This window comes from Capra hircus, chromosome 3, assembly GCF_001704415.2.
Source record: "Capra hircus breed San Clemente chromosome 3, ASM170441v1, whole genome shotgun sequence".
NCBI classification, from domain to species: Eukaryota; Metazoa; Chordata; class Mammalia; order Artiodactyla; family Bovidae; genus Capra; species Capra hircus.
Genome location: NC_030810.1, coordinates 76,914,192 through 76,976,447, shown reverse-complemented (window position 1 = coordinate 76,976,447; position 62,256 = coordinate 76,914,192). Strand labels below are relative to the sequence as shown.

Here is a 62,256-nt window from a genome sequence, read left to right as displayed (position 1 = left end):
TTGAACTTGAGTCTCCTGCATTGCAGGCAGATTCCTTGTTGTCTGAGCCACCAGGGCAGCCCAATGTTACGCTTTGTCAATAGAGAGTACTGGAGGGATGCTGCAAGGGCAAGAAGGCACCTCACTTCCATTTTCCAGCTTTCCTTCCTTCTCACTGAGTACAGGGACCAGTGGATTGGTATGTGAATGGCCCAGTCTCTCCTCAGCAGCTCTGACCAACTAGCTCCAGGTTTGCACTCAAGCCCCATTCTGCCCACCTGGCAGCCAGTTTCACAGCAGCTCCAGCTTCATCCCCAGGCCAAAGGCCAGCTCCTGCCTCCCACACCTTCTGGCTATGCTGGGCCACTTCTACATACAAGCCCTGGTCCATGACTCACGGTGAGTGGCTAGATGATCTGCCAGTCAGATTCTGGCTCATGTTGCCTGTGACCAACTGGTGTTACAAAGCCTCCCTTGGAGATTACATCTTTCCCCTTCTGAACCATTTACTCATTCATTTGTTTGTTGACCACTTCCTTGGTGCTAAGCAGCATTCTAATAAATTTTTGTGTACAAAAGCAAAACCCAGTGATTTATTCACGAGGATGACAGAGCTACAAAAGAATGTGCAGATTTGACAGGTTATTTATGCTAAAGCCAAAGGCATGAAAGAGAGGGAATGGTACCCTTGGACCTGGGATGGGGGTGGTTCTGTGAAAGTGCTTCTGAAATTTGACCCTTCAGGTTTCCCAGAACATTTCAGGCCAGCTGAGGAGCTCTCTCCTCTTAGAGAAAAACTGCCCTTTGCAAACAAATCATCTGAGGCTGATGCTCCCCAGGTAAATTCTTGTCCTCATCAGGATCTGCTTCTTTTACTGCTCATTACTTCCACATCAGTAGCTCGGATAATTTCATCATGGACTTACCAGGGAAATTCAGTGTTTTCCCTGAGAGAGAAAAACAGACTATTCACTGGAAGACTTGGCAGGACCTGGGTAATTTGCACTGGCAATCCAAGGGAAGATGTGTTTGAGTGGATTTTGGAGGCTTGCTGGATGGAAGACAGAATAAGAAGATAGAGTAGGAGAGAACTGCTATGGGAGTATCCTCCAAATCATGATTTAACATCTTGGCAAAAATACTTTGTAATTAAGTGTTGAACACTTTATTAGTAAGTTTTAGCATTAGGATTCTGACTTATTTATAAGAACTGGTCGAACATTAAACCAGATTTGTGTTGAGAATTTAAGAAGTCCTCCATCCAACAGCCTTGGGCCATAATCAGTCACTGTACCCTGGAATTCACATCGAAATGAATGAAAGAAGATATTTCAAGAAGAATAAACATATTGGTTATCAACTTTAAAGTCATGTACACGAATAAGATAATCCAAGTCCGTCCCCAAATAAGAGGATAATTATTGCATGCAGCTTTGAAATGTATGCAAAGAACTTTAAGTCTCAATTGCATTGTTCCTTGACAGGGGATGTAGTTGCCTGAGTCCTTGTTGACTTGGGATGGCATGTTTACTTGTCAGAGTTGAAGATGAATATTTCTGTGATAAGGCACAGTGACTTCCTATAATCCCTCAGTCTTTGTGTTAGCAAAATTACAATGTCAATTAATAAAACATAGTTGGGCTATTTTAAATAACTTTATTTGTAAATTTAACAAGCTCTTATTAGAAATGCTTTGGTATCAATACAATAAAAATATGTTGGTTTCCCCTCCACTGAATCATATCAAGTAACTGGAAAAGTTAAGCATTTGTTCTCCCCAGCATTTTTTGAAAATTTTTCAAATAATGACTACTGCTTATCCACATGGCATAATATGGCTATAATTATAAATTTTTGTATCTTAGGAAAAAGAAACAAAATATCCAGAAGAGAAATCTGCAAATGTTTCTTAGTTTCTTCTTCAGTGGATGTTTATGTAGATGGTACACCTCTTAGATAACCTTTTTCCCCAGCTTTGCCATTCTCATCCTTAATGCTGTAAAATAAAGAAAAAAATAGAGAGTTATAAAAAGCTTTAATTTTCACTCTAAATGACCATTTCATAGATTGCAGGAAAGTTTGAAACATACCTCAGATGATTTTATCCAACAATGTGAGCATTGTTTTAGTAGCATAAAAAGATAGTAGAAATAATAAGCTATGGTTAACTTAGGGAAAAGCAGGTTCAGAACTAGAAGGAACCTATTTCTACAAATATTAATAAAGCAAACAGCATAAATTGAGTAAATACAGGACTAGTGCACATTAATACTATTAGCCATAGATAAATAGCTATGGGTCAACAACTGTGTTTTGTGCATCTGAGCTATGTACTACTAAAGAGAAAAAAGCATTGATATAAGCCCTAATTCATGATGGCTGGGTTGTTTTTTAACTTATCAAATCTAGTTGTCGAAAGGGGCTTCATCCTTAGGTATAGAATGGCAAAAACAAATTTTTTAAATAATGAAACAATGTGAACTAGTAATTAGGAGCTGGAGTCATTATGAAATGTCTTTGTCAAGATATAAGTACTTTCAAATGGCAAATTTATTTTTTTGAGAATATTTCACTGTTAGTGATATATTAGATATACAAGCCATTTAAAAAATATAAGATTTAAAATTCATAACACTGCTCTTAATAGTTAAGACCTGATTATAGCTGCCTCAGTCATGTTCCAAAAGTTGAGAGATGCTTTCAAGGCACCAATCATTACATTCATGTGTAATATTGCCCAAGAACCAGGTATTTAGCTGTTTGAAAAATTTTGTTTAATAATAAAAAGCAAAAAGGAAATCATATTCTCTCATTTCATAGTTATATATTAGTTCTGTATTGAAAAATGAAGTGACTCTACTTCTAAGAAGCTCCTTTTCACAAATACGGGAAAGTTCGGGATCCAACACTATAACGAGCCCATGGTCAATTTTGTTGTCGCTATACTTATATGAAATGTTGTCATTAAATGAAGCCAAAGAGCTTTATTTGCCTGGGAACTTTAAGGGAAAGGATTCTTTTCAGTGGCAGGATCAAGAATATTTCCTTGACTTTAGGACCAGCTGAGATAATTTTCCTTTGCTCTGTAGCCAGGAAGATGGTCCCAATTGCTGGGAGATGTTGGATGGTGAAATCTAATGACAGGAGTGTACCTCCACATCAAGAAGCAAACTGAAGGCAGAAGGCAAGTCTTTATAGTGTTTACTCTGAGTCTTTGGACCATTACCTCTCCCGTACCATTACCTTTCCCGTACCAAAATAAGAGCAGGGGCAAAGTCCATTTTAAGGGACTTTTTGAAGGTCTCTTTTAAGGCAAGGGCAAAGTCTCCTCCCTACAACTACTACTCAACTTAGATTCAGTAAAGCAGGCCTACCCAGTTGCTATAGACCTTCAATGAATTGTGAAAGGACATCCTGGATGTCTGCATCCTCAGGAGTGAAACAATCCAGTAGCTCACTGTCCCATTTCTTAAGGTTAAAAAAAAGAATTCTAGATTGTTAGAGTCTGCTATTTCTTTCTTTAGGCTATGGTTAGTAGACGGTGTGAGTTCCAAGTAGCTGTGTGGGAACAGGCAATGAGAAAGCCCAATGGTATAGCAGCTAAAAAACCTGAGTTATCACCTCTCTTGTTACTTTTCCTTTGTATTCTTCTCTGATCTCTATTTCCTCTCCCTATGGCAATCCAGACACAGTTTTGATTGTTTTTAACTTGACAGAAGAGAGCTTGCTTCCTTACTTTCAGTATCCCTTGGCTTCTAATCGTTGCCACAGGTTGGCAATTCTGGCACCAATAGCTTGTGAATCCCCTGGAGCTGAGGTTCCCTACCTATTTATTCTGAAATGCCACTGACATCTATAAGAGGGGAGAACAGAGCTAGAAGTACAAAAGTAGGTAGGTGAGGATTACCAAAGGGAGCCAGTTGTTCAGTTGGTGGGGATAGTAATAAAGTCTCAGTAAAGCGGTACATGGCCGCACATTGGTGGATGTATCTGGCATTGAACCAGATATTTTGAACATGACCCTGTTATACTTACTTTAGCAAATGGATGTAACTTTTCCTAAATTTTCTTGTCATGTCTCATCCTGTTCAAAGTTTTAACTAAATCGGGTCTTTAGGATCCCCGGGTTCCACTTTTCTCCATCTTTCTTTCTCCTTCATGCTCTTTCCAAGTTAAAAATTAGATAAGACTTTGATAATAATATTTGCACAAATGAAAGAGACTTATAGTTCTTAACTATTACTGTGCCTACTAGGAATGTTTATATTTAGTAGGGTACCTATACCATAAATAAAGGAATTGAATTAAATGGTGGATTTCCAAGTATCAATATGCATTTTGGGGGAAGGGAGATAGAGAGAAGCTTAAGCTACTTGGTGCTTGTGAAATTAAAATGCATGGGTGGCTATAAATTCTATGTATATGGATGACCCTGAGGTCAATATGATATACTTATTTTTAACACCCATTTAAAAATATCAGTTCTGTAATCCACACACTGAATTAGAAAACAAGAATGTAAAACAGTATTATGATAGAAAGCAAGGAATTTGGAGGGTTCTGTTTATAAGATGCTTTGATTGATAGAACATAACTTTGTATTGTTACTTCGTCTGGAAAAGTCTTCCTGTTTTCATTATTTTAGCTCCGCGGCATGATTAGTGTTGTCTGGAAACATTAGTCACTTCCTATATTTTTCTCTGTGGTAAATGTGTTGACACGAGTAGGGGAGAAGGAATAAGGGTGTTCAGGAGGAGCTGGCTAACATCCAAGTTAAAAAATAGGAGGTTTTATAGTGGGTAATGCCACTGCTCTTGACCATAAAGAGCGTGTTCCTCTTTTCTAAGTTTTCTGTGTTATTCTTGAAAAAATGGATTTAAGATGCAAAATGATCAGTAAACAAAGCTCATTCTCAAAACAGAGGAACTTTTAGTTTTAGCAGGTTTCTTTTGTGGGGACACACCATTAAACTCTGATTTAGGTAGATAATGTAAAAGGAAAGGAAAGTGAAGTCGCTCAGTCGTGTCCGACTCTTTGCGACCCCATGGACTGTAGCCTACCAGGCTCCTCTGTCCATGGGGTTTTCCAGGCAATAGTACTGGAGTGGGTTGCCATTTCCTTCTCCAGGGGATCTTCCTGACCCAGAGATGGAACCCAGGTCTCCCACATTGTAGACAGACGCTTTACTGTCTGAGCCACCAGGGAAGTCAGATAATGTAAGTGTACACTTACCAATAGGTTAGAAATTCTTCAGATAATCAAATTTACAATTGGTATGCCTAATTTAACTACTTAATAGAAAGGGAAGAGGTCCATTTTATTGTATCATTGGCAACCTAAGACTAGGTTGCTGGGTTACAGAGGAAAAATCCTTTCTGAATTGTCCTACCAATTAATTGCACTGCAGTTCTACAAGATTATCAGGTTCTTTGATTGCTGGATAAGCTGGGACTTAATAGTTACTGCTTTTTAATGAGAATGCTCTCATTAGAACATTTAAAATGACTATCCCTTTCACAGATCCAGAACTTATGTCTGGATAATTTGATTTATGTCTTTAGGCATGATAAGTACAGCTATTATAATTAGTTTGATTATGTTTTTATTTATTGTTCATAAATAAGTAGAATACAATATTCAAGTGATAATAAAGAATATAAAATTGATGAGCTATCACTTTTGTAGAAAAAGTGTTATTTTCAATTCAATACTAAAAAAATTAGATAGCTATAAAACTTTACAGGGAATGAGAACGTATGGAATGCAAATATTTAGAAAATAAAAAAATAAAATGTCTAAGTTAGGGAAGATTATGTGACATAAATATTATAATGTAGAATAAACTGATACCTTTTGTAAAATGTAGAAAAATAAAGAACATAAAGTTCTTAAAATTATAAAAGTGTAGAGAAACAAGATATAGCAAAGTAATAAAATATCACACTAAAAATAAAATTTGTTTTGTGTTTTTTCTTGCAAAATTAAGGCAATTTGTTAACTTAAGTAGGAAATCTAAACCACGAAGAGGCACAAAAAAAGGGCTGGCTTCATTTCTTCTGGGAAAAGATCTAATATTGATGACAACGTGATAGTGATTCAAACACATCCATACACAGTACCATACCATGGCAGAAGGCGAATTTCAAGTTACTAAGGTCAATCAATGCAATACCTAAATAAGGCAACAGATTTTTGTTTCACTTTCTTTCTCTTTTGAAGTGACTTATTCACTTCGCTTATGATGATAATAACATATCAACATTAATTAAAAAAAATCTTAGCATCTGCTAGTCTATGAAGCATCAGAAAAAGCTGAGAGCAAGAAGGCTTGGTAACAACACAAAGAGAAGATTGTCACATGACTAAACAGCAGTGACAAGCCTTGTCATGTTTGTTACCTGTTAAGGATGGATCCTCAGTCCCGTCGCCTGCTATTTGAACGTCCAGTGGAGAATGATGGATGGGGCTCCCTAAGCTTTCTTCTTGTTCCTTCAGAGATATGGAGTTTTTATGGGGAGATTTATGGTTTGTGTTTTCATGAGGATTGACTTCTGGTCTCTTTCTCGGGAGTGGTGTTGGCTTGGCAGGCTGGAAAACCTGACTGTGGGGAGCTATGGGATGGTAGGCTGGTTTCTCAGCTTCTCCTTCACCCTCCTCCTCGTCATCAATCACAACCAGCTCAGCATGGATGATCCCATCATACCCAGTCAGAAGCTTCTTTTCTTCCTCATTGTCTTCTGCTTGCTGATACCCCATGAAAATCATTGTCACGGGCTCTTTCTCATCCAGGTCAGAAGGCAGGGAATGAACAATGTTATATCTAATGTCTTTCTCATCCTCCTGGCAAGGGGGTGAAGAACCCTGGCGTTCTGACTTCTCAACTAGTTCTCTGCTGGGACTCAGTCCTACCTTCGGAGAGGGAGTATACTTGTCCTGCCTTACATTTGGTTCTTCCCAAGGAGTCATCAGCCTCTTTTGTTGGATGTGGGGCATCTCCTCCGCTTGTTGAATCATTGATCGGGGATGAGGTATCGGCCGAACTGGGCTGATGTGACTGACATTGTTACCTCTCTCCTCTGCAAGTCCATTGTCCATGTTGTGTATGGATCCATTCACATCATTACCCAGTCCATTCACTTTAATTTTTATCCTTTCTTGAAAGTTTGGTCCAGGAGTTACCTTCTCTCTCTGCGGAGTTGTAGGTCTGCAAAATGGATTGGCATATACAGGTTCGTGGTACTCTGTTGGGGATTTAGAATTTCTCTCTGAAGCCTGTCTTAAAAGTTCCTCCACTTCAACTGGTGCCAGGCCATCGGTGCCATTGTATGCTGCACTGTGATTAGAGCTTACTGCATAGACTGACTTTTGCCCGTCGTCATAAACTTTTATCCCTGTACCTTTAAAGTCATCTGATGGGAGAGGTATTGAAGACAGGACTGTACTTTCTCCGGTCTTCAAGTCTTTTTCAACTTTGATTTCCATGGCATACAAAGCTGTTGAGAGACAGATTTGATCTCCAACTTAGTCAATTTTTCCTCTTGTAAAGTAACTTGCTTTCATAGTGTTTATGTCCAGTATACATTTTGACATTCTTTTATGAGAAATCTTTTTAAAATTTCTGATTTATTCATTAAATATATAAAGACTAAAACTTTAATGACGTGGAACTTTGTGCAAGGATGTATGAAATTACTAAAAAATGGGAAAGACTGAAGAAGGGAAGCTGATTGTTCCAAATGGTAAGGATTTTCACTAGGAAACCAAAAGATGTTCCCTTTCTAATGAGAAAATCTGACACAACAGATTTACATTCTTTTCTATTGCTCAGTAGGAAGAATCAGAGTTTTCTTTTTAATAAGGAAGAATATGTTACTCTGTGCATTACTGTTGGTAAAGGCTGAGCAAGGTATATGTTATTATGCTACATCCTTGCTGTACAGCCCTGCAATGTGTTGAAACTAGAGAGATGTGTTCTAAAGTTTTCATAGCTGGGAGGTGGTTAAATGTTGAACTGGTACTGAAGAGGCAAGAAGAAGGCTAGAATCACATGCCTTATGTTTCTTTTCATTTTCACTCCCACTTTTAAGAAGAAGGGCTACAAATAGAGCAGTATCAGCTGTATTAAAACAACTGAACTGGGGGGAAATGGCTGTTTGGGGGAAGCTGCAGTCTGTCTCATGGCCCTGGCAAGATCTCGATGCATGTATACATGCTCAGTTGCTCAGCTGTGCTGACTTTCAGTGACCCCATGGACGGCAGCCCACCAGGCTCCTTTTCCATGGGATTATCCAGGCAAGAATACTAGAGCGGGTTGCCGTTTCCTCCTTCAGGGAGGATCCTAATGGCCAGGATCGTGACTGGCAGAGTAAAGCTAAAGGGATCCTGGGCAACATTACAATGTGGCACTGACTGTTTTTGTGTCCCCCATCTTCCACTTTGGAGACATCTTGCATTTCATCTCTCCCCCCAGCCTGGTGGTTCTTGGCCTTCCCTGGCTACCCAACTAAAATTGTAATACACTCACCCACATGTGCCCTTTCCCCCTTCTCTGCATTATTCTTCTCTTTAGCATTTTTGCTTCCTAGTATATTTCATTTATTTACCTAATTTTTAATCTATTGTCTCCCTTACAATGTCAGCTTTTATTCTCCCTTAGAATCAGGGCAGATTTTTGCTGTTTTATTCACTACTGTATTCCCAGTGTGAAAACTGAGCTTGGTATTGAACTTGGCACTGAGTATTTGTTGAATGAATGAATCATTGCTCCTTCTCTTTCACTCTAAAATTCAAAGGTTCCCTCTCTGCCCCTATACAAGCCTTAATTTTCCCTGGGCCATTGATATTGGTTTCATGCAACCATTCTCACATAGGGGTAAACAATGCCTGACTTCAGGGAGAATACTTTTGTTCATTCATTTAATCTTATTCTAATGTCTACTACACAGAATATGTTGGGAGAAATATTTTTGAGCAAGGGAGCTTTGTTTCAAGAGCTTCTTGTTTCCTTTAGGTATTTATCTTCCCTGTCCTTACCTAGTTTGCTGAGGAATAAAATGCATGGAAGAAATACTATAACCCCATTGTTGCTACTTATACAAGTGACTTACCTCTTGGAATTTTGTAAAATGGACCATTACTTAACCTGGAAGGATAGGATATTACAACAAGTTGCTAATATTTGATATTGTAAAATATTAATTTGAGAACCTACCATTGAAGACAAAGTTTTTATATACCTTTTCTGTTTTGTTCATCATCTTCTATTCCTTCATTCCTTTCCTTCCTTAACCTGGAAGGTATGTAGGATTTTGGAAGGTCGGGGATGTTAGCATAGATGTCTTCAACTGACTCTGTAAAATTCATATTAATTCAAAATACATTTAGAGTATACTTACAATAGAGAAAAATTTCAGCAGGCTAATCAAAAAATATCTTAGTTTGACATAACATAGACTGTTCAAGACATACCTCCTGATGTTTCTTCCTTTTCCACCTTCACAGACTATAAGAGGAAAGAATTCTCCATGATTAATACAGTTTATACTTTGAAGAATTATATACTATTTGTGGAATCATTTTGGGAGGGAGTCATAATTTTCAAATCAGCTAATGCTCACCCTTATTATGTCTTCTGTCGTCCTCTCAACTGATTTCAGTTTCTTTAAAATTGCTTCTTCATTGGTTGAGATTTGCAGTTCAGCCTTTTCAAGATCTTGGATCTCTTTCTCGAGTCTGAACAAAGATATACTTTATATTGTTTAAAACAATACAAATACGAAGCCGTCAAGGATATAGTTCCCATATATCAACTTTACTTGGAATATTGCATGTAAGTATCCAGATACCATATAAGAACTTAGCATTATACCAAACATCACATTAAGTACATAGAAGATACCCAATACCTGACTTTGACTTACTTTTCAAGTTGTTTGTTTTTGACAAGGGGGATTCTCAGGTAAAATATTTGACCCTTGGTCCTATTTTCTTCATTACAACTACTAATGTTACTTCCAAATGAAATCGAGAGATTTCTCTTACAAAGACACATAAGTTTAAAGTTGGACCAAAAGGAATGGTCCATCTGTCATTAATACTGTAGATTGCCAATTTTTCTTACCCAAGTTTTCATAGAAATTACTTGGAGAAACATTGTAATTTTATTTTCTACCCAAGCAACACTTTATAACATTATAATCATTATATTTGATTTAAAAATCGTAACTATTTAACACTTAAAACCCCTGCATATCCTAACACTGAAAATAACACTTCATTTTAATTTTAGTTTTCTAAAAGTTGCTGTATTATAGTGAGTAGTGTTCTATTATAGTGAGTGAAGAGGTGAGAAATGGACAAAATCTAATACAGTGGCTTCAGTTGCTGTTGTTTATAGAGGCTACGTTTCCTAGATTAAAAAAAAAATTATCACATGGTCTAACAAAGTGTAAGGGAACTCATAGGGACAGAAACAGACATTTGAAATTGGATTGTCACATCCTGAGCTGGTATCTTGACTAGTTTAGAGCTGTGTGTCAGATTCAAGTTAATTCCAGGGTGTGGCATCATGACCTCTCTCCGGAATAAAAGGACACTACCACTGGCATTCACAAAGTTAGGAAAGCTGGCCCTTGGCATCCATGAAACACACATAATTTCTCAGGCAAATACTCTGAGCTCTAAAATCAGCTGCCTCAATGGATGGCTGCTTAGACATAGCAGCTAGTTCAGGAGATGACAGCTGTGGGTATTAGTGTCAGCTAAGATAATTGTCGTTTTCTTGACTTCTTTCTTTAAGATGATCATGCATCTGGCAGCTCAAAATCCCTGTGCTATTGTCACACCAATAAAAGTCCAAGATATGGTCAAGCAGATCATTCTACTTATTGCTTTCATTTCAAAGTTCTGACTTGCCTGCTGCCTATAACTGTTGGTAGTTGGCTGTTTATAGCTGAGGTGCTCTTGCATATCATAAAACTCCAAGTAAAATGCAGTACTTCTGGTTTCTTAGAAGTCAGTAATGTGTGATGCCAATCTCTTAAAATCCCTCCATGTCCACAGTAGTACAGTTGCCCTTCGGTAGAGTTGTGGGGCTATATGTTGGTTGGTAGCATGGAAAGTTGAATACTACAAGTGATAGATCTGGACTGTTCTGTCTCTGCTACTCACTACTTGTAAAAGCCAATTCTTTAAACTTTCCTGAAACTCAGTTTTTCAATATGTAAATGAGGATATAGTATATACCTTACTTGATGCAGAAACTTGGTAAAGCTAAGAAGAGGTGATGTCTTTGAAAGCACATTAAACATAGTTGAGGGACATCCCTGATGGTCCAGTGGCTAAGACTCTGTGCTCCAGTCTGGAGTTCAATCCTTGCTCGGGGAACTGGATCTGTATGCCACGACTAAAGATCTCGCATGCCATAATAAAGATGGAAGATCCCGTATGTCGCAATGAAGTCCCACAGGCAAATAAATATTTAAAAGTAAATACAATTGATATCAGATGTAAATGTTATTTTGGTGTAATTATCAAAGTTTTTCTGCAATACATCATGTCTCTCTTCCGTTGTCTTGTTCTGCAGGTTCCTTTCTCTGATAGCATGTTAGAGATAATCTAATGGGGAGCCTTTGGGTAGAAAAGAAGAAGGCTCAAGTCATTGCTGCATAAAGCTCTCAGGCTCCAGCTGTGGAATCAGGTGGACCTGGGCTTGAATTCTGGTTCATCTATCAAGTTCCTGGGTGACCCTGGACAAGTCACCAGACCTCACTAAGGCTCATTGTTTTCATTCTTTTAAAAATGTTTGTTTAGCATTTACTTTGTACCAGGCACTATCCTGCATGCTGAGATGTAGTGGTGAACACAGCGGTTCCTGTCCTCAAGGACTACATTCTAGTGGACAGTATATGAATACAGGAGCTGGCAACCTTTTCCTATAAAGGCCAGATAGTAAATACTTTAGGTTTTGCAGGCCACATATCGTTTATGTTGCTTATTCATATTTATTTTTTTTAACTTTTATAATATTTTAATAGTGTAAAAACCATTTCTAGCTCATGGCTATACAAAAAGTTGGCCATGGCTAAATGTGCCAACTCATTAAAATGTATATATGTATGGCCCCGGATTAAATCTAGCCCTGAACTTCACACACACACACACACCCCTCATACATTTGTTTACAAATAAAAATATACACATATATATACATAATAAACAAATGTGTATATATACATACATACATTTATTTATAAAGAAAAATAGTCCCTTGAAAAATGAAGCTAAGGGTTATAAACAGAAGAATATAGGAGACAGAGGGTGCCTAGGAAGGGTGTTCTATTTTAGATAGTGTGGTGATGGAGAATCTCTGACAAGGTATCATTTGGGCAGAGGCATAAAGGAAATGAGGGAGAGACACACAGGAGTGTTAAAGGGAGTGTACTTCACAGAGAGGAAAAGTCACTTCAAAACTTGAAATAATAGCTGAGGGATTAAGGAGGCAAATGATGAGAAATGAAGTCAGAGATGGGGTGGCCACCAGATCATACAGGGCTTTCTGCATGGTAATGCCTTTGGGAATTCTGAGAAGAGGAAAAACCTGCCAGGACTTGCTGCTGTGTGGAGAATAAACTGGAGCAAGCAAACACGGAGGTCTCAGTTGTAACAATTCAGATAAAGATGGCTTAATCCAGGGTCCTTGCTGGTTGAAGAGTGAAAAGTAATTGGATTCTGGAAACATTTCAAAGAAAGAACTGCCAGGATATGTTGATAGATTACATGTGAGATGTGAAAAAAGAGAAATGTCCAGAGTGATTGGAATGTTTGTGATCTGAACAATTGGAAAACTGTGAATGCAAGTAGTCAAATAGTAATCTGGGAAGGAGAAGGAAGGAGATTGGTGGGGGATGTGTTAAATTTGAGACAGTCAAATGGTGACATGGAGAAGACAGATATAAAAGTTGGGAGGTTAACTAAGCCTGGGTTTGAAGATATAAATTCAGGAGTTGGTATTTATAGCCATAGGAGTGGATGAAATTTTCTAGAAAGTCATGGATTCCAAGGACTGAATCCTGGGGCAATTAAACATTTAGCCACCTGGGCAATGTTAAGTAGGGTTTGTGTGTGTGTGTGTTAGTCTCAGTCATGTCCAACTCTTTGTGACCCCACGGACTGTAGCCTACCAGATGCTTCTGTCCATGGGATTCTCTGGGCAAGAATATTAGAGTGGATTGCCTTGTCCTTTGCTAGGGGATCTTCCCAACCCAGGGATTGAACCTGGATCTCCTACATTGCAGGCAGATTTGTAGGGTTTAATAAGGAATAAAAGAAACAGTGAACACTTGGCTAATGCTGGTTTTCTCCTGCCATTGTTCCTTTCTATTCCTGGGGTACAGAGATAGAGCTCCTGCTCTGCCTGTGCAGTTACATCTCAGGGGAGTATGAAAGGCACTGGTGTTTGTAGTTGTTTCCTCTATAAAGAGGCCCATGGATAATGTAATGCCAGGCAGTACTCATGAATATCTTTAGATTAATACGGTAAGAATATGAGGTTGAAAGCCTGTCAGCATCATCAGAATAACTGCTAATGAATGTTTCTGGAGGTTTTCAAGTCTTTGGTAAAAATTGCATTAATATGAGGCTGCTGTCAAATGACACATCACGATGCATGCGTGAAAACAAAATAGATGCAAACACACATACTTTTCTCTCCTTTATCACTTAGCTACAACCAGCTCTCTGTAAATAGAATAATAAGGAAGCATCTTGGTGCTAATTACTTGGAATTGCAAAATTCTGTAGTAGATGCTTACTTTTACAGAAAATTTCTTAAAATTCTCACTTTAATATTTTATTTTTATATGTTGATCTGATACTTCTGTATATTATTTGTGGACAACATAAATATAATTAAGGGATAAATGTTAGAGTTTTTTTTTCTTTCGAAAAAGCTTTCTAAAAGATTAGGATGTCAGTGGGAGTAATGGGAGGCCCAGGGTAGGGAATTGGCTTCTCTCCCATGGTTCTTCTCACAAGATCAGAGCTCTGAGGGGCAGGTGCTGCAGTAGCCCAGCAGTAGAAGAGGAGGTCTCACAAGCTCCATATCAGATAATGGATCAAGCTTTTGAGGAATGAGGATTCTTAAGGAAAATACAAATTACAACTGGTAGGTAGGTGCTATTTTGTATAGCCAGTACAGTGGGTCTCAACTGAGGGCGATTTCTTTCCTGAGGTCATTTGGCAATGTCTGGAGACATTTTTGGTTCTCACAACTTAAGAAGTGCTACTGGCATCTAGTGAGTAGAGGCTGGGGATGCTGCTGAACATCCTATAATACAGGTCACAGACCCCCACAACAAGGACTTATCTCATTCAGATTGTCAGTAGTGTTGAGGTAGACAAGCCTGTGACACCTAATACATTGCGTAGTCTAGTATAGGTGCTTGATACATGCTTTATAAAGGACGTTGAAGTATTTGTCTTTGGGATATTTTTACTTTTTCCTCACTATTTTTCTCTTCCACTTAGCCATAATATAGGATCCAAATTTATTACTTGTTGAAAAGAATTTGATCATCCTATTTTTATTTAAAATTATTAATTGGGTTAACTTGCTTTTCAAGTCTCTTTCTGTCTATATATATAAATTAGTCTGTGTGTTTGTGCTCAGTCGTGTCTGACTTTTTGCAGCCCCACGGACTGTAGCCTGCCAGGCTCCTCTGCCCTCTAGGCCGCTCTGTCCATGGAATTTTCCAGGCAAGAATACTGGAGTGGGTTTCCATTTTCCACTCTAATATATATATATGTACATATATATATATATATGTATGTATAAATATATATTTATGTATTTCCTGACTCAGTGACTATTCATAATTAAGTGGATACTTAACTCTGATTTGAAGCTCCAAAAATGCAGGGCTTACTTTAGGGCCTCACATCCAATACTTTTCCAAAGATTTTGGTGGAGAGAAAATTTAGCAAGTGTAAGTGAAGAAGTGGAGTAATATATGTGTCTATATCTGTATGTATGTGTAGATACATTTGTGTATGCACATTTATGTGTACATCTATGTCTGTATTTTTAATGTGTGCGTATAATTTTAGTTTTACATGCAAATATAAATCTATAGTATATACACATGTATATGTAAAACTAATTTTTTTTTTTAACTTGGAAAGCTTTGGGTAGATCACAGGGGATAACTCTAACCTTCACTGGCTCATCTTTCAGCTGATGGGTTAGAATTTCCATAAGTGCTGCCATTCCCATCTTTAGAAGGTATTGCTTTTCTCAGTGGGAACTGAGTTCCTAGAAATGCTGATTCAGTTTGGTGAGAAACAGGAAGCAGAGAAAGAGAAATGTCCTTCCTGGTCCTCCTGGGCTGTTAGGTGGGGTCTGATGGATGAGTTAGTACCTTTCTCCCTCAGTTTCTGAGAGAGGTTAAGCAGGTATCCTGTGCCAGTTTAGATAAGCAAACTACCCGAAAAAGGATTTGTAATGCTATCCATTATTGGAATTTTTCCTCTCCCTATTTGTTGGAGAAAAATAGGGTTATTTTCAAGAACTCCCTAGGTGAAAGCAGGTAGCTTTCGTTTCATGCACTGTTCTAGTAATAACTTCCCTTAATCATCGTGAGATAATGTCCCCAGTCCAATTCCAATGTGCAATTTTTTTTGTCTTAGAAAAAGGACAGCACAGAAATGCTAGATGCGTCAAGAAAGGGTTATTTCAGAGGGCAATTTTTTCTGCTGCTAAGGAGTCCATTTATCTCTTTCAGTTTTTGGTGGCATTAGCAAGGACTAACAACCTGATAGAGTTTGCTATTAGGGGCCAAAGGAGAATTCAGAGAAAAAAAATTTTAAGAATCTGTGCCCTACCTTACAGCACTTCACTTGTTAGCAATTATAATAACATTTAATATGTATTGAGTATTTACACTTTACCAGGCACTGGCCTAATTAGTCTTCATAACAGCCCCCATGAGTACTGTTATTAGTTCCATTTGACAGATGAGCAAGCTGAGCCTCTAGAAAGGCAACTGATCGTTTCAGACAGCCTGTGGCAGGATGGAATTTGCAATCAAGTCTCTACCAGTAGAGCTTGAGCTCTTAACTCCTTGCTAATTAGCCACTGTGGGAACAAAACTTTAAAAAAAATGGATTCTTATGAACTTACAAGCAACATTCATTTGCTAATCAGTATGAAAGGATTTTTTACTTTTCATAATAATAAAGTGAGGACTGAAATACTAGCTGGAGTCTACCAACATGTAACAATGTTGACTCATTACCTCTAAAGGTAATATTTCTTTCCTGATCTTCATTAGAATGATTTTGCTGTGCTGAGAATGTCTCTGCTTAGTGGTCCAGTCAGTACAACCAGGATTAAAGTCCAGGCTTCATCATTTTTCTCTTTGGTTGCTTGAGTTTGGTTTTTGGTAAGAGTGCTTAGAATATCCTTTTTCAAAGAGTCTGAGGTTTCATAAACTAGTTCTACTTTATAGAGATACTTTATTTGCTTGGTCATAAGATTATTGTTCAAAGTAATGGAAGCTTTAGGTCTTAAATATAAAACCAGTTATGCAATTTGATTATAATACCACAGTTTGAATGTAATCACCAATGCTATGTTTGAGATTAAATTTATGACTGGCTTTAGCTATTTACTTTGAAAGGACTGATGAATTACCTGTGTCTTGGTATCACAAGCTCTATTATTAAAGGTAGGACTATACCCAAAGAGAGGTCCCAATTTACACTTCTCTGGGATGGCCTGAGCCAGCAGGTCTTAGATCCAGGCCAGGCCACTACTGATGTACCTCTGAGAATAGCTGATAGAAGTGCTAGGGCCACCTCTCCAACCCTACCCCAAGCTGCATAAGGAAGAATCTAGTTTCTCTGGAGAGTCACAGGCTCTCAGATAAGTTTGCCTCCAACAAGGTATTGAATTCAGTGAGGAGTGGTGAGCAATTTTAACCGTTGACTCTTCCGTTGGGCCATAGGTTCTTTCCTTTCCTCCGCACTGAATCTTGGGAAAACAGGAGGTGGCTGCTGGTTTACCTACGCTTTGGAGTTTTTGCGTGTGAAGGTCCACTTTTTCTCTTCCAGCCCTACTCATGGAAATAGAAAGTGAGCTCTTATCAAAACTAACACACTTGGCTTAAATATTAAACCTCTCCAAACTTCAGTTTTCTCATTTGGGGAATAATAATAGTATGCACAAAGGGTTGTCTTAAGGACATAAATGAGATAATGTTTGTAAGTTTTTAGCACAGGGCTTGGCATAGAGAAGTTCCTCAATAGGGCCTCCCAGATGGCGCTTGTAAAGAACCTGCCTGCCAATTTAGGAGATGTAAAAGACGCAGGATTGACCCCTCGGTGGGGAAGACCCCCTGGAAGAAGGCATGGCAAGCTACTTCAGAATTCTTGTCTGGAGGATCCCACGGACAAAAGAGCCAGGCAGGAAACAGTCCATAGGTTCTCAAAGAGTCAGGCATGACTGAAGTGACTTAGCAACAGCAGCAGCAGCAGCACAGGGTTTGACATGGAGAAATTCTTCAATGAGGGCTAGTTACCCCTCTCTCCTCCTCAGTTTTCTAAGGAGAGGAGGGCCATCTCTGACAAATCTAGTGAAAGAGAAAATCTACCAGGTCCGTTTTTAGATTTGATCTTCAACCTTAATATGAATTATTTTAGAGCAAGCATTGTGCTACTATAGCTTCAGCGACACATCCATTCTTGAAAATACGGTTCTAGTCAGAAAACAATAACAGTGCTTCAGCGTTCTTAGAATATTCATAATATTTATGAGATAGTGTCTGTTTAATAAATGATGTCTAATTCATGAAAGAATGTCCTAGTCTGCCTTGACAACCTGCTGATTCCATACGCTCACCCCAAGTCCATTCCTCCTGTTCTTTTTAGTAATAGAACTCCCTGAGTTTTATTTGTCTCTCTGCTGCTCTGCTGCAGATTATATTTCCCATTCTTTGCATTTAAATGATGTCATGTGACTAAATTCTGGCCAATAAGATACTAGCAGGAGTGACCTCTGCAATTTTCAGGTCATATCCTTAAAATAGAGCTGTTTGCCCTCCATTTATCTTCCCCTTCCTAAGCTGAAATGCAGACGTGGTGAGGTCAGCTTTGATCTTGACCAAGGGCATCTCTTAGAGAGGAGCAAAACAACAAGACAGAGAGGAACAGGGTTTCTTGATCATCTTATGTAACGTTGCTGCTCTCCTCCCTTGAATTTCTCCCAGCTAGGATTGGTATGTGTAGGAGGAAAATGAACCTTTCTAATATTGTTTAAGCCACTGTTCTTCTAGAGTCTTTTAAGCAATAAAACCAGTGTGCAAATTATTACATAACCTTATGGAGGATGAATCTTGATGTGACAAATTTTATGAATTGTTTTTCAGAACTTTTTTGTTGATTTGCAGAATTAGTCATTAGTATATTACACTTTAGGTAGTTTACCAGTAAAAATAGAAAATAAATCAGTTTTTGCTCCTGGTAGTTAAAGAATTTATGTGTTTCTAAATGACACATCAAATCTGACATGGTTTGTGTTGGGAATAACTAGTTAATACTGAAAGGCTAAGGTTTGCAATGAAAAAAGGAAATCTTATTTTATCTTTTAATCATAACTGATCTAAAAATAGCTCAAATTGCAATGGATACTGTTGAGTATATACAGCTGATGACTTCAGTCAGATATTCTTGACTATAGTATGTTGATCACATATCATGGGCAGCTACATTGTTATAATGGGTCAGAGATTATAGATATTTTATCTTTATAGATAATGTGGCCAATGAGAATGTCAAGCTGTATTTTCTCAATAAAATTAAAGGTATGTAATCGAGATGAATATAGGCTGTTTTATTTTTAAAGTTGAGGTCCAATAAATTTCATCAAACATTTAACAAACTTTTAAATGTCAGGCACATTTTATTCACCAAGCTGAAACAAAAATATATCAAAAAAGATGGAGATTACCCCTCTGCATGGACATAGGAGAAGAATTGCCTTACAATCAGCCCCTGCTCAAGAGCATGGGTATAACAAGAAAGCTCTAACACACCAGTGCAAATAATCACATGCCATGGGTAAGTCTGCCAGAGAATTAAAGGGCATTTGGCATACAGCAAACACTGTTTTCCCCAAGCCAGATCTACTGCCTCTAATCCTGAGCACTGAAGAACAGGACGAGCAAATACAGCACAATAGCTTCAAGATAACTCCAGGCGGAGAGCTGGCCTGACAGGGACATTGAAACAAGTGTCAGTTTGCTCTGATAATTGGGAACAGAGTAGATATTTAGAAAAACTGAGTAACTTATACTTACATGGGGGCAGTTTTTGCATGGGTGAATATCATCTCCTAATATAACTCTATAAATGTTAACAATTATCTTATGGGCAGACAATACTCCCATGATTTGAAACTGCCTGATAGGCAGGTAATGTCAAAAGAGAATGACTTAGCAGAAAAGCAAACCCTCTTACTCAGAATATTTTGTAAATTAAGGGTTGCATGTGCCATGAAAAACAAGACACCAAACTGGTTTTCAGAGAATCAGGTGCTTTTATGTCCAGGTTACAAATGTAATTTTCAAATGAACGCAAATAAACCCACACCCTGGATGTTGGTGTGATATGGCAAATTGGCTACTTTTGGGCTTCTCAAATGTTCTGCCAGACAGAAGCAGGGTGTGTGGTTTTAATTAGAGCCTGGAGAGAACCTTGCAGGACATGCCAAACACTTATTAAGAGCTGAATAACTATAATAATAATTCAAATTGACCTCTACATAGGTGGCATGAATTCCCTGAGTGACCTTCAAATACTGTTGTAGCTAGGTCATGGGAAGTTAACTGCAGATACACTTATCCATGATTTTGGAAAGTTTTTTTCCTTAAAAAAATAAGTCATAAGGGAAAAATATTTTAGTGAATATACTACTTGTATATTACAAAATAACAAAACATATTCAGTGATATATACAGCCAGTGACTGTCTCCATTCAGAAATAATTACTGGCTTTGTGTCTTGTAACCCTTAACATTTATCTCTAAAAGTATTATAGAGAAGGCACTGTATTTTTCACTTCTATTCACTTCATTTTAACTTTACTCCTAGTGTTAATTGTTCATACTTGATGCCAAGAACAGGACTCTTATTATTTGAACACTAAAAATATAAAACCCAAGCTCAATATAACATAGAATAACCAACAAAGACCAGTTAGCCTTGAGTGGTCTAAATGAACTAAGTGACATTTGCTTTATGTCAGACAAAAGAGGCATTGCAAGGGGGTGGTGTGGAAGTTTTCCGAGCTGTAAATTTAGTCTCTGGGGACTCTCCTGGGGAATGGGGAGGCCTAGGCCCCATGGTAACATAGAGCCTTTCTCTCACATGAGTCTCTGCTTCTGAACCTTCTTTCCTCATGCCCACCACCTGGAAGATGGATAACTGAAACAAACGCTCTTCCCACTTTCTGGATTGTTCAGTTGTTGGTTCTTTCTTTACTCACAGTCATAGTTCTATGACATCCCTGATAACAGCCTTAAATTTGTGTTTCAAGTTACTGAATATTATTTTGAATGGGATAATTAATGTCAGAGTTCTTTGAAAAGTTAAAGAATGTAAAGAGAGGTAAACACAAATAAAAATTTGCTTCGAGGAGTTTATGATTCTTGAATTGCTTCTGGAAGAATAAAGACATATGTGGCAGGTTTTTAATAAATGCTCATTATTTATTAAATAAGGAATAAGCAGTGTGAAACATGATGGACAAGGTCTGGAGTCAGAAAGATCTGTGTGTGACTGTATGTGACTTCTAGGTCATCTGTTATAAGGTTCATGGCTTTCTGTGCTTTAGTGATCTTATGTGTAAAACAAGCTTAATTAGATTCCCCCCAAAGAATTGTCATTCTCAAAATAATGCTTATTATGTAATATGTACTCCGTAAAGGATAGTTGTTATTATTGAATTGCAATCGGGTGATGGGAACACTCTCAGAGGTGACTCTAATCTGCCTTTTAGCCTACCATTGTTGTGGGGGAGTGTTTATTTTAGGTGAACATTTAAATTCTTATTTCTACTAACATATACATGAGATTGGCAAGTATGAGCAAAAGAGAATGCTGGGAAGTGAATATAAGAAAATAAAAAGGCGCATTAAAAAGGGGGAAAGGTAAGAAGGTAAAATGATGACAAGATGGTAAAACATGCCATCAACAAGGGTCTCAGATTCAAGGACACTATTTTTTTTAATTCAAAGCTTTCCTTTTTAGTTTATTGATGTCCAAGTTATTGTCTAGTCTTGAGATGGTCTTCTCATATATGTAGTATTTTCAAGTCCATCCATCCATCCATCATCCGTCATTCCTTCATTAAGTTATGTAGTCATAGCTAGGAGTTGCACTTTTTTGTGGGAGAGATAGATTTTTCCCTCTTTTTTTTTTTTTTTTCTGAAACTTTGGTTAATAGCTTCTTTTGTTAAATTTAAAAAGCTTTTGAGTTAAAAATAATCAGAATATCTGGGAAATTGAAAACAACAACAGATGAACTATTACAAATCTGTAAGCCAGTTAGTCAAATATGCGGAGTGAAAAACATGCTTGGAATGATTTCAACTCAAATAATTGCCTCAGAATAATTTCTTGAGTGTTTCCAGGCTACAGCAAATTTAAGAAGAAACAAATGGTGGGAATTTTTTTCCTCCCTTTTTGCCAATTTTTTCTCTTTAATTTCGCTCTTATGTTGTCACAGAAGAGCGGCTTGTCTGTCTCCCTGCACTGTGATGTTAGATGTGGCTGGCTAGGTCAGAGCAGGAAGGCAGAGATATTTAGCAGGCAATATTTTCCATGTAGCATGTATCAGTGTGTTGATGAGACATTCATTTCATTAAGGGATAACTGTTTGCACAGGGAAACAAGAGCATTAGGTAGGGGTTAAATTTGGATAGAAATAATAATGAGCTAAGCTTTGATAAACCATAACCAGCAACATTTGCACTCATCTCATACACTAGTAAAATAATGCTCAAAATTCTCCAAGCCAGGCTTCTACAGTATGTGAACTATGAACTTCCAGATGTTCAAGCTGGATTTAGAAAAGGCAGAGGAACCAGAGATCAAATTGCCAACATTTGCTGGATCATTGAAAAAGCAAGAGTTCCAGAAAAACATCTACTTCTGCTTTATTAACTATGTCAAAGCCTTTGACTGTGTGGACCACAACAAATTGTGGAAAATTCTGAAAGAGATGGAGATACCAGACCACCTGACGTGCCTCTTGAGAAATCTGTATGCAGGTCAGGAAGCATCAGTTAGAACTGGACATGGAACAATAGACTGATTCTAAATCGGGAAAGAATCACGTCAAGGCTATATATTGTCACTCATATGCAGAGTACATCATGAGAAACGCTGGGCTGGATGAAGCACAGGCTGGAATCAAGATTGCTGGGAGAAATATCAATAACCTCAGATATGCAGATGACACCACCCTTATGGCAGAAAGTGAAGAAGAACTAAAGAGCTTCTTGATGAAAGTGAAAGAGGAGAGTGAAAAAGTTGGCTTAAAGCTCAACATTCAGAAAACTAAGATCATGGCATCGGTCCTATCACTTCATGAAAAATAGATGGGGAAACAATGTAAACAGTGTCAGACTTTATTCTTTGGGGCTCCCAAATCACTTCAGATGGTGACTGCAGCCATGAAATTAAAAGACGCTTACTCCTTGGAAGGAAAGTTATGACCAACCTAGACAGCATATTCAAAAGCAGAGACATTACTTTGCCAACAAACATCCATCTAGTCAAAGTTATGGTTTCTCCAGTAGTCATGTGTGGATGTGAGAGCTGGACCATAAAGAAAGCTGAGCACCGAAGAATTGATGCTTTTGAATTGTGGTGTTGGAGAAGAGTCTCAAGAGTCCCTTGGACTGCAAGGAGATCCAATCAGTCCATCCTAAAGGGAATCAGTCCTGAATATTCATTGGAAGGACTGATGCTGAAGCTGAAACTCCAGTACTTTGGCCACTCCAATACTTTGAGTCAGATGTGAAGAACTGACTCTTTGGAAAAGACCCTGATGCTGGGAAAGGTTGAAGGCAGGAGGAGAAGGGGACTGCGGAGGATGAGATGGTTGGATGGCATCACTGACTCAATGGACATGAGTTTGAGTAAACTTTGGGAGTTGGTGATGGACAAGGAGGCCTGGCGAGCTGCAGTCCATGGGGTCCCAAAAAGTCGGACATGACAGAGTGACTGAACTGAACTGAACTGAACCAGCAACAAAGCCATTTAACTTATATTACTGCATTAATACTTGGGTTCCTTTTGAAACTGAATCTCACCTGCCATCTTTTGAGTTAACGGAGTAGATTATTGCTTTATATACTGTTGAGCAGAATGCATTTTCTACTATTCTGTCTCCACTTGTGGAAGAATTTTTCTTATGGAAAAAAGACTTCTTGTGGAAGTCATGTGGGATGCCTATAGCTACTGTAACAGCCCACTTTCCAGGTTTCTCATGATATGCAATCCCATAGAAATCCACTGCTTTGCATGCACCTTCCTATCAGTACTACACATGGAAGGCAGTTTCTATCTATTTGGAGACAAATGAAAGTGCATTAAGGAAAGGCAGACGGTCAGAAGGGTACTTTGGAATATCAAAACAAAAATTCTTACTCGGGAACATTTAATCACAAGTAGATAATCTTTCTCAAAGGGAATGCAATGCATTTGTATCATTTTCCTTGACAGTTAACCTTTTGCATTTTATGCTTATGACATTTCTGTCAGGCACTCTGTGTGCTCCAGTTGAAGTCAGGAGTCTTTGGACACAGTTCAGAGAATAGCTAGTGTCTGGTAGGGAGCTTGGTGCAAGGCAGTTTGGCAGAGGGAGTCCTGGAGAACCTCAGGGTAGCCGGATAGCAAAGAAGAACCTGGCAAGTGAATGACATATTTCCTGTGGACTCTTTTTGGTGCTTGTGGTGTCTTTTGGCTGTAGGTATTTTATGGAGGAAAGCAGCAGAAGTGACAAAACAGGATTTCTAAGCCACCAACAATCTGTGCACATGGATGTTTGGATTGAGAAGTCAGTGCTGGACTTGCACCTGTGCCTACAGTCAGGAAGTAAATGGTTCAGTGGTCACCCTAAGGGCTCATTGGGGAGGCAAATTGAAACCCTAATTTGAACAAAGTGATTCAGATGTTCAATATAGTTTTTCTCCTGGGAACATTTCCTCCTGAGGTATTAATCAGGGCACCAGGCAGAGTGCTCATGAATATTGTTCCAGAGCTGAAGTGTGACTCAGAAACAAAAACCATGGAAACCCACTTAGTTTCTGAAATGTTGCCTCTCTCTGAAAGGAAAAGCGAGAGGATAAATGTGCAGACATACTTTACTTAAAGGTTATGTGTGAGTCAGGGAACCTATGAGTGTTTTTAATATGATAAAATAATATAAATCTCTATAAAATGATGCATATATGAGTGAAGTCATAGCATGGATTGGAAATTAATTCTGTGCATGCATGCTAAATTGCTTCAGTCATGCCCAACTCTTTGCAACCTTATGGACTGTAGCCTGCCAGGCTCCTTGTCCATGGGATTCTCCAGGCAGTAATACTGGAGTGGGTTGCTGCGCCCTTCTCCAGGGGATCTTCCTGACCCAGGGATCGAACCCATGTCTCATTAGGTTTCCTGCATTGGCAGGCGGGCTCTTTACTACTGCTAGCATCACCTGAGAAGACCAAAAATACTATAGAGAATAGCTTTTACAAGATTTAACTTTTGGAAAATTTTGCTGTGGATCCTGAACACTGTTTGTTTTTATGATTAGGACTGTTAATTTGATTTTATATTCTGGCTCTTAAATTTTTAGCTGTATGACATGGAGCAAGCTAACCTCTATAAATCTCACCTGTTAAATGTTATCTATCTCATAAGATGATTGTGAGAATTCATGAAATAATATAAATGAAGTGCATAGTGCAGTGCCTAGTCTACAACAAATGTTCTGTAAAAATTATCTGATATTAACATTTTAGTCTTCAAACCGTAAAGAAAACCAATAATTATTTTCCAAATGGAAAGAATCATAGTTGGGGGATAACCTTAGATTACTCAAAGAAAAAGATTCTTTGTCTTAGCATAAAGAAAGGTGTGGGTTGCCATTTCTTTCTCCAGGGGATCTTCCTGACCCAGGGATTGAACCCAAGTCTCCTGCATTGCACTGAGCCACCAGCAAAGTGCAAAGAAATAAGTCTTGGCCGTAAGATGAAAATCTCCAAAGCTCCAGGCACTGTCCTTATTTAAATTATTTTTTTTCCTAGTGAGAAATAGTATCTAATGGTTTTTGCACACCTACCATGAATCAGGCACTCTTGAAGTTGCTTCATTCACCTCGGCCCTGTGAAGTGGCTTATGATGGTCTGCTATTACAGACAAGGAAACTGAGGCCTGAAGGGATGAAAGAACGTGGCCAGGCTTGTGAACTATGGTTGGCAGAACAGGGATTTGAATGTCAAAGACCATGCTTTTTCAGCTGATCTCATGAAACCATGGACGTAAAACAAATGCACACTTCATGGGTAGTTTGGCTTTGCTACAGTCTCTGAGGTAATAGTAACATTTCTATTTTGATGTTCCTATTAAAATCTCATCCTGTAGCCGAGACCTGGCAGATGGCAAATGTTACCCTTAAGCAGGCACCTAAGTTAGTGATAAATCACATCCAGGGACAGAGATACCGCCTCTGCTTAAGGAAAGAAGATGGCTCTGCCTAGTTCAGCCTCATCAGTTGGTTGCCATTCAGAGCTTACAGGAAAATGTACTGTATTTAGCAGTAATAAAAGCTCCTTAAGTACTGTGGGTGGTTGTTTCTGAAAAAGAATGAATTTTAAAACATGCACCTGATTATTTAGCAGTTTTGGAAATATCTGTGAAGAAATTGTTCAGTTACCAGGTAAAGCTGCTTTGCAACGTGATTTCTATAATGCTGGGCAGTAGCAGAGGCTGCTTAATACTGTCAAAGCACAGATAGGTATTTTTTGTCTCTGTATGTTGCCTTAGAATGTTCTGTTCCCTGAAGAGTTTAAATAAGATAGACATGCCATTATGGGTCACAATGATGTAAATTCATTACTAGATCTTTGCAAATGCATCTTTTTAAGCCTATTCCTTAAACAATGCAGTCTGCTGTTAGGTGTTTTACTGTTTTCCGAGCATTTATTCCTATAGCTCCCTATTAATTTTACGGCTGGAGAGCATTGAACCCGACTTGTTTTGAGACCCAAATCTATCCTCTACTGGCTCTGTGATCTTAAAGAAGTCCCTTATCCTCTCTGAGCCTATTTCCTAATCTATTAAATGGAGGTGTTGATGCTTTCATTCTAGGATTGCTGTGGATATTAAATGACTTAATGGAAGTCCAAGTGCTTTATAAATTACACAAGGCTATTTAAGAACCAACAATTACTGCTATTATTATTTATACTTGAGGATTAAAATCATTTGGTGTTAATAAAGGAGCTGCTGCTGTTACTGCTGCTATGTCGCTTCAGTCGTGTCTGACTCTGTGTGACCCCATAGATGGCAGCCCACCAGGCTGCCCCATCCCTGGGATTCTCCAGGCAAGAACACTGGAGTGGGCTGCCATTTCCCTCTCCAATGCATGAAAGTGGAAAGTGAAAGTGAAGTCGCTCAGTCGTGTCTGACTCTTAGTGACCCCATGGACTGCAGTCCACCAGGCTCCTCTGTCCATGGGATTTTCCAGGCAAGAGTACTGGAGTGGGTTGCCATTGCCTTCTCCAATAAAGGAGCACTGATGGGTTAATGACATTCTAAAGATCTAAAATAAAGCCTCAATGAGATGCCAGAAATTGGATGATAAACAGACATTTAATTGGTAATTCAACAAAAACATTAACTGGGTGCAGAAGAAGGTCCCGAGTGTTGTAAAGGCTTTGCAGAGAAAGGAGAACCAAGGGACATTACATGCTTCAAAAACTTCCAATAAGATCACGCCTTTTCAGTTCACAGAGGTTGCTGTGTGCCATTATCTTATAGGCAGCATTGGATGGTTTCTTATTTTGCCACTTCCTAACAGTGTGAGTTCTTTAGTCTCTCTTTAAAAAGTGAAGATTATAATACCTGCCTTACAGGGTTATGAGAATTAAATGGGATGATATATGCAAACGGCCTGGTGCATAATATGACTCAGCAAATACATTTTCCTTCTCATGCCTCTTCCTTCTTTTTCTTATTCTTTCCTTCCTTTCTCCCTCTTCTACCTTCTTTCCACTTCCTTCCTTCCTTATTTGGTCACATAGGAGCTGTAACGAGGCAAGTCACTACCAAAACTACTAGAAGCTTATGTGCTTCTCAGAGCATTCAGGCAAGGCCTGAAAGCGATCAGGAGAGTCCTAGTAAATTCTCTGGGATTACTCAGAAAGCAGCCAAACTTGTTAATGGAGTTTGAGTATATGTAGCCACTTCAATTTCATCAGATGCAGAGAAAGTTGGAGGTGTTCAGTATGTGGAAAGACTTCAAAGAAGGGGCTCTGAGAGAAAGCAAGGAGGTATCTGTACAGGATGAGGGTTTACGGGGATTAAATTCAGGGTTCCTTCAGAGATAAGAATTGTGTATGGAGGAATGAGGAAAGCAATCATCAGTGAAACCAGACTTTGTTAGGAAGCTTTTGCTAAGAGATGCTTTATGAATAATCAAGTTTTCCCAAACTGTAGAATTCATTTATTGGATTATTTTTTGAAGTATATCCTATCTGCCATTCAGAAGCAGATGTATATTTGAACAAACAGCTAAGAGGTTTATAAATATAAACATTTCAGTGATAAGATATAACTTTAAAAGAATTTTTAATTTAAAAAACATCTGAATAAGAATGAACCATAAATGATTTTAGCTATTAAACTCACAAGCGTATGAAATTAAGCTAGTAAAATAAAAATCAGTTGAGAAAAGAAAGTTCTTTTCCATGTTGTCAATTTTAGGCCTAATGCAATCTGATTGCACAGTGTGGTGCGTTTGGACAAAAGGTGGTTATAGCACAAATACTGGATATTTTTATTTTCTAGATCTTTCCTATGGTCCTCACTAAAGATAACAAATTTGTAGTGAGTAAGGTTTTGAAAGTTACTTATGTTTTAAAGATGTCTAGGCTTTAAATTATTGTCATTATTATCCCACCAAAAAAAATTCCATCGTTTTTCTATGTGTGGGTTAAAAAATGATTTTGACATTTCTTACATCTCTTTTATCTTATTTATATTTTGTAATAATATTAATAATCCCATCTTTTATTTGAGCTCTCCAGTTTTTTTCATGTCCAACACCTCATTTTAAACCATGCCAATTAAAAACTTTATTCGCTATATCGGAAGTTGCTGACACTTTACTATTGATAATTGTAAATTATGGGCAGGGAAAGACATTGAGAAGTGAAGTCAACCCCCATGACCAACCAGGGTAGTAGAAGAGAGAAAACGGTAGTGAAGTAGTCTTGTAGCCTCTTCTCTTCCAAAGTAGCTTGGTTGTGACTGGGGAGGGCCTGGGAAGAGGTGATAAGGCGGAGCATGTGTGCACACGCCTTTATAACCATCACCTATCCTAAGGTGAGAGAGAAAGAAGGTTGAGGCTGTGAAGAATTGTTTTTGGATTTTTTGCTGAGTTCAAGTAGCTGCTAATAGTTTAGCACCTGCATTTTTCATCTGTTCAATAATTCTGAAAGATGGATGTCATTAATACCATTTTGTAGATGACAAAATGGGCTGAGAGCTATGAGTAAGTCACCCATATGTATTTAAAAAATAAGTTTCGTGGTGCTATGTGTTGGGGACATTTACAGCAAAATATATGTTGTTGCTTTGTGGTGTGTTTTCATAGTCTTTATGAGAATTTCAATTGGAAGATCTGATTATGTGCCTAAAAAAGAGAATGGCTTTTATACATTCAATCTGGGACAAAGTCAAGTTAAAGGTAGTTGTGGAGAATCTCAGAGAGGGCCATACCTGAGGATACTTTGTTCTAGAACCTGGATCTGGTGCTGGTCTTGTTGATTTTGCTTCTTCATCTCTTCCTGCTCTTTTCCACTGCTGATTCCATCTAGAAGCCATTTCTCCCTCAAAGCCTTTTTCTGATATCAGGAAACATAAAGAAATGTTCTTATATCAATCAAACATTCCAAAATCTCCAAAAGCAAATTCCAAATGCTTTCAAACTTATTATTTTTAATAGTGGAAATATTAAAGAGAATTTTTTTCTCTCACTGCCTTGCCTGAATAAATCTGATAATTTCCTACTTTGCACCCTTCTTGATCCTCTTATAAAGCCAGTGTTTATGTATCTAAGTCCTATGCATATTCTAAGGTCTAGCTCAGGTCCTATTTCTTTATGGAGATCTCTTTCCTACCCCTGCATCCCTCCCTCTCTGACAGACCCACTTCACCCTCAGAGAACTCTTTCTTCAGAATAACATGCTGCTGCTGCTGCTGCTAAGTTGTTTCAGTCGTGTCCGACTCTGTGTGACCCCATAGACGGCAGCCCACCAGGCTCCCCAGTCCCTGGGATTCTCTAGGCAAGAACACTGGAGTGGGTTGCCATTTCCTTCTCCAATGCAGGAAAGTGAAAAGTGAAAGTGAAGTTGCTCAGTCGTGTCCAACTCTTAGCAACTCCATGGACTGCAGCCTGCCAGGTTCCTCCGTCCACAGGATTTTCCAGGCAAGAGTACTGGAGTGGGGTGCCATTGCCTTCTCCAATATTTACATCTACTCTATGTTTACTGTGTGTTTAACATTATATAGGAAACTTATCATGGTAGTGCCTTAATATTATTTGTTGGGTTGATGGATGCATATCTGATGTCAAAGTAACAAGTTCCTTGAAGCCATTTGCTATGTATCCCAGTGACAACACACAGTGACTGCTCAAAACAACAACAACAACAACAACAACAACAAAAAACCCAACAAAACTTTTGTGGAATTAATTTAATTGGTGGGCAAAACAAGAGATGGCTTTGTATCTTAAAAGGACTTCCCTGGTGGCTCAAATGGTAAAGTATCTGCCTGCAATGCAGGAGACCTGGGTTCAATCCCTGGGTTGGGAAGATCCCCTGGAGAAGGAAATGGCAACCCACTCCAGTACTCTTGCCTGGAAAATTCCATGGATTGAGGAGCCTGGTAGGCTACGGTCCATGGGGTGGCAAAGAGTCGGATATGACTGAGTGATTTCAGTTTCCTTTCCTTTATTGTATCTTAAACTAGTTCAGTGATAGTCTCTGTGGTTGACATTTACTATTTTACCTACCCAGCATCCTTTCTTTTTTTCTGAGAACCTCTTTAGGTTCTAGATATCCCTTCAGTTCAGCCCCCCTACTTGTCCCAATAATATAATCCACAAAATTCATCAATATGTTTAAATATTGGTGAGTTGAACTCCTGTCAACTTGAACAAAACAAAAAAGATTTATGTTTCATAAGATGGAAAAAAGTCTCCTTGAATTTACATGAAAGAATTACATTCCTGGACTTGAGCTTCAGAAGACAAAGCAAATGAAGAAGACCTATACATTTCAGAGAAGTTTTAGCTAGCTTCTTGTCCATGTCTCAAGCAAAAACTGTTAAATATTATTTTCAAAGAGTTTCAGTTTCTCTTTTCCTCCCTGAAGAAAAGTGTTATCACTATATATCTAATCCACTTTAAAATTATTTGTTCAATGATTGTTCCCTTTGAACGTACTGTGTCTAAAATGGTGAGGAGAGAAAAATGAGAATTTTCCTTATTATTTTGAGACTTCTTTCTCTAACACCACGATTAGAATGAAAGCAAGTAAGAATACTTTTTTTTAATACTAGAATTAATACAACTGGATTACAAATATCTCTGAATTTAAAAGAAAGTTAAACAAGTCGATTGGGTTATATAGTTACCAAAGGACATTAAAAAATTATACTGATTGCAAATACAGATTATTTGGAATTACAGTTTATAGAGTAGATGAAATGTGGTCTGTTCTAGTTGAAACAGTGAGAGGGCCTGGAAGCCTATAGAGGTTCTAATAGCCTATAGAGCCTATTATTAAATCAATAATAACCTCAGCCCAGATCATCATATTTGTGTTGGCTTTTTCAAAGTTTCAAGCAATTGCATGTGGACAGCACACCCTGTAAGAGCAGTTTGTATTATTGCAATTTGTAGCCAGATTCTTCCTCCCAATGTTATCTTTTCCCTTAATTATAGTTGTTTAGTTGTTTATAAAAATATGTTCCCACAGACACAGTAAGTATTATTAATAAAGGTCAAGATTTATCTCCTGATAATATGTCAAGAAAATCTGAGTATATAAGCACTTAAGAATTTACCTTGATTTTAGTTTATTTGATGAAGTATGATGATAGCTAATGCACAGTAAAGAAGATAGATGACAATCATCAAAGTAAATTACAGTTCCTACAAACCACCTATAAGGATAGTTTCAGTCAATTACCTCCACATCACTATAAGAAATACTCAGATGGGATGGTCTCATGATGCCAAGTTACAGAGGGTGGTGAATGGTTCCTGTGACAGAATTAGGTTATCTTGGGCTTCATTCATGGTTCTCAGTCTGGTTAGGACTAAAAGTAATTTTAACTTTACCCTTAAAAACTTCATTCATAATTCAGGAATTATTTAACTCTGGCAGAGAATTTTTTGCATCTAAATATAAAATATGTAATTTGGATGGGCAATCAACATGATATGGTACAAATTGTAATCACAACAGTTTTTTTCTTTTATATCACAATTTAGACTTACACTTCAGTCTGTGAGGCTGATGAATAGAATAAAATCTATTTCACAGCAATGACATTCAGGATCAAAATCTATAGTAACTAAATGAAAATATAAGTGACATGCATGTAGTAAATCTTTTGGCAATTTTTTCCTAGCACTTCTATATTCTACACAGCAGTTACAGAGACTTTAGGAATAAATTAGTTTTTTATACCATGATTTAAATAGACTTCCAGATAAGAAAAGTTTTCTAGGTTGAGTATGCTTAGGTTAGTCTGTTTCTAGGTGGCATGAGATTGTGATCATGATACTAAGCAAGATGATACATAGTGAACAAGCCTCAGGAGTGTATGAATGTGAGAATGCTGATAATGGCCCTGGAAACTCCTTTCCAAGAAAGTCATTGGTATGAATGTCAAGTTCCGGACCTATAGGATATTAGAGTGAATTCCCACAACTCTTTTGAAGTGTGTGTGTGCTGTTGATACAGAAGGAGCACTTTGAAAATATTAACATCTGTCCTTTTTAAAATGGGTTGCTGAGGTCTAATAAAATAATTCGCAACCAGGAAAGTGCTGAGGATGGTCACTGGAATGGAGACAAGTAGATGAAGAAGAAAATGAAAGACTGGCAATTGCGGAAGCCAACAGAGCTTTTTTGACTTGGTGAACATATTTTAGAATCAATTTTTAAAATACTTCTGCACATTTCTGAATCCTGTTGTGGAATTATGCCTAGTTGCTGTTTGGAATAGCCAACCATTTTCTGCAGAACTTGGAAGAATATGATTACTGGAACAGCCACTCTCTCTATGTTCCCTTTGCAGTTGATGCCTCAAATATAGTGTTCATCACAGTATAAATTATAAATGTCATTATCAGTTCAGGTGTCTGTTACCATTTTAAGGGTGCAGATCAAACATATTTTATATTCTTAATGCTCAGCTTAGTGCTTTGCATGTAATAGGTGCTTGTTTAATAAATGCTTATTGACCAAAAGACTTTTTATTTATCTGTTAAGACTCAGGTTAAATCCCATACCTTTAACAGAACATTTTTTGACCACCCCAGATTAAAAAATTGCTGTTTATACTTATGTTTAAATTTAAAAAAACATCATTTAACTTGTCCTAATTATTTATTTAACCTTGAGTTTCCCACTAAGTTGCAAGCAGAAGGGCTGAAACTCTCAGGGCCACTGCTGTTCTTTAAGGCATGAACATGCAAATTAGGAGACGGTACAGCTCCCCACTCCTCCCTGGCCAGGTCAGTGCACGGCTTGGGAAGGTGGACTGCAGTTTTGTGCAGAGAGAAAGAAACTTCGCCCAGACAGAAGCAGCCCTATGCTAGGGTGCACAGTTCCAAGGAACTGTGCAGGATTTCAGCACCCCTGTCTCTCGGGTATCTTTACGCAGTATACAATCTGCACAGCTGTGTACTGCAGTCCAAAGCATAAAACATGCTTTGATGACTGAATTGTATTAGAGGAGATCTCCTGGGTTCCAGAAGGCAAACCTATAGAGAAGATTATAGATTACTTTTCAGACTTTTTTTGGGGGAGGGTTAAGTATTGAAATGAAGCATCAGCTCAGAAATGGACCTCTCAGTGTGTTAGAATTTTCCTGTGTGAAGTTTACTTCCTACAATGAACAGAGGAGATATATTAACCTTTTCTCCTCATGTGAACTCTTCTAATGTTTGGCTACCCATTCTGCAAGGATAGAAATTACTCAGAAACAGTAATTAGTTCACTGTAAGATATAAAATACATGTGTGTGTGTGTGTTTGAGAGAGACAGAGAGGAAAAAAGATTTTGCAGTTAGAAATTGCCTATTTCAAATATTGTTGTATATATATTTTTGACTTCATTTGACTTGTACCAAGACAACTTGGTAAAATCTGTTATTTCATTGATTTTTCTGGGAGTGCACATTGAATTTCTTGACTATATCTCCTACTCAGGTAAATTCAATGTGTCATACTGTAAGGATAGCAGGCTGACTATACTTTGAAATTATTCATCAAACATTGGAAATGTTAATTTGTATAGGAGTGAAGAAGCAAACAGAATCCAGAGAAATGAAGCTAACTGGAATCTTAAATTGTATCTCTTCTCTCAAGAGGTGATTACTTGATCCATCAGAAAGATGGATTTAGCAGAATTCAACAAGCTTAGCAAAAGACTGTAGACCCCATGAATATGTGGTACTGTTTCACTGAGGGACTTATGTCCACTGATAGAAGTCCTGCCAGATAAATAGTTTCCTGCTTAGGCCTGTTCACAAGGCGCTCCTGTTTGTCATTGAGTTGCATCCTGTGACTAAGCTACATAATAAAATGTTGAGACTCAATGTGCTTTTATTACAAAATGACCACACCCATGAAAGATGTAAGGTCTGATTTTAAAAATGGAGATTTATTTTTGGTTATGATCTCATGTTTTGTCAAAACGAAATAAACAGTACCTTGAACCACATTCAGACAACACTGAGTCCTCTGCACTGAACTCTTAAATGTGAATGTCCTTGAGCAGGCCTGACAGTTATTCTTTACACCCCCTGGGTAAAGGCTGGCCTTTCATTGATTTCAAAAGGAACTTCCCAGCTGCATCCACTCCCAATGGATAATAAGCAAGACTGTACTTAGGGCCAAAGTGTTAAGACTGAATTCTTCAGGTTACCAAGAAAATTAGGAAATGCAGTAATAAAGGATAAAAGTAATAAAGCCATATTTTCAATTTTCCACGTTTGCCAGAAGGTGTTAGTCTCCTATGCAAATAATACTAGCTTGTTATTCTTCCCCTATGATTCTTAAGGTGTTAGCATAAGTCTGTTGGGATTTTTTTCCTTCCTTAAAGCATCTTTACTATTGAAATTTGAGTGCAATTAGAATATTTGAATCAGAATCACTGAAATGAAGTTAAAGTCATGGGTTACCTTCAAATGCTGGTGCTTTAATTTTTCTTCCTCTATTTTCAGACGCTTCTGTGAGATTTCTTCCTGTATTTTTCTTTTATCCTGAAATAAAAAATATTCCAGCATGATCAGTCTTTCTAATTTGCTTAAGTATGTTTCCTGGGGATGTTGTCATTATTGAATGGCTGGCCAGTGGTATGCTCTTGGCATTGGTGTGAAGCTGCTTTGGAAACCCTTATTTCAAAGCAAAAGAAAGTGAAGTGGGATATGCAAAGCATCTTACTGATGGAAAATGATATAAAGAGCTTTTTCAAAGAGAATTTAAAAATATTTTAATGACTTTCCTTCCCCCTTCATCTTTTCTATCTTCCCCATTGAGTCTAGCAAGATTGAGCTACTGAATGATGCAATGGAAACTGTGAATTTTAAGGTGGGAGTTTTGAAATAAGCTTGAGGAAATATTGTGAGGAGAGAGAGTGTTCTTGGCGCAAGACTGAAGAAGCTGCTGGGTAAAAGAGCTGCTTATGTGTGAAAACAGAATAGCCTACAGAGCATTAGAACACTAGGGAGCTAGAAAACGTGACAGTTTCCTCCTGTAAACGTTGCTATGGGAAGAGAGAGAGAAAAAAGATCAGATAATGCATGTTAACACTAAGAGGACTTCTGGCAGAGGTCAAAAAAATTCATGGAGAGATATAGTATCTTTTTATTATTTTATTATTAGTTTATTTAGTATTTATTTTATTTATTAGTTTATCATTTTTAATTTTTATTGGGTATAATTGATGTACAGTGTTGTGTTAGTTTCATGTGTACAGCAAAGTGAATCTGTTATATATGGATATGTATATGCCCACTCTTTTGTTTTTTAGATTCTTTTCCTATGTAGATCATTACAGAGTATTCAACAGAGTTTCTTGTGCTACACAGTAGATCCCTTATTAGTTCTGTTTTATATATAGTTGTGTGTATGTGTCAATCCCAATCCCAAAGGAGAGTTTGTCCCTACTTCCTTATACCTGGTAACCATAAGATTATTTTCTACATCTGTGCCTCTATTTGTGTTTTGTAGATAAGTTCATCTGTAGGCTTATTTTAGACTCCGCATACAAGCAATATCATATTTTTATTTCTCTATCTGTCTTACTTTGATCAGTATAACAGTGTCTAGGTCCATCCATGTTGCAGCAAATGGCATCATAATGCTCCTTTTACTAGCTGAGTAATATTCCGTTGTATTATGTACCACATCTTCTTTATCCATTTCTCTGCTGAGGGACGTGTAGGTTGCTTCTATAGCCTTGCTATTGTAAATAGTGCTGCAATGAACATTGGGGTGCATGTATCTTTTTAAATTATGATTTTCTCCAGATACATGCCCAGGAGTGACATTGCTGGGTCATATAGTAGCTCTTTTTAGTTTTTTAAGGAACCTCCATACTGTTTTGGTGTATGGTGGCTGTACCAGTTTAGAACATACCCTAACATCATACTGGAGAAGGCAATGGCAACCCACTCCAGTACTCTTGCCTGGAAAATCCCATGGATGGAGGAGCCTGGTAGGCTGCAGTCCATGAGGTTGCGAAGTCGGGCATGACTGAGCCACTTGACTTTCACTTTTCACTTTCATGCATTGGAGAAGGAAATGGCAACCCACTCCAGTGTTCTTGCCTGGAGAATCCCAGGGACGGGGGAGCCTGGTGGGCTGCTGTCTATGGGGTCACACAGAGTTGGACACGACTGAAGCGACTTATCAGCAGCAGCAGCAATATCATACACAAAATAAACTCAAAATGGATTAAAGATATAAAGGTAAGACCATAAAAACTATTAGAGGAAAGCATAGGTAGAACTCTGTATAAATCACAGCATGATCTTTTTTGATCCCCCCTTAAAGTAATACAAATAAAACCAAACAAATGGGACCTAATTAAACTTAAAAGCTTTTGCACAGCAAAGGAAATAATAAATAAAACAAATAGACAGCCCTTAGAATGGGAGAAACTATTTGCAAACAAAGCAACTAACAAAGAATTAATCTCCAAAATATACAAAACAGCTAATGCAGTATCAAAAAAAACCAAACAACCCAACCGAAAAATGGGCAGATCTAAATAGATCTTTCTCCAAAGCAGCCACACAGATGGTTAAAAAGCACATGAAAAGATGCTCAACATCTCTAATTATTAGAGAAATGCAAGTCACAAGTTTAAACTACAATACCTTAAAACCCCAGAGAGCAAAACTGTTGATACACAGAAGTTGTACTTTTTAAAAGATATAGCCTGATACTAAGTAGAAAGCCTGGCTTCAGTTTCTGGCTCTGCCGTTTACTAGCTATGCATCCTGGGACAAAATCCTTAACTCAGTGCCTCATTATCTTTATCTGTAAAATGGAGGTAGTGAGGGTACCTACAGCCTAGACATGAGCCTTAATGGAGCGAATATATGCAAAAGCTCTAAGAACAATGCTTGACACATAGTGTTCCATGAGTATTTGTTTAATAAAATTAAGTAAATAAACACATAACCTATTAATCAAACAGAAAGCAACACATTAACTCTGATAATGGTTCCACTGGTTTGAAATGCTTTAGAACTTTCCTGTCTGGAATTGTTTGAGACATTTTACAAGCCATGCAAAAAGGCCTATATTTCCTTATTTTTTGACCAGAAGTGACATTATCCTCCATCTTACTTATAAAAATTGGTGCTCAATCTGCTTTCAAAATGGAAAACTCCCAAAGGTAAACATTTGTTGCCAATAAAGACCTCTAAAGGAATTTGAAACAGGCTGAGAAGGTAATTTAGAAAGAGCTCCAAAAATATTTGGCAGCAATATGGAAACAAGTGCATGGCTTCCTGGTGTAACTCCTTTGAAGATAAAAACTCCTTTTTGGTGTATAAATTCAGGTACATTTATTGAATGTAACAGAATTCATTTGAATGTACATTGCTGTCCAAATATATGTCATGTTTCTCTTTGTGTGTGAGAAGCATATATGACCTTATCAGTATTGTTTTTTTTTAAATTTCATAAACAGTTCTTTTGAAGGAAAAACAAGAGCTTGGCAACAAGCCTGGGTTTTCAGATTCACTTGTTTATTTGGATGAAATCTGGTTGTTTAGGAGTAAAAACTGTGAAGATCTCTTTGAGTCAATTCTTCACTATATCTTGAAACTGTTATTGAGCAAATCTTAGTAATATTTTAAACTTATTGTGCTAAACATTTGGCACTATTTCACTTAATAGTCATAGTAACAGAGATATAATAATATTATACTTACTAGTTATGATAACAAAGACATAGTGTAATAATTTTCATTTTATAGAAGAGGAAATGGAAGTTTCCAGAGATTAATTAACCAATCCAAGTTCTCACAGCTGGTGCCTGGTGGCTCAGTGGTAAAGAATCTGCCTGCCGATGCAGGAGATGCAGGTTTGATCCCTGGGTGGGGAAGATCCCCTGGAGAAGGAAATGGCAACCTACTGCAGTATTTTTGCTGGGAATCCCTTCCACAGAGAAAACTGGCAAGCTACAGTCTGTGCCATCACAAAGAGCTGGACATGACTTAATGACTAAAAATACCACCGTGGCAGAGCCAGGATTTGAACCCAGGCAATTTAGAGTTCAGCCTCTTAGCTAATTCGCTACATTATTTCCCTGAGTGGGAAATTAGTCAGCTTCCCCGGTTGTCCTGCCTATTGTGAACCACTAAGGTGTGTTGGCAGTGCCAGGACAGCCAGTCCTGGAGGGGTTTCTCATTAGAAAGGAGTACATACACTTTCAGTTCCCTGCGTGCTGGTGTGGAGCTGTCCCCCTCTCTCCACGGACAGCCCTAGAGAAGAGCACACTATGTATGTGTGACCATGACTACTGAACCCAGCAATGATTGCCCACCCCTGCTGGTAGCCAGTTTGTGCTGGTCGTTTCATCCTGGGTTAGTAATAACATAATGAAAGCTGTGTGTAGAGACAGGGCATCTGAAGTGTTTTGGCAACAGGATGCTTACAGAAGGGTTGCTAAGGAATCCCAATGTTTTGTCACTCAGAGATAATGTGATGCCTTTCTCATGTCAGTGTAGGTAAAGAAGGTAATTTTCTAATGTTGTAGGCATGATTCTATTTTAAGATATGAGTACATTTTCTTCATAAGATATTCATGAACTGCAAATTATTGTCCTTTTGCCAAATTTCATGAAGATCTATAAGCATTACTGAAAACTAATATGGTAACAGTTTAGTTTCATTATGGCAGGGTAAACTATAATACCAGACCACCTGACCTCCCTCTTAAGAAACCTACATGCAGGTCAGGAAGCAACAGTTAGAACTGTACATGGAACAACCGACTGGTTCCAAATAGGAAATGGAGAACATCAGGGCTGTATATTGTCACCCTGCTTGTTTAACCTATATACAGAGTACATCATGAGAAATGCTGGGCTGGATGAAGCGCAAGCTGGAATCAAGACTGCCAGGAAAAACATCAATAACCTCAGATATGCAGATGACACCACCCTTATGGCAGAAAGTGAAGAACTAAAGAGCCTCTTCATGAAAGTGAAAGAGGAGAGTGAAAAAGTTGGCTTAAAACTCAACATTCAGAAAACTAAGATCATGGCATACGGTCCCATCACTTCATGGAAAATAGATGGGAAACAGTGGAAACAGTGGCTGACTTCTTTTTTGGGGGCTCCAAAATCACTGCAGATGGTGACTGCAGCCATGAAATTAAAAGACGCTTACTCCTTGGAAGGAAAGTTATGACCAACCTAGACAGCATATTAAAAAGCAGAGACATTACTTTGTCAACAAAGGTCCATCTAGTCAAGGCTGTGGTTTTTCCAGTGGTCATGTATGGATGTGAGAGTTGGACTATGAAGAAAACTGAGCACTGAAGAATTGATGCTCTTGAACCATGGTGTTGGATAAGACTCTTGAGAGTCCCTTGGACTGCAAGGAGATCCAACCAGTCCATCCTAAAGATCTGTCCTGGATGTTCATTGGAAGGACTGAAGTTGAAGCTGAAACTGCAATACTTTGCCCACTTGATGCGAAGAACTGACTCATTTGAAAAACCCTGATTCTGGGAAAGATTGAGGGCAGGAGGAGAAGGGGACGGCAGAGGATAAGATGGTTGGATGGCATCACCAACTCAATGGAGATGAGTTTGCATAAACTCTGGGAGTTGGTGATGGACAAGGTGGCCTGGCGTGCTGCGGTTCATGGGGTCACAGGGTCTGCCATGACTGAGTGACTGAACTGAACTGAAACTATAAGTTAAGCTTAAGATGTCATGTAGTTTTATTGTTAGTATACCAAAAGTTATTACAGTCAGCCAATTGCTTCTCAGATTATCATGGAACAAACATTAATAGATGTGAAATGCCATCTGCTTCCAAGAATTTCCCCAGAAACTTAAGCATCTCTATATATACCTGTCATAATCCAACACATCAATATTTATTGATGTTAACCAATATGAATAACTTATATTACTGTTTACTTCTCCAGTGTTCAACTAATAAAGACATTTGTTCAACGACCAATTGCCTAGATGTTCAGCTGTCTAAATTGGAATATTTTAGCAGCTGACACCCACAAATTTTAAATCTATAAAGGCCTACATCTTAACTGTTTTGAAAATTTATTTAGCATGTACAGCTATATAGCTGTTGCAACCGTCTATGATGCATTGATATTATTGCAATCACATACTTGATAAAAGTATCCTGATACATAAGAGTGTGAGTATTTTAGAAGTATTACTGATTAACAATTAGCTAATATTCTAAAATGCTTGAATCTATCAAGATGGCAGGATTGGTCCTGAGTTATTAAAATTTTAATTTATTCAATAGTTAGTGACTTCTGTACAAATGCTTTTGTCAAGGCAATGCAGGAGTTGTTCAATGTTTGAAGATTACTCAGAAGTAAATACTTTCACCAACGAAGTTACTTGTCCTAAAGAAGGAAAATCATTTGTGCAGGGACCTATAAGAAATAAAGTGATAAATGTCATCACTAAGGCACAAGTGAGGTATGGTGAGAGTCGAGGTGAGACAAGAAGTGATGCTATGTAGATGCACTCTAGATCATGCTATCTAGATCATGATATGGTTAGAAGAGGCTTTGAAGAAGCATCCAAATAAAATAATACTTTGGGTAGTTGCCAGGGCACTGGAGGGCGGGGAGAAAAGGCATTCAAGCTCATTGTGAGCAAAGGCCTGATGTAGAACATTGGGACATTATTCGAAATAAAAATCTGGAATCTAAATCGCTGAACAGAGAGTAGTGGGAAATAAAATAAGAAAATGACATGAAGATAAATCCTGAATAGAAAATACTGAAAGGCAGGGCATGAAGTTTAGAGTTAATTTACATGTTGAGATAGACAGTAATGAAAGATTTTCAGAGGGAGAGGAATAATAGAGTTTAAACTACATTTTAAGAAGTTTAAAATAGCCTGATTGTGTAGATATTGAAGGAGGACAACTTGAAGGGGATAATCATTTACAACTCATACTTAAAATCAAGAGAGCTGGAACAAGAGGTAACAGGAGGTGTGGATGTCAGAGATACCAAGGAGTTAAAATTAGCAGGACTTGGCAACTGATAATGCATGGATGCAGGAGAGGAAGAGGTCAAATGGGAGTACAAGTCTTTGATGCCCAGGTGACTGAGAGGAGAGTAGAATCATTAACTGAAATAGGTACTTCAGGGAAAGAGAGTTTGGGAGGAAAGATGGTGATTCACAGCAAGTTTGAGGTGTCTTTGGGAAAGCTAGGTGGAGTAATATGGCTGGTAGTTGAAATGTTAGATGAAGAGTGATCAGAAGTGAGAAATAGAGATAAATATGCCAGAGTTTTGGAAGGGATAGCTGAGACTAGGAGACTATCTCAAAGCATGACAAGAGATATATTTATGAAAGGTAAAGGACAGCTAAAGACAGAACCTTATGAAGCATCTACATTTAGGGGTATTGGAGGAATGGAATCCATATGGAAGTTTATTTGGGGACCAGTGAGATATTATTGATAATAGAACTTGGCGAATTGGGCCAATTCAGTTAGGCAAATGGTTTCAGACACATTCTGGTAGCAGTATCTTATAACTTCATGACTATCTTTGCTGATATTTTCATTGTTTAAGGTCTCAAAGAACAATAATAGAAGCTAATTGTTTGGATTTAAATGCTATCAACAATGCAGAACTTACTGGTGAAGTACAGATAATAGTAACCTTGAAGCCCTAACCCAATATTCACAGAAAAGAATACTGAGCATAGTTAGGTTTACTACACTTCAGTGAAAGTAGATTTTTAAAAATCTTGAAAACAATTCTTGAAAAATTGTTGTAAAAATTTGTTGAAAAAGAGTCAAACATTTCAGGAGGAGCCATAGATCATGAAGCCTAGGCAATTTACAAATGGAAATATTGATACACAATTAAAAATGATCTCAAGTAGAAAGAAAACTAAACAAAACCAAATACTTTTTTTTACTGCGAGCTTCCCCAAAGTTCATGAAACCAAGAATACAGATGAACAGGTGGTTACCCATTTGTAACAGTGTAAATAAGGTTCAGATGCAGGGGGATGAGAAGATGTGAAGCATGTGGGAAACACTAAGGGTACAGAAAGCATGTGTGTAAAAATAAATTATATAAAAAGTTATGTTGAGAGCAAAACGACTCCTGCTGAGATACACAGTGTAATATTAGCAAGATGGAGATAAACTAGAACTACTTCACTCCTATTTTACTACTTTTTTTTTTTTTTTTACTAAGGACAATAATCTTGATCCTGGAAATTGTAGAATAAATATGCTTAAAGGAAACTCAAAGCCCAAGAGGAAATAAACCACTGAAGACACAGCTGCTCAGACTCTGATGGGTTTCAAGTCAAGGGGCAGAAACATTTATAGACACAACAGGAAAATGTCAAATAGTCTTGGAATATAGGTGAAGTGAAGAGACATCAGAAGGCTGAATGTGGCATATGACCTATTTTTTCCCCCGAACATATTTATTTTTATTTGAAGGAAAATTGTATCACAATATTATGTTGGCCTCTGCCATACATCAACATGAGTTAGTCATAGGTATACATGACTCAGTTTTTTGAACAGAGACAAAGGTGAATTGAGTGAGTGAGTGAGTGAAGTCGCTCAGTCGTGTCCGACTCTTTGCGACCCCATGGACTGTAGCCTACCAAGATCCTCTGTCCATGGGATTTTCCAGGCAATAGTACTGGAGTGGATTGCCATTTCCTTCTCCAAAAGGTGAATTAGGAATATTTAAAGACTGTTAAATGTATTGATTAATCCTTTTTCAAAGTTGTAGAATGAATTATTAAACAGTCTTGTATTTAGACAAGGAACATCTAAGAGATAATATTTGATTATTAAAAAAACATTTAAAAGTATTTCTTTTGCTTAAATTTTTAAGATCTGCAGATGATGATGATTAGCTGTTTATTGAGTTTTAAGCCAACTTTTTCACTCTCCTCTTTCACTTTCTTCAAGAGGCTCTTTAGTTCTTCACTTTCTGCCATAAGGGTGGTGTCATCTGCATATCTGAGGTTATTGATATTTCTCTCAGCAATCTTGATTCCAGCTTGTGCTTCCTCCAGCTCAGCATTTCTCATGATGTACTGTGCATATAAGTTAAATAAGCAGGGTGACAGAAAGTGAAGAAGAACTAAAGAGCTTCTTGATGAAAATGAAAGAGGAGAGTGAAAAGTCTTAAATCTCAACATTCAGAAAGCTAAGATCATGACATCCGGTCCCATCACTTCATGCCAATGCATGGGGAAACAGTGGAAACAGTGGCTGACTTTATTTTGCTGCTGCTAAGTCCCTTCAGTCGTGTCCGACTCTGTGCAACCCCATAGACAGCAGCCCACCAGGCTTCCCCGTCCCTGGGATTCTCCAGGCAAGAACACTAGAGTGGGCTGCCATTTCCTTCTCCAATGCATGGAAGTGAAAAGTGAAAGTGAAGTCGCTCAGTCGTGTCCTACTCTTAATGACCCCATGGACTACAGCCTACCAGGCTCCTCTGTCCACAGGATTTTCCAGGCAAGAGTACGTACCACTGACTTTATTAGACAGCATATTCAAAAGCAGAGACATTACTTTGTCAACAAAGGTCCATCTAGTCAAGGCTATGGTTTTTCCAGTATAATTTTCCCTAAGTTTCCAGGAAGTAGGGACCATGTTTATTCCTGTTATGCAGGTAAAGCAACTGAGGAGCATAGGTATCTAGACCATGAGAATTCAGTATATCTTGGTTTCAGCATGACTTTGGACAACATATCTTATTTTTTCTTTGCTAAAATTGTGTAAATGTGAACAGAGAGAAATACTTATTTGAAAGTGATTGTCCTAACATTTTTTTTTAAACTACAGAGATAGAAAAATAAAACCAAGCCCAATAAGCAAGTAAACATAAACATATTAAGCTAATTCTCTGAGCCAGAGATTTCAAGTGGGGGTGCACTGGATAACTTGTTGCTAAAAACTGCTCCAGATGACTTTAACGAACAACCAGGTTTGGGAAGAAATGAAATAAAAGATGACCAAGGCAAGATTTCAAACATCTTGTCTGTTAGGAACGAGGAACCCAAATTAATGATTAATTTTATTATTAATAAAGGTGAACTATGAAACTTATAGGATGTTAATTGCATGTTTGAATGTTTGAAAAATCTAGACAACTTTAAAGAAAAATATAAAAATCTCCCATAATCCCACTACTTTAGAAATAACTACTATCTACGTTTTGGTATATCTTATTCCAATATTTTTTCAATAACTGTGTTTATAAAAACACATGCACAAACCACACAAGGAGGCCCCTATGTGGTTTTTTTTTTTTTACCTTTTGCACCTAATACTGTGTCATGAACATTTCTCATGTAATTGAATTTTATTAATAAAATAACTCAGCTTTATTCAGAAGAGCATAACTTGCTTAATCAGTTTCCCTTTTCCCGCCCATTAGATTGTTTTTAATCGTTTGCTGTTATAAGTGGCTGTATGATGAAATTCCTTGTTTATGAAATTTCGACCACTTCTGTCTAGTTATTTCCTCAGAATAGGTCCCTAGAATGTAGTTACCCAGTCAAAGGGTATGGATGTTTCCAGATTGGTAAAAAGCTTCAGTGAAAAGTTATTTTAAGTTACATTTCTACAAAGTAGTTGTAAATTACCTCACTCTTATTAAGTAGGAATATTATATGTAAAAGATCCTTAAGCAGGATAGAGAAAAATTAGTCTAATTTTGATCTCTTAATGAGATTTATAAGACTACTGTGGTCAAATATTATATTGTGTATAATTTTCTTGGCTATTTGTATTAATTATGTAAAAACTTTTTGTGATGACTACCTGGCAATGATGGTTTAGTTGCTAAGTCATGTCTGACCCTTTTGCAACCCCAGGGACTATAGCCCACCAGGTTCCTATGTGGGATATCCCAGGAAAGAATACTGGAGTGGGTTTCCAGTTCCTTCTTCAGGGGATCATCTTGACCCAGGGATCGAACCCACATTTCTGATATTGCAGGCTGATTCTTCCCACCAGGGAAGCCGTGATGTCCACCTATTTTTTGGTAAAGTGAAAGTGAAAGTCCCTCAGTCGTGTCGGACTCTTTGCAATCCCATGGATAGTCCATGGCATTCTTTAGGCCAGAGTACTGGAGTGGATAGCCATTCCCTTTGCCAGGAGATCTTCCCAACCCAGGGATCGAACCTAGGTGCCCCACATTGCAGGCGGATTCTTTACCAACTAAGCCACCAGGGAAGCCCAAGAATACTTCTCCAGTGGATCTTCCTGACCCAGGAATCAAACTGGAGTCTCCCACATTGGAAGCAGATTCTTTATCAGCTGAGCTACTAGAGAAGTCCATTTTTTTGGTAAAGCTTATTAATTTTTAAATTAACAATTTGAAAGAGTTCTTTGGGAGAAGGAAAAGGCAACCCAACCCAATATTCTTGCCTGGAGAATTCTGTGGACTGAGGAGCTTAGCAGGCTACAGTCTATAGCATCACAAAGAGTCTGAAGTGTCTGAACACACACACACACACACTCACACACGGGTTCTTTGAATTAAGAACAGCAGCCTTTTGTTTGCCATCTCTTGCCTCTCCTGCATTGGCAGGCAGATTCTTTACCACTGGCACCACCTGGGAAGCCCTCTTTGTTTGCCATACTTAGTTGTAAATAATGTCACCTAGCTTCCTTTAATTAAAAAAAAAAAAGTATGTTGTTTCTAGAAGTACTGAAAGTTATTTTTCCTATGTGCTGTGCTGTGCTAAGTCATTTCAGTCCTGTCCAACTCCTTGAGACCCTATGCACTGTAGCCTGCCAGGCTCCTCTGTCCGTGGGGATTCTCCAGGCAAGAATACTGGAGTGTGTTGCCATGCCCCACTCCTCGGGATCTTCCTGAGCCAGGGATGAACCCTTGTCCCTATGTCTCCTTCATTGGCAGGCGGGTGCTGTATCACTAGTGCCACCTGGGAAGCTCCTCCTTTTTTTTTCTTCTAGTTTTCTAAACAGTTTTTTAAACACTCTAAAATCCGGCTGAATTGATTTTGACTTATGGTAAATGCTGAGGGTCTAATTATTTCCCCCCAAATTTTAACTAAATTTGAAACTTAATCAAATAATTCTTTCTTATTGGTTTACTTTTTTATTTGCTAATTTTATCATTTACATTTAAAAATTGTACACTAGGGTCTGGCTCCAGTTTATCTGTGTGTGTCTTTAGTTACAGATTTTGGTACTAATACTATGTACCACCAATGAGATAAATTAACATTTTATTGGGCAAGTTTTGCTTCATTGCTTTTCTCTAAAATGTCTTGATTAGTAGCAGTACTTTATTTTTCCCATTGAGTTTTGCAATCATTTTGTTAAATTCTGATAGAAACTAAATGGAAAATTCAGCTGGTTCCTTATGCTTCATCACTTTCTATCAAACCAAAATTACCAACCAACAAACTAGCCAACCAAGCAAACAGCCAAAGAAGCAAATAAAAACTCACATACACTGGTAGAATTTTAAAAGTTACTCCTAATAATAACTATCATGATCCAGAGATAATCAGAGATTGATACTGTTATATATGGTTTACATCTGCATGATATGTTATACCTCATATAAAGCTGGGATTGTTTGTTACACATTTCGTAATCTTATTTCTCTTAATATATCATGAAATGATGATATACCATGTCATTAGTCTTCTAAATTATTTTTGATGGATACTTATTATTCCATCATATATATATATACACACACATATGCAAGTATATTTACAAACCTGTATATGTGCACTGTATTTATTCAGCTAATCCCTACTTTTGGACATTGAACTGGATTCCACTTTTTACTAAATACTCTAAGAAATGGTTTTGCTATCTTATGAATGTCTTCAGAATACATCTTGTATGCATCTCATTTTTCTTTAGTATTTGTATGTTTCCTTGTTAATAATATTCTTGGTCAAATGGTAAAATAGTTTCTGAGTTTTCTTTTACTGATTGCTGAATTATCCTGTTTTAACAATTTCATGGTGCCACCAGAAGTGAATAAGAATGCCTCCTTAGAGATTTTGGTTGGAATTGCATTAAACTTAAAATAAATTTGAAAATATGTGACAACGCTTTTTGTCTTCGGACTTTACCTCAAGAAACAGTGTGTCTCTCTAGGCATATATATCACTTAGTAAAATTTCATTATATATATCCTGCACAGTTCCTTAGTAGGTATAAAACATAAAGATTTCTTCATATAAATTCTTCACATTTCCTAAATAAAATTATTTTTAGGCTTTAACTGTTTTTTTTTTTTAATGTAGCTATCAAGAATGGATTACTTTCACATTACATCATGCATGCTTGGTCATGTCTTACTTTTTTACATTACAATTTCTGACTGTTGTTTTTCAAGAAGCTTTTGACTTTTGTATATTCATTGTATATTTGAATATTGAGTTTTCAATTTAATTGCTATTAATTTTAGAGACACTGATGCGAGGACCAGAGAGTTTATCAGTCTCCCCAAATCATAAGGTTGGTCTAATGTTGGAATTGGTATCAAGCCTAATTTTCTATAAATTCCAAAGATAATGCTTTTTATAGCACCCCATATCACTTCCCAAATATATCTGTAGAAATTCAATTCGCCAAACAAGGGAGATTATATACAGCATTGAACGCTTTGTACAAGTCAGTGTTCTACTCAACGCTCAGCCCCAAATTTTAAGAGTGCCATGGACTGGTAAAGAATCTGCCTGCAATGCTGGGGAACAGGGTTTGATCCCTGGGTTGGGAAGATCCCCTGGAGAAGGGAAAGGCTCTCCCACTCCAGTGTTCTGGCCTGGAGAATTCCATGGACTATACAGACCATGGGGTTGCAAAGAGTTGGACATGACTGAGCAACATTCACTTTCACTTTCTAGAATGAGCCTGTGATATGAGGAATGATTGAAATCAAGAAAGTGAAGGAGTACAGCTTCAGCGACTAGAGTCAAGATGATTGGGAAGAAGTTAAAGGAAACTGGATTCTGGCACATATGTCAGAACACAGCACAGAGAGTTTTTCTTAAATGGAATAGGGTATTTTGAGAGATATTAATCTGCCTGATTTTGGAAGTGCTCAAGGAGAAGCTGGATGAGCATCTCTTGATCATGTTGTAATGGGGATGGGAATGTGGACCAAGAAATCCCTAAGTTTTCTCCTGGTCCTGTGATTATTTCTGAATTTACTTTGAAAAACCCTAACTCTTATGTTAGCCATGGGATTTGGATGTAGTTATCATTAGTACTTATGTGGTGAATTAAAAAGCACAAAATTTCCAAACCTCATTTCATTTAGTAATCTTATTCTTGTTTCCCAGCTTTACAACAAATTCTGACAGATCTCAAATAGAATCCAGTTAAAGTTCTACTCTTTTATTCATTTGTCTATCTTTTCCTGTTTGTTCTAATGAATAGTGACAAAATAAAATAAGAATACACAACAAACACAAAATAAGCCCCTGAATAATCAAAGGGTGTGACCATGTCTTCAATAAAAACAATCTGTTAGCTGGACAGGCAATCATTAGGTTTCTCCCCCCTTTTCAGCCTGATGATCTTTATTCACTCACTTATTCATTCATGATGGTTTTTTGTGCTTCCGCTAGTGTTGAGGGGCTATGAGAGATGCAACAGTGTCTTTGCCTTAAGAAATCCTGGTTGGAAGGGAAGAGACTACGTTATGACAGTGGGGTGGGGAGAAAGTAACAGAGGCTTAGAATATGAGGTACTCTGAAAAGTGGTTCTTCTCAACACTGTTAAAGTGATAACAAATGCTTCTGAAATGGCATTATATTCTTTCCTTTCCCACTCCTAATAGCTTGGGAATGAGGATAAGAGACTGTAGGATTGGGTTAAAAAATGTGATTAAATGAAGAAAGTTTGGGTTAGAAAATGTGATTGAGTGGAGAAAGTTTGGGTTAGAAAATGTGATTGAATGAAGAAGAACTTCCAAAGATTCTTCTCTTTTCTCCATTTCAAACTTTTGTTAGAGCGAAAAACAGAGGGAGTTCTGAACAAGGTTGAAGATTGCGGTTTTGATGTTTTTTAGAATTTATTGTGATGTTATGAGCAGAGACTCTGCTATTTTCCACTATTTAACTAATTGCTTAACTTTCCTCGAGCTTAGGTTTTTCACCTATAAAATGGAGATGGTAACATCTACTTTTGAAAATATTCATAGGACTGTTTGGACAAATGAGATAATGAATATGAATCTTTTATCTTTATTTTTTAAGCCTAAATGGTATACAAGAATAGGTGCTGTTATTGTTATTTTATCTTTTTAAAATTTAAGTATAGTTAATTAACAATGCTGTGTTAGTTTCAAGTATACAGCAAAGTGATTCAATTATATACATATATATGTTATACATGTAAAGTTATATATATATACATATCCATGTATATGTATATGCATTCTTTTTCATATTCTTTTCCATTATAGGCTGTTACAAGGTATGGAGTATAGTTTCCTGTGCTATACAGTAAGTCTTTGTTGTTTATCTATTTTATATATAGTAGTATGTATATATTAATCCCCAAAGTTATTATTTTTTCCATTAAAAAAATTGAAGTATAGTTGATTATACTATAGCATAGTTGAAGTATAATTGAAGCAAAGTTGTGTTAATTTCTGCTTTACAGCAAAGAGATTCAGTTATACATGCATGCATACATTTTAAAAATATTCTTTTCTATCATGGTTTATCTTAGGATATTGAATACAGTACTCTGTGCTATACAGTAAGACCTGGTTGCTTATCCACTCTATATGTAATAGTTTTCCTCTACTAACCCCGAACTCTCAAAACTATATAATCAAAAAGATAAAAAAATCAAGATACATGCACCCCATGTTCATTGTTGTTCAGTCAATGTCATTCTGACTCTCTTTTGTGACCCATGGACTGTAGCCTACCAGGCACCTCTGTCCATGAGATTTCCCAGGCAAGAATACTGGAGTGGGTTGCCATTTCCTTCTCCAGCGGATCTTCCTGACCTAGGAATTGAACCAGTGTCTCCTGCATTGGCAGGTGGGTTAGTTACCACCGAGCCACCAGAGAAGGCCATGTTCAGAGCAGCACTATTCACAATAGCTAAGACACGGAAGCAACCTAAGTGTCCATTGACAGATGAATGGATAAAGAAATGTGGTATATACAGATACTTAGTCGTAAAAAGGAATGAAATAATGCCATTTGCAGCAACATGGATATACCTAGAGATTATCACACAAAGTGAAGTGAGTCAGAAAAAGAAAGACAATACCATATGGTACCACTCATTTGCAGAATCTAAAATATGACACAAATGAAAACAGAAATAGGCTCACAATATAGAAAACAGACTTGTGGCTGCCAAGAAGGGTTGGGTAGAGAAGAGATGGACTCGGAGTTTGGTGTTATTATTATTTTTAATTGCAGAATTCTTGTACTTGAGATGTCTTTATATCTAGATTTGGTAGCACAGATTGATTTTGAGTAGCTGTTATGTCTCCTTTTAACATATTGTTATCACTCCGTCAATTATTGATGCAATTACACATTGAAAACTTCATGCTTAAGACAGAAGCTAGAGGTTCAGAAAATTACCTGGCTCTATGTCTAAAATGGTTTGAGTGAATTTCACTCAGTCACTGGGGTTTTACATAAAAAAAACTGTAAGTATGGATCTCATTCAAATTATTCCTATGGCGTCTTAGGAAAGTTGACATATCACAGGGCTCCTGGTGAGGAAACTTCTTGAGTTTCCCAGAATAACACCACTGCCATTTAAATAAGTTGAATAAATTAAAATATTCTTTTCTTATTTTTATGACCAACCTAGATAGTATATTCAAAAGCAGAGACATTATTTTGCTGACTAAAGTCTGTCTAGTCAAGGCTATGATTTTTCCAGTAGTCATGTATGGATGTGAGAGTTGGATTGTGAAGAAGGCTGAGCGCCGAAGAATTGATGCTTTTGAAGTGTGGTGTTGAAGAAGACTCTTGAGAGTCCCTTGGACTGCAAGGAGATCCAACCAGTCCATTCTGAAGGAGATCAGCCCTGGGATTTCTTTGGAAGGAATGATGCTAAAGCTGAAGCTCCAGTACTTTGGCCACCTCATGCAAAGAGTTGACTCCTTGGAAAAGACTCTGATGCTGGGAGGGATTGGGGGCAGGAGGAGAAGGGGACGACAGAGGATGAGATGGCTGGATGGCATCACGGACTCAATGGACGTGAGGGTGAGTGAACTCCGGGAGTTGGTGATGGACAGGGAAGCCTGGTGTGCTGTGATTCATGGGGTCGCAAGGAGTCGGACATGACTGAGCGACTGAACTGAACTGAGGTAGTTTGTCTGAAGATTAGGAAGTGGAAACTCTGCTTTGGTTCTAGCCTGAACTACACTGTATTGTTTAGACTCTTGTTAGATTTAGTCACCTCGTCTCTGGCTTGTTTTAATCACAGTTTTCTAAAGAAGCAAATGTTGAGGAAGTTCGTGGGGATCCTCGTCAGTAGAGGGCTTGGCGGAGTAGCATTATCACTCCACAGCACACTGGAAAAACCATCCCTGATTATCAAAAAGTAGTTTCCTTTATAAGGCATCAAAATTATTATACCTCATCACACAGTCTCCTTTGTGGGTGGGCTATTGTGTTTGGCAAAGAGATGTGGCATAGCACTTTTGTTTTAAGAAACCTTTCCCTCTCTGGAAGAAACATGTGATCTTAGCACAGCACTGTGGAAAATTGTGCAGAGGCTTTATACTGAATATACTGGCACGGGACGGCTTTGCTTAGGAGATTCCTACATCTCCATATACCATCTTTATGTGAATATCTTGGGACGGTCATGACAAATTGGGAGTTCTTTCCATAGGTGTCTTAACCATGAGGTGCAGTGAAACAATGGTTCACTATGCTTCTTTTAGTCATTATTATTTTAAGGTGTCCTTAGAATTCTAAACAACACAATGATCCAAATACATGTTAAGGTCTAACTTCTGTTGAGATCCAGGCTGGTTTGCACTTGTTTTCAAGCTCTCATTTGTGCAGAAGAAATGAATAGGAGAGAGATGTCCATGGCAGGACTGGGCTTCTTGGACATGTCACCTGGGAAGTCAGACATGGCGGCACCACTCTCAGAGGGGCCTAGAGCTTCATGTGAATGCTTTTAAACTTCTGCTGTTACCACCTTGAAATTCTGAATACTTTTTGAACAAGGGTCCCCGCATGTTCATTTTGTATTGGGCCTCACAAATTAGGTGGCAGATCCTGCTTTGAGGTCATTAACTGTCATATTAACTGTTAGAAAATAACAGATATTGGGAAAAAGGTGAATGCGATGAGGTGGAGTGTCCAGTGAGAGGAAGCATGTGCTAAAGAAGTAACTAGAGGGACTTCCCTGGTGGTCCAGTGGTTAAGAATCTGCCTGCCAATGCAGGGGACACAGGCTTGATCCCTGACCTGGAAGGATCCCACATGCCAAGGAGTAACTAAGCCCGTGTGCCACAACCACTGAGCCTAAGCTCTATAGTCAAGAGCCTAAACACTAAGCCATGTGCTGCAACTAGAGAAAGTCCGAAGGTAGCAACAATGCCCAGCATAGCCAAAAGCAGAATCAATGAATTAAAAAAGAGAAGTAACTAGGCTCTCTGTGTATTTATCTTACTGTTTGAATAGTGGTCTTTGTATTGACTCCTGGAGAAGGAAATGGCAACCCACTCCAGTACTCTTGCCTAGAAAATCCCATAGACAGAGGAGCCTGGTGTCCATGGGGTTGCAAAGAGTCGGACACAACTTAGCAACTTCACTTTCACTTGTATTGACTAGATTTCTGTTTTATACAAAGAACTTTCTGCCTCCTACATTCCTATGTTTACAAGTCTAGAAAAAATTCCTTGGGAGTGGAACAAAATAGGGAGTGGATCTGGGGAAATGTAGAGCTCTTGATTATTTTGCGTCATGAGCAGCTTTGGCTGGCAAATCTGGCTCTGTTGCTCAAATTCCAGTGTCAGGACTTTATATGGCTCATTACCAAATGGAGTCAGTCCTAGGCAGGTGCTTGTTCTTGTGATTACTGCCATTGTCTAACTTTTGACAAGCTCACCTCCTTCATCCATGTTCAAATGTCACCCTCTCCTTGAGGCCCTTCCTGACCATTTTACTACAAATTGCAACCCGTCCCATCCTACTTCTTACACTCCTGAAAGTGAAAGTGCAAATCGCTCATTTGTGTCCAACACTTTGCAACCCCGTGGGCTATACACTTCATGGAATTCTCCAGGCCAGAATACTGGAGTGGGTAGCCTTTCCCTTCCCCGGGAATATAACCGGGGTCTCCTGCACTGCAGGCAGATTCTTTACCAACTCAGCTATGAGGGAAGCCCCTCTGACACTCCTAATTCCTCTTATTTCACTTCTTTTCATTTAAAAGCGCGAGACTTAAATAAATATTGCATGTTGTCGAGGGTTTCCCAGGTGGCTCAGTGGTAAAGAATCCCGCCTGCCAATGCAAGAGCCACAAGAGATGTGGGTTTGATAAATGGGTTGGGAAGATCCCCTGGAAGAGGAAATATTCATGCTGAGATAATCCCGCAGATAGAGGAGTCTGGCAGGCTCCAGTTCATGGGGTTGCAAAGAGTCAGACATGGCTAAGAGACTGATTACATATATTGTTGAAGTGAAAAATGAATGAGGTTTGGCACCTAGTATAACTTTTAATTGAAAAAAGGAATGAGAGAATGAGTGGAAAATGTGTATTTCTAGCAGCTAAAAGTTAAACCTGGATGAAAGTAAAAATGTCAGTAATGAAAGTAAAAATGAAAGTGAATGAAAGTAAAAATGTTATTCTTACCCATTTTCTCCTTAGCTGGGTTTGTTCTCTATACATTGATTCTAGTTCTCAGGATTTTTTTGAGCTCACTAACTGTCACCCCCACCCTGGCCCAAAAGTACTACTTTTGAGATCAGCCCTGGGATTTCTTTGGAAGGAATGATGCTAAAGCTGAAACTCCAGTACTTTGGCCACCTCATGCGAAGAGTTGACTCATTGGAAAAGACTCTGATGCTGGGAGGGATTGGGGGCAGGAGGAGAAGGGGATGACAGAGGATGAGATGGCTGGATGGCATCACGGACTCGATGGACATGAGTCTGAGTGAACTCCGGGAGTTGGTGATGGACAGGGAGGCCTGGCGTGCTGTGATTCATGGGGTCGCAAAGAGTCGGACACGACTGAGCGACTGAACTGAACTGAACTGATGATCTCCTGCAGTTTAAGATCCATGAATTCTCCAGCCTGAGTATCCCCTGTTATTTAGTAACAATATTTTCCTAATGCCACCATGGGAATGGAAATAAGAAAATGTGTTGCTTGGGAAGGAGGGTATGAAAAGTATGTAGGATATTACTGATTATCAGAAGATATTTCTGTTTTTGTGGGAAATTCCACTTGGGCCATTTCATCATTCTTTGATGTGTACCATGTCTACTTCCAGAGAGGGACTCTGTAGACATAACTCAGTCCTTCAGGTCATTCTTTCAGAGAACATTGGAGACATTGGTAGCCTCGGTTCTGATAATATTTAAGGTGCATTTCTATTTGCTAGCCTACTTTAATAGTTCTCCTTTTGTATAAAAATCAGCTATTTGTTAAAATACTGTGTACTAACTTAAGCCTCAAGAGACGTTTTAATCAATATTATATTTACTTAGCTTGAAATATTCTGTTTTCCACTTATAATTGAAAACTTAAACTCTTTGGCTAGGAGATACTAAGAGATTAATTAACTTATTAATTTAGTAAGTTAAGCGTTGGCACAGATGCACCTCGTTTTATTGTGCTTCATGTTTATTTTGCTAGATATGTAGTATTTATTTCCACAGATACTGCTTTTTTTTAATAGTTTGACAGTTTGTGACAACTCTGCGCAGAGTAAGTCTATTGGCACCATTTTTTTAAAAACAGCATTTGATCACTTTTACATTTTGGTAATTCTTGCCATATTTCAATGGCAACCCACTCCAGTATTCTTGCCTGGAAAATTCTATGGATGGAGGAGCCTGGTAGGCTATAGTCCATGGGATCGCGAAGAGTCAGACACAACTAAGCAAATTCATTGTTGCCATATTTCAAACTTTTTCATTATTATATTTGTTATGGTGATGTATGATCAGTGATCTTTGTTCTTGTTTTTTTTCCCTTTGTGAGCAGTCTTTTTTTTTCTTTTTAATTGAGGTATAGTGACTTGAGGGCTGCCCTGGTGGCTCAGTGGTGAAGAATTCTGCCTGATAATGCAGGAGACACAGGAGATGCCTGTGTCTGGGAAGATCTCCTGGAGAAGGAAATGGCAGCCCATTCCAATGTTCTTGCCTGGGAAATCCCATGGACAGAGAAGCCTGGTGGGCTAGGTCAATGGGTCACAAAAGAGTTGGATACGAATTAATGACTAAGCAACAACAACATAGTTAGCCTACAATATTATATTAGTTTCAGGTGTACAACCTAGCAATTCAATATTTTTATAGATTGTACTCCATGCAGAGGTATATAAAATATTGACTATGTTCCTTGTGCTGTACATTATGTCCTTATAACATTTATTTTATAATTAATAGTTTGTACCTTTAATCCCCTTTACTTACTTTGCCCCTGAGTGAGTGAAGTCGCTCAGCCGTGTCCGACTCTTTGCGACCCCATGGACTGTAGCCTACCAGGCTCCTCCCTCCATGGGATTCTCCAGGCAAGAATACTGGAGTGGGTTGCCCCCTACCCCACCCCTTTCCCTATTCTGGTAACCACTAGTTTTTCCTCTGTATCTGTGAATCTGCTTCTGCTATGTTATAATTGTTCATTTGCTTTATTTTTTTAGGTTTCGCATACAAGTGAGAACATACACTGTTTGTCTTTGTAATCAGTGATCTTTGATGCTACTACTGCAAAAAGATTACAACTCTCAGAAGACTCAGATGATGGTTAGCATTTTTTAGCAGTAAAGTATTTCTTAAATTGTGGACTTCCCAGCTGGTGCTTAGTGGTAAAGATCTTGCCTCCCAATGCAGGAAGCTTAAGAGATGTGGCTTCGATCCCTGGATCAGGAAGATCTCCTAGAGGAGGGGATGGCAATCCACTCTAGTATTCTTGCCTGGAGAATCCCATGGACAGAGGAGCCTGGAGTTCATAGGGCAGAAGAGAGTAGGACATGATGGAAGAAACTTAGCACTCACGCATGTGTGTTATTTTTTAGACATAGTATTACTGCATTATATTACATAGTTGAAACATAAATTTTGTCTGCACTGAGAACTGAAAAATTCATGTGACTCACTTTATTGTGATATTTGCTTTATCAAAGTGATCTAGGACCAAATCTGCAGTATCTCTGAGGTATGTCTGTACCTGGATAAGGTAACAAAGGAGAAACATGAGAGTAAGTATACAAAATAGAATCCATACTTGGTATACCCAAATGGAGTGTATGTTCAATCGCTCAGTTGTGTTGGATTATTTGTGATCCCCCCGGATTTCAGCCCTCCAGGCTCCTCTGTCCATGAAATTTTCCAGAAAAAATACTGGACTGGGTTGCTCTTTCCTTCTCCAACCAAATGAAGTACCCGATTTAAACAATTGTTTCTGTGTACTTTCATAATGTTTTCTTTTATTCACTTTAAGTATTTGAGAAGCCTTCTGAATAATCTAAAATGCAACTGACTGGTATGAGAAGTAAAGGCACCATCACAGTAATTTAGTTTTCAATTTTGAGAGTCTAATGTCACATTCCATCTACTTGCTGTGTTTAATCTGTTTCTTTTCAAAAGAGGAAGAAGACTGGCACTTGGTTTTACCAAGTTTTAGGCATATGCATTTATTTTTAAAATTTTTTGCAGTAAAAATAATGACTTTTTGGACCCTCAAAATCATGTGGAATAAATAATACAATGAAGATGATTTCATTTCTCAGCTAGGAATTAGAGGAATAAATTTGAGTATGAAAATCAAATAGATCTTAGAATGTTGAAAGTTTTGTTTTCTAATAAAGTGAAGTCTCTGAATCACTGTGTTTGGTTACATTGGGCAACTGTCTTTTGATTTTGTTCTTAAAGTATAAAATTTTGTTCTTAAAATATAAAACGTATTTCAGTGTAGGGAAATAGAATGAAAACAGTTAAAATGAGATTATTGTCTTTGAGTTTTGGTCTAGGTCTGAGAGTCTGAAGATTTTAAGTGCTTCCAAAAGCGAGACAATCCCTGAAAACTCTCTGGACACTGTGTGTTTTCATTTCTCTAGGGGGAAGGGGAATAGTTGAGGTGGCTTCCTGGGTAAGGCAAGGGTGGAGAGAGCTGGCATTTCCCAGGGCGTCCGGGAGGGAGATGAGTGGATGTGTTGTTTCCATGGACACACTAATGCTCCATTTTTTTATCTTCAGTGGTGACCTATGTGACTGGACTTGGTCCAGTGAGGTATAGACTAGGAGAAATTTGTCCCCATAAACTTTTCTCAATTTTTTTCTCTACAATTTTATATATACAAAATATAATTATTTTGTAATTTTACTTCCTAGATATGCTTATTCTTTCTAATGGGATGTAGTTAAGCTAATGAAATAATCCAAAAACTAGTTGTTATTATTATTATTTTTTAATCATCATAAAAGTACACACCAGCATATTCAGGAACCTATTTACTCTCTGGTCTGCTTGTAAGATATTTAAAGCATTATGACTTTTGTCCTCATTTTATTTGAAGTTGGAACCCTCAGAGAAAATGCCTAGTTTTCCTGAGTGCGGTCTTACCCTTAGAACATGCGCTGCTTCAGTATGAGTTATAAAGTGCAGCACGTGTAATTGGGCTCCAGTAAGGGTAGGCTGCGATTCAAAAAGGAAAATGTGGAAGAAGGAGCTACGGGTGGATTTCATCGGCTATATGACTTAATTTAGTTAATTAGGAGACAGAAGGGTCAGGAAAAGCAGAGCTTGTGCCCACACAACTCACACAGCCTGATAAAGTAACCTTTAGACAACAGCTGTAATGTACAAGGCCCACGCCCAAAACAACAGAGCAGGGCCCAGTTCCTGTCCCTTAAAGCAAGACAGCTGAAACAGTGGCTGAGTTTAACAACAAAAAGAACAAAGCAAAACAAACAATAATCCAAACCAAGGTTTTCTGAAGAAAGGAAAATGTACTAATTAGGAGCTGGACATTTCGAGAGCACTGCCTTATGGAAAAGTGCCAGCTTTATCTGTGGACTTTTGGTTCCTAAACCATTGGCTGAGAAAATATTTCAAGTTACTGAATGCTTTCTGGGGGGAACTGAAACTTTGTATCTGTTTAATAAAAATTCTAAATTGGGCTTAGCATAATAATAATTTATGCTATGAGAATTTGAAGAGCAAAGAATAATATCTTTCTATTCACTCTAGTTTTGCATCAGTTTTCTTTTCACAAGACAGTAATGAGTTATTTTTATAAATAGTAATGTCCAACATATATTTAAATTAATAAACCCACATCTGTGATATTATGCATCAGTTTTTAAACAGTACTCTTGACAGCTAATTTCAGTGTCAGAAAATGCTGAAAAAATGGAATGTTGATTTCTAAAGTGTTTTTTCTTTAAAAAAAATTATATGTTAAGTTGTAGCCAATGATAAATGATTGTGCCAGAGATTTCCAGGTGACTGCCAAATAGAGGACTTTGTAAAATTGAAAAAAAGCTGGATCACTTAAGGAAAGTAATTCATTTCATACTTTGACTCTTTCCCAGAACAAACATAAAAAATGCACTATTCTCCTTCCTGGTATTAACAAAATATTTTCCAAATCCATTGCATTGCATGCATTACATTCCTTTATCAGGATCTTATTCAGTTTGTGACTCTGCTGGAAACTGATATCTTAGAATTAATCTGATATGTGCTTTTACCTACTTTTCTCTTGTTTAATCCTTAGCTAAAGTACAACGACATTCATTTTAATTCTGAAGGCTTTATGGAACACACTACCACAACTACAAATAAAACGCTTCGAGTTGTTTTCTTAATTTCTTTTTTCTTCTCCTTTTAAAAGATTTTCACTTTCTGGTGAGTTAATTGTTTTAAAAAGTTTCCAAGTTGAAGATCAGTTTCTTGATCTAGTATTTGTCAAATATAAATGTAAGGAAAATCTAAGTTTTTCAGGTACATGATAGTGTAACCAAACTGCCTTTAAAGCTTCTGACTGCTATTTAAAACATAGGTACAGTTTTTGTGAAAAAATCAAGAACATTTGCTCTCTACTTAGGTTCAGAAGCCCAAGAGTTACAGAGGGTCACCAAGGTTAAGACAGCGGCAGAGACTTGCCCATGAAAGGTGACAGTTCTGTTTTTTCACTAACGGGGCTCAGCAGCAGGGGCAGCAAGCAACGTGTCTGTCGTCCCTGTAAGCAAGCACCTCCATGAGTTATAACTAGGCAGACTTACTGTGATGGCCTGGAGTCTCTCCTTCACCAGCTCAGCTTCTTCCATTCTAGAAGTCGGGGACAGGCAGCCAGTGAGGGAAGTCCAGAGCTACCATAAAGCAGGAGCCTCCTTGGGGAGAGGAGGGGAGGTGACAGAAGAGAAGCCAGGAGAGACCCACTCCTGCACCGGTGGAGAAAAGCAGAAATCCCCGACTCGGCAGGAGCGTCTCTGAGCAGATGCACAGATCAGCCCAGACAGACACATGTAATGAGGGTGTGCCGGGGAGGCAGACGCTGAGGCTGCTGGCACAGGCTGACTGACAAGTTTGAACGGCAGCGGCACAAGCCCTTTTCCTTCAGGAGCTGCCAGCTCTTTGTTGCAATGTGCACAGTGAGCAAGGCACATTTTCTTATTAACTGTTCCTTACCCAATTCATTCTTCTCTAGGAGTAGCACCAGGAGCCCACGCTTTGTGTTTCACCAGCCTCTGCTCTAGCCACACACAACCAGACCTCTGTGTGTGTTTGTACAAAGTTGTTGACCCCTACTCTCTCTCTACCAGACAGAGCCTTACCTTGACTGGGCCAAGTCACTTGCTTGCTTTTCTTCCTTTGATTGCTTTCAGATAATAATACAAAATTCTGGAGCAACTTTAGAATTTAATCTAGTGGTTAATTTACATCAGGCTGTCCTCACCTCTTCCTTCTCCTCCTACTCCAGCAGTTTGTTTCAAAGTTTGGAACCTTTAGGTCATGGAGAAATTAAAGACAGTGACGCGACTCTGTTAAGAACTTGGTCCATCAGCTGTGTTCAGTGTGGTTTAAATGTCAAGACCACTCTCTGTTATTTCTGTCTTGGACTTCTATGGGATGCATTTCTTTCTTGCACCTTGTTCAGCAATGACACTCAGGAAGGTAGCCATTTTGACCTCACCAGTTACGCAGGAGAAAGGAGTGTGGAGACTTTGAAAGTGTGATGAGACATTCTGTAACTCATGTAGTCTGACACCATGTGAGAGTTCCCTGGCCCTTTGGGAAAAAGAAGTCAAGCCCAGTGAAACTCTTAGCTCAAAGCAATCTTGGAAGCTTTATGATTGACTTTGTCTGTTTTCTTTCCCCTACCCTTTCTTTGATTAAATTTTGATGCAATAAATCCTAATTACCATCTACCTCATTGTTATATGTGTAGATGCTGTCAAGCACTTCATATCAACATTCAGCTAATGAAGTTAAAAGGACAACCCAAACACTGAACAAATGGTTTACTTTCCTTTGCCTTATTGATATCAGTAATAATAATGGCTAATATTTGTTGAGTACCCTCCATAGGCAAATGCTTTACATTAGATTTATCTTACAAGAGGCTGGAAGATTTTAGCCCTATTTTAAAAATGAGGGAGCTGAGGACCAGAGAGGTCATTTGCCATACAGATAATAAGCAGCAAAGCCAAGATTGGAACCTGGATTTTCTAACAGTCATTCATCAGGTCTGCCCAAGAAATAGCCCCCAGCCTCCTTCTCCATCTAGCTTCCAGAACACTTAGAGCTAGGCTTAAACCCCTTAGCTGGAACCCTGTAGGGATCTCCTTAAGTAAACTTAGTGGCCCCAGTGAGAAAAGACTTCCCCATATTGTCATTTAAAGCCATCCCACCATAGAACCCTGTTTCTAGAATCTGGAGTTATATTTGAGAATAGTTTGTCCTTACTCATCCATCTTCAAGAGACATTTAGGGAGACTAGAGAATGGGAGAAATGATCAGGTATGGACCAAGTTTGATTGCTATTGGATGAATATTTAACCATCAAAAATTTCAATTTTGTTTATCTGCAGATCCTGGCTGAAATTAAAGAAGAGAATGATAAATGTCTCAGTCAAAATTGCATATTGGCTTCCCAGGACAGATGGCAGTCATCCAATTATTAACCTGGATCTTTGCCTAAAAACAATTTACCTCTCAAATCTCATTTCTGTAATGGGAAAACCCAAGTATTTTCTAGTGTAAGGGAAGGGCTAGATTAAATAAGAGGATCAGGGAACTGAGGAGGGAGCAAAGTTGTGATAACTGATTGGGATCATCATGTGTTTATTCAGTTATTTCACTGATAATATGAATTTGCTAATTTGCTAATTGTAAGCCTTTGCTGTCCATTTATTCTGCACATATTTGTTGAACACCAACAATGTACCAGGCATTCTACTAGACGTTTGACATACATGGATAAACAAAATTCCTGCTCTGTTGGAACTTACATTCTAATGGGCAGTAAAACATAAAATATAATAAACAAGCAAAACATAGGACGTGAGAAGCTGACTATGTTGGTCTGAGTCCAAATGCCAAGATGGATTAAATATGTTTGATTTTATTAGGAGACTGACAGTGAGAGAGAGAATGGGGAGGTAGACAGCAAAGGCTGGAGATGGGGAGTTCTGGGAGAGTGGTCAGAACATGGTGCAAATCTGACTAGAGTGAAGGAAAATCAGGTGGAAACAGCCCAATTTATCGTGCAGTTCAAGGAAGATTGGCAAGTCCATC

The 62,256-nt window shown here is 38.1% G+C and overlaps 1 protein-coding gene across 1 annotated transcript; it reads right to left on the bottom strand.

Annotated features, from left to right (window-relative positions):
• Positions 1,616-60,219, bottom strand: PALMD (palmdelphin). Its single transcript, XM_005678055.2, has 8 exons — positions 59,742-60,219; positions 34,737-34,817; positions 29,035-29,159; positions 9,597-9,711; positions 9,448-9,481; positions 9,216-9,329; positions 6,378-7,472; positions 1,616-1,975 (listed from the first exon to the last, which is right to left on the bottom strand). Exons 1-8 carry the CDS (start codon positions 59,784-59,786, stop codon positions 1,932-1,934), a joined length of 1,653 nt encoding a protein of 550 aa, XP_005678112.1. The 5' UTR covers positions 59,787-60,219; the 3' UTR covers positions 1,616-1,931.

Coding starts and splice junctions, on each gene's coding strand:
- PALMD (XM_005678055.2), bottom strand. CDS start 59,786: ATGGAAGAAGCTGAGCTGGTGAAGGAGAGACTCCAGGCCATCACA. Junction 9,482..9,596: donor CGACAGAAGACATAATAAGG/GTGAGCATTAGC, acceptor TTCCTCTTATAG/TCTGTGAAGGTGGAAAAGGA. Junction 9,330..9,447: donor AAAGGAAGAAACATCAGGAG/GTATGTCTTGAA, acceptor TGAATTTTACAG/AGTCAGTTGAAGACATCTAT.